The following is a 72089-nucleotide window of genomic DNA, read 5'->3' on the forward strand; positions in this document are numbered from 1 at the left end:
ATTGTAGCCTTCCTAGTAATATGCATGTTCATTCCCTGCAAGAGGTATGAAAGTTTATCCTGCGTGTCCCAGTATTTCTTAGTTTTTAAGTAAGGATCTATGTAAATGGCCTTTCAGGTTGCGTGTGATATCTTCAACAACTGGTACACCTCATATACACAGTCTTTTTGCACCTTTCTAGTCACCAGCAAAGGGACCTGTTGTGTACTACATTTGGAGTCTAGATGATCTAAGAGGAAGACCCTTGGCAGCCTGGGAAAGCTTAGTTTAGAATAGAGGAATTTCTTCCAATCTATTAATTGGGTTTATGTACCACATTAAGCTATAAGGTGGTTTACTAGTTTGTGGCTTTGTCTGCTGTGTTATCCCATACACTGTGTTTTGTAAATGGTAGTTTGATTTACCATGTTACATTAAAGCAATTGTTGTGTGTGGCATAAACAATTAAGCAAAACATGGCTTAGCATACTATGGGAAGATAGTCACTCTGTCCAGCCAGTCACTATTATTTCAAGGTTTATGCATCTGCAAGTTCAGAAGTAATTTTTAATTGATTGCATGACACAGTAAACTAAAAATTGTCTTTAATGATCCCTTCTCAGCTAAATGTGTTAAGTGATTCGCTGTTGTATGAACTCAGAAAAATTGTCTTAACCCTGATTAAAAATTACTCATGCTATATGTATAGATAAAGGCTCCTCGTGTTGTTATACCATAACTCCCAGTATCCCTCACCACTGGTCATATTGGCTGGGATTTATAGTTCAGGAACATCTGAAACTCTGCAACTTCCCTACCCATGTCTTAAAAACTAAGCAACTTAAAAAAAATTGAAATGTTGCATGCTGTACACTTGTTCTTCTCTCCCTCATTCTTATGAACATCCATTCCCGCCTTGTGGAAGGACCTCCCCGCTTAGCCTTCAGGAAGACTTTGAAGACCTGACTGTTCCCTCAGGTTGTTAGGTGAGCTCGTCCTGGGGCGGTTGGTTTCCCCCGACTGTGTGTTTTGTTCTTGTTGATTTTTTTCATTGTTGCGATATCGTGATTTTGTTTTCATTGTTGTAAGCTGCCCGGAGTGGCATTTCTGCGAGTCGGGCGTACAAATCAATCAACCAATCAATGGCTAGGTACCTGCCCATAGGTACACATCCATCCTCTACATCCAGGTGTACACCTACACCCGCTGACGCCAGCCCGCTGTGTGCCTGGCGAAGCAGCTGCCCTCCGTAAAAGCTTCCGGGCCATCTCGAGTTCTTCAAACCTCTCCGGCGCCCACCAGTCTCTTTGCGGGTTCGCCAGAAAGCCGCGAGGCCGGCTTCCCAGGACGCTCGAGGGTGTGACTCTGGAGCGGCCTCACTCGCGGGGTGGCCGGGAGCAGGCGGGCATGTGAAGGCTCCCGAAGCGTCCCCAGGCAAAGGGGAGCAATTCTGCAGCACTGAAAGAACCGAGCGGCCTGGGGGGGAGCTTGCAGTACTGAACCGTATTCAAAATATATATTGTTGCTTTGTTGTGGCTATTGTATTATTCCTCAGAGGCCCTGATTTGACGCTTCGGGGAAGGAGGCGCCTGGCGCAGCTGGACCTCGCGAAGGTGTCAGCGAGGGAGCGAGCCGTTCGGTGACAGCCCCGCCGCCGCCGTTTTAATAACAGCAGCAGCTGCGGCGGCGGCGGCAAGGGGGCGAGGCACATTTCCTTCCCGCTTTCGCTAACGGAGAAGCGGTTCCTTCTTCTTGCGCAGCCTCACGGCGAGGAGCGAAAGGCTCAGACCAGCGCGGAGGGCGGTGCAGCCCTCTGCCAGTGGAACCCGGGCTGCTGGCGCAGCTTGGCGGCGGCCCGTAGGCTCCCCAAGGCGCAGGGCTAGATCCAGATTCCTCTTCTCTGAACCAGCGGACCTTGCGCAGCCAACATGGATCCCGCCGCGAAGAGGACCGCGGCGGAGGAAGGGGACCCGCTGCAGCCGCCGGAAGAAGAGGAAGAAGTGGATCCCAGGATTCAAGTAAGGGGAGCCGCCGATCGCCCCTGCCGAGATCCTTTGGAGGAGTGGGCCGAGGGGCGCGTTTGCAGCCGAAAGTGGGTGGGGTGGCAGGATCGGGACGCGAGGAGGTCTGTAATCGCGAAGTAATTGTGTGTGTGTGTGCGTGGGTTCGCGGTGCGTCCTTGCTTAGGTTCCTTGAATCTTCGCGATTATCTTTCGCTTTCTCTCCCTCCACACATGTGATTCCAGAATGGGTGAAGGGGGCGTTTTCCTCCCCGTTGTACCCCGTTTTTTGTTTTGCTTTGGCTTTATTAGATTGCCGCCGAAGTCCTTCTGCAGCTGGTTGGAGAAACTCGCTGCAAAGGAAAGATGCTTCAGTTTCGAAAGGAGTCTCCCCCTTCCTTCTCGGAGCGGCGTTTTTGTGCGCGAGCTGGATCCCTCCTCTCCCTGTTTGCTCCGGTTTCCTCGTTTCAGCTCCTCTCCGCAATCCGCCTTATCTTTGGAGCTTTTTAGCATGGCGGAGCCACGCGAACCGGGTGGTGGGAGAAAAGGAGGAGGGGGACCGCCAAGGGATGCCGCGCTTGGGCTGCAAGGACACTAGAAGGGTGGGGGGCGAGTTAGAGGCAGAAGGGGCCTTCAGGTAATTTAATCCTGATGCAGGATCTTGTAATTCTCTTAATATGCAGTACTGCATCATTGTTAACAGATGATGCCAGCTCGTGCTTTAAATGTCACCATGTCCCTGTCATCAAAGGCCAGAAGAAAGTTTCAGTATCTGGGGGCTTTGGATGTCCTCAACAAACTCCATTGCATCAGGTGATTAAGCCTTCCCCAAGCTGGCCTGCTCCAGGTATATACTGGGACTGCAGATCTCAGGTGACAGCAGTTAGCAGGCTTCAGCTGACCTTGAAAAGTGGGTTGGTGCCTGGATGGGAGACCACTGGGAGATCTCAAGGCCATAAAGGTGGACAGGAAAGTCAAAAAATCATCCTGGAAGGAGGAGGTGGCAAACCAGTTTCATATCTTTGCCAAGAAAATTGCATGGATGAGAAAACTAGATTGACTTGAGGGAGAGACATTATCTTTACCAGAGCCAGCAGGCTGTTGGCAGGGAATCTTAGTAGATGCAGATTTAACACAACTTGAGGAACCAGGTTGGGAAGGTTAACATAAAGGTTGATGCCACTCTTGACAGAATACATAGGAAGGGATGTTAATACATTCTATCTGTCACAATTTCTCACTTTTCCCATCACTGCCAAAATTGACAAGGTAGCAGGAAGCATCTCCTTCTCCAGTACAAACCTGGCCAATTTGTGAAGGTTGTTAGTGGAGGTGTCGTTTTGGGGACTGCTGTTATCAGAAGAATGACTTATGGTGACTAGGGAAATGGGACCCTTTTTTAATAGCAGGACTGTTGGACATATCCTGTGAAACTCCTCTCACGTGACAGATCTGTTGCCCAATGAAAAGATTTACATTGCCAGATCTCTGGCACTGAGTGAATTCATTCAATGATGTCAATGTCTGACCCTTGGTTTCATTCCACTGCTGGATTGTGCTGGCAGTGTTTGTGGCTGTTCTGTGATTTTTGTGGTATTTTTCTGCAAATATATATTTTGTTCGCTTTCCCCCTTAATTTGTTCCATAAGCTTTCTGGAAGACATTTAAGTGGTCTTTGTTATGAATAAAATCCTGATTGCTTTCACAGTTCAGTAATTTTTTTTTTTACAAAAGATATTGCTATGTGCATTCTTCTGATCTTCATGCCAATGAACTTAACAAGGGTTTTCTTCATTTTATCAGACTGGGGTCTATAACAATAGCCACAATGATGCCATGGATGGAGGAAGCTTACCAGCCAAAGATACTGGCAATTCACTGCAAGCGCTCTTTTCAATAGGGTTTCATAATATCTTTCCATATACAGGGAGGTGAGGTTAAAATAAGAGGAAAAACATTTCACCGCAGATGATCCAAAACATTGTTTGAAACAGAATCCTTACCTCTTCCCCTTCTCTCCCTGCCAACCCCTGACTTGAAGGAGACTTGTTCCTTTATATTCCTAAAACACTTGAAGTGCATTTAAAATGGTTGTATTTTTTTATAGACAGATGCTGGCAATAGGGCAGAAACTCAAAAACTGTGTTAAAGCTGGTTTTGAGTGAGAAGCTTATTTGTTCAAATGTCTCCTTGTCCATGAGTATCGGCACTCCATCTGCAGTTTGGAGCAATAAGCTAGTTTGTTCTAAAAAGCTGTTGTAACAGTTACTGACAAAGTGAAAGTGAAGCATATGAGTGCTATAAAAAGGTATGTCTGAAAATCCTTCTGTTTTCCCTCCTTTTTTTATATCACAGTGGACTGAAAATCTAGAAATGCAAAATATCAGTGGTTAGAGCAGTGTTTCTCAACCTTAGCAACTTTAAGATGTCTGGACTTCAACTCCCAGCATGCTGGTTAGGGAATTCTGGGAGTTGAAGTCCAGACATCTTAAAGTTGCTAAGGTTGAGAAACACTGGGTTAAAATATTGTCATAAGCAATGATAAAATGTGCAACATGACATCACTGTGCAAATAATGCAAATTACATAATTCATGACACATGTGACATCACTTACCCCCTTCTCTGCCATACAGACATCACACAGACACATATGACTTAAGTCAGGAGCGGGAATTCAGTCTTGAACCTTGCTTACTAGGTGAGCTTTGGCCAATCCCTCTCTCTCTCTCTCCTACCAGGAGTAAAGCTACACTTCAGGGAGTCTTTTTACTTTTTTTTGAGAGAATGTGAGACAAATATGTATACTGTCTTGAGCTCCTTGAAAGAACAACAGGGTAAACATACAATAAAATTAATAATTTCAGTATTTTATACTATAACTTTTGCAAGGAATTCCTTTATGTGTGAGTGAAAAGAAAACACTATTGGAACCAAACTCTTAAGGTCTTGAAGGAGTGGGAGAATATGTTACATTTTTCATCCTGGGTTTTTTCATAATGAAAGATGCTGTTATATCATTTGTCATTTTGGTAATGGTGCCACACTAAATAACCATGCAGAGCTTCAATAGTATATAGAAAAAAACTTGGAATTTAGATGAGCATTACTTTAAAAATTAACCTTCAAAAGATGTCTGGTCTCTGTCTCTGCCCTTTCAAACTGAGTCTTAACTGCAGTAAAGCTCAGTTTTACTTTTAAATGCTTTCTATCCTTCTGTTTCCATTTAACATTCCAGTGAGGGCCTCTCTGTGAGTTGCCAGATGACACTTAATAACTTGATTCCTTCCCAGTTCTCTCAGTGTCTTACTACTCAACATGTTATTTTGGCTTTCTTCCAGGGGGAACTAGAAAAGTTGAACCAATCTACAGATGATATTAATCGGAGAGAAACAGAACTTGAGGTACAGTTTCGCCTTGCTGTTTTGACTCAACATCCAACTGTATTTCTCTTTCTTATTTATTGTATTTCTGCTAAAAAGTGGTCTTTATTGAGATTTTTGTGCTAAAATATGCAGAAGAAACTGAGGAGAAAGTTTGCATGGATTAAACCAGTGGATGAAGCAAAAGAAGGTCAAATATATTCTTCTCTGATACTGAAATTGGATGACATTTACTGTGCAAAGTACCATGGATTCCATTAATCCTCTTTATTTATCCTACACCAACCAAAGAATAATGCTTAGGAATCCAAGTGGCACATAATCCTCTTTTAAAATACTGTTTTCTTTATTTTCTTAAGGTACAGAAAAAGTAAAAAAAGTAGAAAAACAAAACTTGTAAATAGAATTCAAACCATTGAAATGAAACTATATATTGAGGTAAAAGCCTGAACAATTTAGACCATTAATGAAGACACTTAAATATATATATATATATATATATATAAAATATGATAAAGCAAGAGAAAAAGAAAAAAATAACATTAAATATAAAAGTGTTAAAACAACATATACAAAACATACAGTAGTAATAAAATTATTGTATCTTGCTATACTACACAATGCCTAAAAATAATGTAATACAAGATAATACAGCTCAACTTTCAAACAAGTTAAATTGAGACCACATGAAAATGTATTGTTTGATCTTTCTTTTCTGTCAGTGTGAAGCCATGTAAGACTCAAAGTTTACCTAGCACCAGAGCAATTGTAAATTATATTTGCATATAACAATAATCTAGAATTCCTGACTTACTATAAACAAGCAGCATGGTGGATCATTCAGCCTGTTCCTTATTTTCTTTAAGTGGGAAATACTAATGTGATGCAGATAGCTTACCATAACGTATAAATCCCAGAATCTCTGGGGTGGTTGCTCCAAACAAGATGGGCCTAAAAGCCAGTAACAACTCAGGGTTGTTTCTAAATCCTTGTTTATTTTTCAGAGCAAGAAACCAGGATCATGGGTTGGGTTGTAATGATAAGCTTTTCCTGACTGTTTCTCCCATGTCAGGGATAAAATTAAACGGCACATGCATCAACCGGCTGCTTTTTAATACTAATTTAGGATAAGTAAGAAATTAATACAACTACTTAATTGGCAGAATGCTGGGGTGGGGAAATCTTCTCCTCACTCTGTTCATAAACATGAGGATGATAAGCATGTATGTGACAGAAATGGAGGAGTATGAGATTTCACTCCCAACGTTTTTTTAAATAGTCCTTGTAGATATATGCTTGGGGATGGGAGTTAGTTTTACAGTTATTTGTCATGTTGATCAAATTACGTCCAGATGATTTTTTTCTATTTTTAAGAGCCACCTATTCATAATTCACTGGTATTAGTAAGAAATAGCTCTTAAAAGTTAGCACATTTCTTCTCCCCTTCCTGCTGTTAGAGATGGTGTTTGGATTTGATAACCTAGCATCCTGCTCCTAAAGTATGAAGGCAAATAATGAAATGTTTTATTGGGGAAAGTATCGTTCTCATACAGACAAATGCTATTTGGATAATAAGCCACAGTTGTCTGGGTTCCTACATTATATTTAGTGAAGACCAAGCAAACCACATGCTGCCTTAATGTGATGGATAATCTAACCAATTAGATAATTTTTTGACCTCTTTCATTCTGTGTGATTTATACCTTGTTTCATGTGTATTTGTTGAAAAAGGCCATATTATGTTTGCTTTAATGCTAATTTCTTGTACCTTCACATTTAAACTTTTGTCCTTCATCTTTAGTTGATTACAATATAACCAACATCAGATCAAAATTCAGAGTCTTGGCAAAGGAGAAGCAGCTATTCTGGGAAACTAGAGCAATGTCAATCAGGCAGTCTCTGCTATGACCTCTGGACGCTGATGTTTGCCAAGGGCAGTTGAGGATATGCCCAACTTTATTGTCAGGTGCTTTGCATATGTGGCTTTTTGAATCAGGCAGTAGTGTTATGGAGCATTCACCTACTTTTCAGTGTATGCCACTAACTTGGTCAGTAGGGTGCTTATGGGAAGTCAATAGCCAAAGGTAATATACCTTGTTCTGCCGTGCTCAGCATTTTATTTAACAACTTTCTTGGTAGCAAAAAATGCCCAGAACTTCCATGGGGATAAGAGAGAGGACTGGGAACAGAAAGACAGATTATTCCATTCTTTCTCCACTAGATTGTTTTGATTTCTGTGCTAGCTGCAGAGGAAGGAAACACTGAGCTTAGTATGTTTCAGCTGTACATGGACTGAGGGAATTTCCTTGGCTGGAACATGGATGAAGGATGATTACAGAGATGGGAAGGGATTTGGAGACAAGTCCTATGAAGAAAAAGTTTGGGAGAGTTTGGTATATTTAATCTGGTGAAGAAATAATGAAGACAAATGAACCTGGAATAACATGATGGCCATCTTCAAGGAGTTTCACACAGAATAAGCTTGTAATGTTTGTTCACATCACAAGACAAGTTTTTAATTAAACATCAGAAAAAACTTCCTGTCTCATGAGTTGTTTGATATGGAATAGATTACCTTGAAAAACATCTCCAGTGCAGGGTTACCTTTATTTTATAGCCATCTGTTGGAATGCTATAGCAGTACATGTTCAGTATAGGTAGGAGTTTAGACTAGATGATCTTGGAGATTATTTCAGTCTGTCTGATTTATAGGGCTGGTATTGCCACTTATTTGTTATTCTAAAAAATAGCTGTCTCTTTTGACTATTTCTATGGTGCAGAAGACATTGAAGAAGTAGATCCACAACTGTGCTTCCTAATGCTACCAAAGAGCTTCCTCTGAGTTTGTTCCAGGCCAGCACAACTCTGATGACCACATAGTCTGAGTACCTGATAAACTTGTGTTCATTACCTGCCTTCTGCTATAAGAGACCAGATTTCCATCTCCACTTAGCTATGAAGCCAGCTGGGTAATTTGAGACAATTGTCTTATTTCATGGTAGCTTACCTAGCAGGACTGTTACGAGGATAAAATGTTGGAGAGAGGTTAAGGAGATATATACGCTAGGAGTGAGCAACATGTGACTTCTCAGGTATTGTCAGAGTGTAATTCCATGGATTGTAGTGTTCAGAATAAGGAAGAGGACTATGATGGAAATATTCAGGAACTGTTACCTAGGCAAAAGGAGCTGAAACATTTTTTTAAAGTCCAAAAAAGTGAGATAACATTTAGAAGCAGACACCTCCCTAATTCATTGGAATATAAGAATGAGGAGGTACAACAGAATCAGACTGGTAAGAGTTTGTAATTATAACTAAAGTCAATAAAAAGTAGCTTAGCTTTCCTGTGGAATTGATTTCCTGGTCTGGTCTACCTAGTGGGGCTGACACCTAAGCCAGCTTGGCCAGTGGTCAGAGGAGATGCAATTTCCAATTGAACAACATCTGAAATACTACACATTCCCCATTTGGATATACTAATATGAGCTCTTTAAAAGAAAGGTGGTTTATAAATGTAATGAAGTAAACACTTGGCAAATGAAAGGCCAGGGCTGGTAGACTCTGTTAGGCTTAATTTATTACAAGCTTTAGCTTATTCTCCTCATTAATGTTCTTTATAGACATATAAGAAAAGACTTATATATACTCTGTGACAACTTCCATTAGCTTCCAGTGTGTGCTAACTGACTGCAGACATTCACTGCCAAGTGTCGAATTTAGCTTCTTATAAATCATTACTGACTTCCATATTCAGAATGATTTGAAGTCCCGTATCAAAACATGAATCCACAGTATATTGGCTGCTGCACCTGAATGGCAATTATGGTGATATTAACTGTCTTTTATATAGACAGATGACCTCAATTTTTTTCTTCAGTGAAAACCACAAACTATTAGAAAAGATGGTTATCAGTCTGTAAAGTCCTTTTCTTTGACCTTCTGTAAGACATCTACATATTGTCCCCTAGAGCAATTAGTCCTTTGCCAGTGCCTGGCAAGGAAGCCTCACTGGAATGCAAGGTGAAATGTCTGCAAAAATGTGATCTCTACTTTGCTACTGATCACTTTAAGCCCAGAGTACACCAACTAAAAGTATGTACTTCATAGACTGTGGAGATGATTTCAGTGAAGCTAGTAAGAGAACAACTGGTGAAAGGCAACCAGTGTTGATAGCTGCATATAGTGTAATGTTTTGCTTCCTAATGAGTTTTTGATTGAGCCTGGTTAAAATCCATAACTCTGTTGGTACAAAAATACAGAGCTAATCATTAAAACTGTAGCAGAGGATTTGAGAAGTGGTTTTAATGCAGGCCTATGTATTACTGTTTTCCTGCACATGACTGAAGCATCTGTGAGTGGAACGTCTTGGTAATGGTGATTAAGGTTAGTGAACACTGTTGTACTTAACAGCAGAAATTTTGTTTTATCTCTGTAGATATGGATATGATGTTTTTAATTGGGTAGCATTAGCCTGTGATAATTTAGTCACATGGTTAACGAAAAGCCACTCCCCAGCATTCTTAGTTTTGGGCAAGGCTAGCTGTGGTTGAGATGTGGGAAAGCTTAGGTATGCATGCTTTCTCAAACCTGCTGCCCTCCAGAGGAGTTGGGGCTACAAATTCCATTTTTTTCCATCAAAAAATCAGAGGCCATGCTAAAATAGAATTTTGAAAGTGGCATATCAACCCCTCTGGAAAATGCTAGATTGGAGAAGTTCACTGTAGGAGTTTTAAGTGCAGCCTTCGGAGCCATACCTCAAATGTAATGTAATTGTCCTAACAGCCAGGAACCACGCTGAGACAAGGAGTAGGTCTCTAGTGTTTTATTACTGCTACATAACAGAGAATCCTAACAAACTGAAGAAGCGTGGGAAAAACCCAGACATATAAACCCCAAAGACTAAGGCGGGCCTGATCTGTATCTCTTTGAATGGCCACCTAATTCCTCAGTACTACGCATGCGCTTTACAGCCTGGATGGGAGCCCCCTGCTCGCCATCCTCACTCATGACAGTAATTGTATGTAAGGCTGCTTCTCCCAACATGATCTCCTCCAGATGTGTTGGACTACAAGACCCATATTTGTCAGCTAGCCTGACCAGTGTAACAGTGGGAAGGCTGGTGTAAAGAAAGAATGTGTACATTTTGTTAAAATTGAAATTGCTGCTGTAGGGGGATGGCTAAATGGAATCAGGGCAATTATACAAGGGAAGAAATTACAATTATTTCCTTTGCATGCATGGATGAAATATCCCCCCCCCAAAAAAGGGTGGTTAATAACCCTAGGAAGGAAACTCTCACTGGCTATGTTCCCTGCTGGGGCTAATAGCAGCTTTCAGGCAGAAGGGCAATTTTCTGATCCTGCTTGTTCCCCCACTTCAGCTACTGTATTTAAACTTTTAAAAATATGCATTGATTTTGCACAATTAATGTCACATGTAACTTAGCTCTCAAGTTCCTTATAAATGCTTGTTGGAAACACATTACTGTAGTACAGTGCTTACAGCATGAAAATATACCTTCTAGTTTTGCATGATAGAAGGGGATATGTACTCTTGCCAGAGGGAGTTTCTAGGCATCCTTTTTTTTTAGTGCAGGAGACACAAACTTCAATACAAGAGGGAAGGAAAGTTGTAGAGGGACCATGACAATAATAAGCAGAACCCTCTCACACAGTCAAGATGAGAGGGACTCTGTGACCCCTGTCATGTTGGCATGGACAATATCCAAGAGATATTTACAAATCCAATAAACTTATAAGCATTCTTATGCTATAGAGTGGACACATGCTTTTCTGTAGGCAACATATTCCTCATTCTAGCATTAACAGTGGGGTTATCTGAAGCCTAGGCTGGCTGGCTTGGGCAGGATATTATGATAAATGCATTGGATAAAATGAGTGATAGATATTGGTGGAAGCAAGAGTTTTATGAATTTGGTTTTGAAAAAAGCTGAAAGAATAGATGTTAGCAATCGAAGCGAATATTTATAGCTCAGGGTTGAACTGTGGAGTCCTTGGTGCTCTCTGAGCCTTGTTGTTTTCTTGCAGATGTTTAATTTTGCACTGAAGTTGCTGCCTAGTCTGGCAATGAAACTTCTGCAAGAAAACAACAAGGCTCAGAGAGCACCAAGGACTCCACAGAATAGATGTTAATCTGTGTGAACACACAGGAGTATGAGAGCTCACAATTTGGGAACAGAGTATTCTTGCCAACATTTGTGTCAAATATTTAATGATGCATTGAGCCTGAACTATGACCCATATTTATGTATTCGTTGCTCTCCTTGGGAACCTGAGACTCATGGGCATTGCTTGTAAATGATGACCTCTGAGAACAAAGGCACATCTAGTAAATTGTGTGGGAGAAAACAGTTGCAGACTGGGCTGGTGTATTGTGTATCAAGTATTTTCTATCCAAACTTTCATGAACCTCGTCAGATTCTTTTTGCATTCCTTTGGTATATGAAGTCATTTGCCTAGTTCATACTATCACGTAGCTTCAAAGGCTGAAATGAGGCACGCTATGGTTTCTGCTTTTGAAGAGTCTGAAAGTCCCTGTCTTCTAGATAAAGGAGAAAGTCATTCACATAGCAAGGTTTGCTACTGTTTTTTCTTGACCTGTATCTGTTAGATGGTGAACCTGTAGAGAGAGACAGTCTCATGCTATCTGTATACTAGATTATGAAATATTAAGTATTAAATATTGTATTCTGAATGTGTATCAGTACACTGCATGTTCCTCTGCTACCTCTATACTTCTCTAGAGTAAAATTCTAGCTTGCATTGAGTAGAATGCTTGGGGTAAAACCAGGCTTTGGGTATTGGCTAAAATGTTACAAAGCTGACCAATACTGTCCTTATTAGTGAGGTATGCTGCATATGGCATGAAAAGAACTAAAGCTGGTAATCTAGTCTACATATTTTCTATCTTACTAAAAGCATTATCTGAATGTGTTGATTGAAGCTATGATAGGCAGCAGAATGCAATATTTATGGGCCCACCTGCTGATGACCATGGCATATAGAAAATTATGATTTTGAATATAAGAGTAAATGGTAAAGGGCAAAAATTGACAGGTGAAATGAAAGAAAGAATAATATGTTTGGTGTTTTAAAAGTAAGAGAAAGAGAAGAATATAATAGATCTGAATGAAAATATTCTGTTCTTGTGGAGTGGAGTTGTTAATTACATTCAGGGAAGTGAAGGTTTAATTCTGAATGAAAGGGCTAAAATGTATGTTAGAAAATATGAACTTTATCTAGTTTGTAGGGTGGATTTGAAGGTAGGAGTCCATAGTTGGTGATAGTTGTATGTTACATTACAGGGAATGGTAGAACAAGGGATGAGCTTCTGGGAAGAAATAAACTAGAGTGAAAATTGTTCAACTGCATGGAAAAGAAAGTAAGAATAATGTATGAAAAAAATATTAAAAAGATACATTCATCTGAGGATGAATTGAAAGATGTAAGAAAAGAAAGTGTGGAAGCTGCTTGGAAGAGTGAAAAGAATTATGATACAAAATGCCACAGAAGCGTGTGGATGGTGAATGGTGATAATGGAAGCACCACAATGAATTTTGGCAAAAATATGAATGAATGTAAAACATGATAAAAAGTTATTTTGCTATGGGAGATGAATGGTGGGAATGAGATGTGGGAATACAGAAAAGGTAATTTCAGAGACCAAAGAATGAATGACAATAATGATTGTTAATGAGTACTTGCTTGGAAAAGGGGTCCCCCCCCAATACATGGCTTAAGCATACATTCTTACGTGGACATAGTAAAAGAATGCATATAAATTTAAAGGCATGATTGATTTGATTGTTTATTATGAAAGACTGAGAGAATTAAAAGATACAAGGTTGATGAGAGGTTCTGAATGTTGAACAATTTGTTGATAGTTCCAGGAATGGATCTTGGGGAAACAATGGAAAAGGAGAATAAGGGAAGAAGTGAAAGAAATGGGTGTCAAAGGATAATTATGTATGAAAAAGTATTACAAGATTAATCTTCCAACAGAATGAATGAAAAATGGAGCAAGGAAAAAGAGGTTGTGGAGGCTGCTTGGAACAGAATAAAAAGAATTGGTGCCACAGAAGTGGGTAGAATTACCTCTTACGGGAATATATATACTCTGTGTGTGTGTGTGTGTGTGTGTGTGTGTACACACACACACACACATACACAGACACAGTATGCCATTGTTTAAATAAACAGAAAATAGAAAAAGGAAAAAAGAAAATACGAATAAACACACACACAAGCTTCAATAAAGGCTTACCATTTTTGGTTGTAATACTACATAATCTACCCCTGTAATCTCTTTGTTCATAAATCACAGATAACATCAGTAGCAAGACAAGATTACTGTGTGTATATATGCATGCACGTGCGTATGTGTATATACATACACACACACACACACACACATACAAGTTCTTATCAGTTCTTGGGATAAAACAAGCACAATAGATGGCTTTGTTATTTAATTGAAAAACAATTGGTGTGAAGCTATGGCCTGGTTAATTTCAGTTTTGAGGAACAAATCTATTTCTTTATTGCAAGAATTAAAAATATACAGTATTTTTGTTGTCCAAACTGCAAGCCAGAAAAAAGGAGATTATTTTGAACACAAATTTTTCATTTAGCAATAAAGCAAACATGTTAATTACACCCAATACCTCCAAAGCCTATCTACTTTTGACTCATTTGAAGAACTGTGTTTATGGATGCCATCCATTTTTGTAACTTAAAATCTGCAAAAAGTAGGTCAGAGCACCATGACAAAAGACAGACACAATATGCACATCCTTGGAGCTGCAAAGATACGGGCACAATTCAATCCTGCTTTTAAAAAAGAAAAAAAAAATAGAGCTTTCTGTGAAATGAAAAACTGGGATGAGAAATATTACTTTTCCAATTATTTAAGTTGTGTATTTAAAGTTTATCAACAGAAAAGAAAAAATTAATCTTATTGGGCAGCAAAAACTGCAGTTTGGTTCTTTCATCCCTCACACATGCAGTCCAATATATCAAGAGGAAAAAGTATTCCTTTTTTTCATGATGAATGGATGTAATTCTGTAACAAAAACCAGAATTCATCCCCAATGCTTTTTTCAATGATGCGATGATTTCAAAACAAACAAAAACACCATACAAAATACATACAAAATACAACCACTGTATACAGTAATCAGCACATCTGCTTCAGAAATATAATGGGTTAGGGGGCAAACATTCTCTGTGACAGAATGGCTAGCACCCAAAGCTGCAATCAGATCCTACATGGTATTTCAAAATGTGGTTTCAACCTTGCTTTTTTGCAAAGGTTTAGGGAACTGAAGAGAGGAATATTCTAATTCCAAGAATGTTTTTCCTGGCTTGTAAGAAAAGGATGCTTTGCTTAAATGCAGGGCAATTGATTACTTTATGGATGCATTGATTAACTGAGTACACTATATTTATTATGTGTGTGGGGGGGGGTATATGGTTTTGTATCAGATAATATAAGTTGCTCAGAGACATATAGCTGAAGCAACATTCAGGTCTCAGTAATAAATAAATAATAAATATGAATTGACTACTAATCTTGAAATGTATGCAAAGCTGATTCTCTTGCTATTATGCTAATGACAAGTTTTCAGACATACAGTTACAGAGAGAGTATTAAATCCCCAGGAAACTTGGCTAGGAAGCAGCTACTCACTGCAGTTGAGTCTGAGACTGAGATTTATTCTATTCTCAAGCTTCGTCATATAAGAAGTTGGTTGTATTATCATCCTGACAACTCAGTATGCAGGAACTATATTTTACTGCTTGCCCATTATCCACTAGAAAGGAATCTACTGCTGATCTAGATAGCTTGCTGTAGAGCACTGTACTGTATAAAACTGCAGCTGGCATTTGTAAATCCAGCATTAAACATTTAAATGTTTAGAGTGAAGTCAAAATTCCTGTTTCAAATTGCCAGATGTTTAAAACCTAAACTCCAGTACATATAGACTGCATTCACATGCACAGGTAAAGCAGATTTCTGGAAAATCCCAAGCGTGCCAAGTATCGGTTCACAAAAACATAGAAAAAATATTCTGTTCTGTTCCAGCCTCTATGATGGAATATGATGCTTGCCAGGTTCTCTGTCCTTTCTGACTTTTTTAAAGACATTCTTTTAATTAAATAATAGATGCAAATCTGGCACACTTCAAAACATGTTTTGGCGTAATCTTTATTTTCAGTGAGGTCTCCGGAACTGCACAGACATTTTTAGGAAAAAAAAAAGTTAAATGGCTGCAATCCAGTGCTTTGCTTGGAAATAAATCCACCTTCACGGATGGGTGGGGACACAAAGTAGATCGTACATGGCACCTCAAAGGACTGGTAGGGAAAAATCTCCTCAGTTTACCACCTGGAAATAGGTTGTGCATGACTGGCTATTATCACCTTGGTAGCCGTTTTGTGAACAGACAACCCTCATGCCAGCCACTTTGTGAGAGCACCTACAGCATTGCAGCGGTACCCATCACATTGAGAATCCAGGATCATATCTGAAAGCAAAAACACTGGATTTTGTATGCTACCACCTTAACTCTTCCATAATACATTTTAGTAATTAGAACCCAGAAAGACTTGTTGCTTGAATGTTTCAAGCCCTGATTAGTCTTAGAGAGTTCTGACAGCCGATCCCTTGTTCTTTACCCCTCTTAGTAGGTTAAGCTGTTTAATAAATCACAAAATGTTTAGCTTTGGAGATCCTGATTTCTTGCTCTTTTTACAGACCTGAATCATATCAAAGCTTGTCTGTCACTTATAAACCAAGGCTTGTAAGGAAACAAATAAGCCAAGCTTCTGTGGTTTGGATGATATGGCAAATGCGACATTCTTATATTAATAGAAAGGGTAAGCAGGAATGAATAGACTGCGTGTATCTTCACACCTTTCATTTATATTATTCTATGTGAACATCCCCACAGCTCTGTTCTTTTTTATTATTCTTTTTTATTATAGTAGGATGCAAATTATTGCATGCACACTTTTAATTTTTGCCTTACAGCATTCTAAGTATGAAAACAGAACCCCTTAGAGACAGGACTGATTTGATAGTTAGAGGTATGCCTGCACACCCCTATACAGTACATAAACACAAATAAAATAGGGAGATATTTTTTACACTGTAAGGCAGATGGTCAAGCAATGCAAGAAATATGCAAGTGAAACTACAGTAAATTAAATTAAGAGGAAGTGTCCAAAATGAGAGAGAACTATTCCTGATCTGTGATGAGGTGAGAAAAGGCAAAACAAGATTAATAGCCTACATCAGTCTTCAGTACCTACATGTTCAGCTTCCAGAATTTCCAACCACCTTGGGTGGTGATTGACGTCGGAAGATGAAAAACACCCTCAAGTCAAGCTTAACCCCTGGAGGCTGTGTGAATGCATCTATTCAGCTTTTCTGAGCATAGTATAGAAGACATTTGCCATTAACTTTTTCCAGGTTTTTTTTTTCAACTTCTAATCTCTGGCAGGGTGATTCATTGAAATATTAGCCACACTCAACCCTGCTTAGCTTCCAAGCCCAGACGAGCTTGGTCAGGTGCCACCTGTTGAGACCTGGTTAATAATGTATGAATCCCTTAATGAGGGACAATGTGTTTCAAAATGATGTAGCTATTCCTAACGTTGATCTTGTCTAATCATATCAAACCAGTATGTTCATTCTAGCCCAACAGTTTCCTACTGGAATCTAATTTTCGAAGTTTGTTGTTTAAGAAGAACAACTTTAATTTCATTCACCCCAAAACTGAAATGCTTCCACTGGTTTAAGAAATTAAAGTATGAGGAGCTTAATGTACTTCCCAAATATCATTACATAAACAGCAGTCAGGCCAGAATATTGTCTGTTTCCCTGTTCCTTAACCAAAGCAGACTAGCAAAGGAAAACTCTGCCTCATGTTCCATTGCCAGTAATAAGGTCACAGCTTTTAAATCACATCCTCGCAACCGGTAGAAAAATGGATATGCTCTGGATGAAGTACCACATTAATCAGTTCAGTGCTCTGGAGTCATTCTGTCATTGCTCACAGCTGTTCTGTGCTGTTCCGCTGTCCTCTCTGCATTTGACCAGCTGTCCTATATCAATGGACAATGGATGCTTCCTTCTATTCTGTATCACAATTATGTAAAACGTTGCTTCTTTTTCACCATCAATGATCTAATTCTGTTCTTGTTTATTTCCAGGCTGGAAATACTTCCTCCCAGTAAATTCCACTTTAAAATACTTAATCTCCATTATCCACAGCCTTGCACATGGATCAACCCAATCTACTAAGTGGGAACATGCCACTTTCAAATCAGTTGAATTTATAGGGACTAACTCGGTGTTAAAGGGCTCTGGTGTTTTTGACGTCTTGAAATTCCCAGCTGGGAAATTTGTTTTGCCTTGGCCTTTCAAGCCAAACAAATATTTGTGAAAAGTTCTCAACAAAAACTGGGTTTGATGTCATAGGAAGGAATCCCATGGCAACATCTTGCTGTGTCTCACAGATCCTGAAGTCTATGCTAGATTCAACAGCCTTCCCCACTTGGAATTCTCCATAGTTCTCAGTGAGTAAATACTACATTGGCTGGAAATTACTGGCCTGAAGTCCAATTCCTCTGGAGGGCATTAAGTGTGGGATGGTTATACTGTCATTTCTTTCAGCATTGTAGACCGACTGGGATAAGAACAGCTAGACATACATTTTTACATGTCACATACTAGAGGCTGAGTTTACACATAGGGCTAAGTCATAATGTGGTTTTCTTACCTTGTGAGTTAGCATGTTATTTGAACCTTACTACCATGGTTGCTAAGTTTTATGGCTTGCCCCCATATGTGACCCAGACTTCCAAAGTACCAGATGAGCTGAAATGGCCTTTCTAACAAGCAAAGGGACCCTGTTTAAGATATTACTTGGCAATAGATGTGCACATGGCAGAGGCTGATTTGATGCTATAGGACATGGAGCACAAAAGAAGTTAACAAAAGTTTCCCCTTATGTCATTGCATTCTGTTGAGGTAAAGTAGGCTGGGATGAAAGGCTACAACAATTAAGTTTATCAAAGAGGGTGCTCTTTGCTAATCTGTTACTTTGTTTTAGCCTTCTCTTTATGAGAATGCATTTTTTAAAATCTAAATATTACCAGTAACACATGCATTGAAAATAAAGGTTGACTCTTTGAGTGCATTTCTAAATGTTAGTAGAGAAGTTAGTGTGTTCAGAAATCTGTTAGCCTCTTTGGGGTGTGAGTGATATCCATTGCCAGTTTTTAGATCTAGGAACAACACTGTATTATGGGGCAAAATGACAATGAATTAGGTCATGTTGGCCAACTTAAAAATAATCTAGTCACTCTTGTCTTAGTTTAGGGTAGTTGAAGGAGAAGAAGTAATATACAAAGCAGAGAGGGGGGAGTTTGAAGAAAAGAGATTGAAAATTTGAAAAGTTCTGTTAGATGAAGCTATTGATTGGCTGGATATTGGTATGAAATTAAAGAGGTTTTTCTTCTCTCCCTTAAAGGCCATTTAGCAATTAGTCATTTGGAAAAAGTAACTTGTTAAGGAATGAGGAAAGGGCAGGAAAATATCTGAAGGGCCAAAGGATTTTCCCTCTGAAAATATAAAAAGTTATGTTATACACTTACGCTTGTCTCAAGGCTGGATTAAGAGCTGAGGCCCAGGGGCAAAGCATATGTTGTGCAATATGGCTTTTTATTTAGATCAAAGCTCAGTGGAGATTACTTGATTAAGTGAACAAAGACACACATGCGTTTAAAAGTCTATCTCTGTTCAGATCAGGTTGTGTTAGAAAAAGTTAGAAATTTAGTAAAGTTGGAAAATATAATACATTAATTTTGGCACTATCTTAGGTTTTCACTGATTTTTATTAACTCTGAAATTGAACTACACAAATATTGTTCTGCAAGGTAACAAACTCTAGGTTTACCTAAAATGACTTAATTAATTACTAATGACCTGTGAGGAACATGTATTAGCACATTTGTTGTCTTTTTCTTTGTAGGATGCACGTCAGAAATTCCGTTCAGTTCTGGTTGAAGCTACAATAAAGCTGGATGAACTTGTGAAGAAGATTGGGAAAGCTGTAGAAGATTCAAAGCCTTACTGGGAAGCCCGAAGGGTTGCGAGGCAGGTAAGAGCATAGCTGAAAAAGACTATGCAATTAGTTGATTGGAATACAACTTTAGTTATAGAGGGAAAATAAAAGCACAATGGTATTGTTTATAGCACATGATCTGTATGTCTTTGAAGCCAGGATGGGTATTTCAACTGCGTGCTTGGTATGGGAGAGCAACCCTTTTTTCTTTCCAAGTGTGGTGAATGCCACCCACCCAGATCTTATCTATTGAAAGGCTTGTTCTGTTCTTTTTCCCAATCTCTACTATTAATGATCTCTGCAAAATTTCTAGCAATCTATTTGTGCTTCATCTCAGCTATTGTAAATGCATCACAACAGAATCTATTCTTGGCCTTGGAATTTCTCTCTCTCTTCAATTTTGACTTACAGAAAGCTGTAATATAGAATTTCCTTCCTCTAAAAAGAAGAGAAAAGAAAATAATGGCAATATTACCTAAATGATGCTTTTTCGTACAGTGGAACTGTGGGTGGATCCATTTAACCTTTGATAGCCAGTCTGAAAATACTGTAGCCTTTGAACTGAGCTGACAAAAAACTGAATTGGCACAGACTGAATGTGAGCCTATTATTGATTTATATATAATTCTTGAAGTTTTTCTAAAGCTAGCTCCCAGGATCAGCTTCTAAAATGTATTAGGAATACTGCCAACCCACATATACTTGCCCATTATCCGTTTAGTATGCTCTGTGTTCGTTACCTATTCTAGAACAATGTTCCTGCAGACTCTGCAGAAGAGACGAGTTGTGACCTTTTCTCTACTTGATTTCTTCAAAGATAAAAAGTCTAATCCATACTGTCTGTCCCCTTGCTAAATCCGCAGCTGTTCTGATCTTGTTGCCCTTTTCAAATGTCAGAAGAATGCATGGTGGTTCATTGGGAATCAATTTGGTCATGCCTGACTTTCATGCATTCATAGTATGGCCTCAAAACTACAGAATTTTCTTTCTGTGCCCTGAGATCTTTTTCAGTTAGGGACTCTAATCATACACAGAAATGTCTTCAGCCCTGATTTTAAAAGCCCTGGACTAATAATTCAGCAATATAATCTGTATATTCATTAAAATACCACCTTTTGTAGAATTTGCAGCAAACCAAGTAATTACATGGTTTGTACTATCTTGCACATTTGTTTGGGGAAAAATCATCCTATATCAGTGAAAATTGTAGAGTTGTACTTATATTAGGTAATTGCCACAGAGCTGGCTCATTTCCAGTAGAACAATGGATTGACTTTTCCGGTGCAGCGATGCCTCTTTAAGTGTTCAGAATCCAGAGTGGCCTCTTGAGTATTTTCTTTGACTCTTGAAAAAGACAGTTTTGGATCCAGGAAATACGTGCATAGTGTTGAATAAAAGGTAGAAGGAGGTACCATTGAAATCCATTAAGAGCTAGTTTAAGAGCTCAGAGTCTAAGCTATGAACTAGAATGTCTCTGATATTACTTTTGTTGTGAATTCATTGGTTTTAAATAAGTCACTCTTCCTCTTTTAGTGGCCCCTGGCAACAAGGGAGTAAATAATAATGACGTACTTTTCAGTATGTTATCTTTATATCTAAGTATTGTATGTAAGTATAACTTATAATAGGTTTCCCCAGTTGTATAGCAACAGGAACGTATTCATTCATTCATTCTACACATGGTGTACATATTTTTCCAGCTCAGCTCCTAGAAAGTCTGTTATTTAGGCAAACACACCAAAGCTGTAACTGAATATAATCTTCCCTAAACCAGTCCCCTCCAGATGTGTTAAGCTGTTTATTTAAGGCACATTTACCCTCCTTTTGAGCAGGAAGTTCTCCCAGCCTGGTTTAGAGAAACAATAAAAAGAGCAGTTCCTCCATTTAGAATTATAATATAAAAAGATGTGACACAGGAAAAACAAATAGGGAAGGAAAGAAAGAGGAAGAGTACTAAGGTATCAGTTCTTAATATTATACAAACCTTTTAATGACCAGCTATAAAGCAGATGAAATACTAGAATGGCTGTAACGCCACCACAAATTATTGTTTTATCAGGACTCCAGTAGTCTTTCGCTTAAGTCAGTGGAATGACTCTGTAATTCCTGTCTCTGTATGTTACTGGCCATGATTGGAATTCTGTGCATCTATAGAGTCATTCCGCCGGGGAAAACGGCTTTGTTCCAACTGCAATGTAGCAAACGTGGCAGGCTAGGAATCAGAAAGAGGTGTCCCCAAGGAATGCAGGCAAGATAAGAAAGCACAGGCTTCTTAACAAATATATATTTGATTCTACATGTGTGTGCAGTGAAACCTCAATTTAACAGATCCATTTAGCACATTTTGGATGCAGTGGACCAAATTTCTGTCTGGACAACTCCCAGACATAATAGATAAATCAATTGCATCTGAAGTACTCTAGATGAGGCTGTTAAATTTATACTGATTTCACCTTAATTTTACTACGTCCATGATTTATGTCGGTTTACATAATTTGCATAATGTGATTATGCAAATAGCACAGTGGTGTCATCATGCAAGTGAAAAAAACTGTTAATACTTAAAAGACAATTGGGAATAACAGAGCCCGATCCTCACAGTCTTTTAAATCAAGGTTTTACTGTGTGTTGTTTCCTAATACTATCTTGGCAGATTTTTAGATGTAGCTAGATGGATTATATACTATAAGTTGCTCATGAGTGGCCTTGGAGCGTTGACTGAGCTAGCCTTATTAAAGCAGAGAAAGTGAGAAAGTTCTAAGAAAAAAGAGTGAAGGGTTTCCAAAAAGGAGAGGATGGGGGAGGGGGGTGATATTTCCATTTAAATCCATATCTTACCAATTCATGATATAGCCAGTAATTTTTAATGCTAGATTGAAAATGGTATTATGGAGAATCCTTCTTTAAACTTTTATGTGCAACGTAGTAAGCAAACTGTGTTGTGTTTGGAGGCCCACCTGTTCATTCTGCTGAATGAGTCTTCTGCCCCCAAGCCTTGTCCTAATGACACTAGTGGACACAACCCTTCAAACTTACACTATAGTATTATGTGAATCAGTTAGAAACTTCCATAGAGCAGTATTATCACAGCTTAGGGAGAGAGCACTACACATAAATGCACTGCCATAAATATCCTTCCTTTCTTGCAGCACTCAAGTTTAGCTTCCCACAGCAGTGGAGCTCCAAAGCAGTACAGCTGAAGTGTGCTACAACTAATCAGTTACGTGCTTACTGGATAGGTACAGGAAAGGTTCATATCTAACACATCGGTATCAGAGAGTGCGGCAATTTGTAGAGTTCTCCATTTCATTACGCTAACAAATGTGGCAAATATAGTTGATCTCGCTCAGTCTTTTTCACGTTATATTTTTCTCTCTATGATCCCATCTTCTCAGATCACTGTTTAATAATCTTCATAAGCTAAGGCAGCCTCTGTCAATCTGGTACACTCCATGTCCTATCTGAAAAATCTGAGATTTACACTATAGTTCATCTGGTGAGTGCCCCCTTAGGAGCATATTTCTTCTGTGCTTACTAACATAAATGATAGCTGTTTTTAAATCTGACACTGCTTCTAGTATAGAATAACTGTAAAATTTAAATGCTTCTGTCTTGGCCTCTTTATTTATATGACCATTCAATTACTTGTTACTCCCTTAGGGCCTGCACTTCACAGTGATCCTCAAAGGTTACAGTACTTAAACCCTGTATAGTACTATCGCCTGGGTACCCTCCTTGGTTAAAGTGTATGGAAGCAGGACATGACATGTTTTGGAGTTGCTTGATGCATGCATGGCAGTAGCTTATTAAAGTGAACCTCTGTCAATGTTTTGAAAGAACATTCGCCTGAGGAACCTCTTTGGGTGACTTGATGTAAATCCAATTCAAGCTCAGTGTGGAATTCTAAGAAAACGGAAACCAGGCCTGATTAAAAATTGCTGAGGGGAGGGAATGGTTTCCTGTCTCTAAACTGTGGAAGTTAGTAATCTGAGAAGAGGTGTTGATTTTCTGAGGAGGGATCATCACTTGCTTTGGAAAAGAAAAATTTTCACACCAGCCATTTCACATATCCATACAGTCAACACAGGGTGATGACATCCTTCATAATTTATTGAAAAACTCCGTGATACTTCCTGTCTTGTTTCAACCTTAACAGACTGAATTTCATTGGCTTCCAACCCTACTCTATAAACTGCTTTCTCCTGTTAATCAAATCCGTTGCTTCCTGTACATTAAAGCAAAATTATTAACATAGCCTCAAGACTGCTTCAGAGATGCTGAAAGCCTTCTATAGTACCTAGAGACTGTGCCAGACCAATGTTAGATTTAAGCCTGATAAGGTTCACGGGACTTACTGCTTGGCAAGTCTGCTTAGAATTGTAGTGTAAACATATTTTTTTCTCCAGGTTTGTTTGGGAGCTGTGTGGCATCACAAATCACCTCTGATAAGGGCCTGTGTTATTAGGAATAAAATGACACACAAGTGGCTGCTGGAGGCTTCTGATGTTGCCCTTTCAGCTATTATGGAACAGGAGGCACAAGGTCTTTTCAATTTGCATCAAGGTTTTCCCTTGTTGAAATATTTTCTTAAAATGGCATTTTAGGCAAATTATTAACTTTCTATTCAGCTTTCTCAAAGGTCTGTTTATGTCAATAAGATATGCTTCTGGTAACTTAAAAGAACAAGGCAATGTAAATACAACATATAACATGAGTAACATGGATCCTTGTTGGTTGTTAGGTAGCTGATGAAACTATTGATTGATTCATTTTACGGATTATATATTTGGATTAACTATTCCTGTGTTCATATTTTTGTATCCTAATCTTTGGCTCTATTTTATTTATTTATTTATTTATTATTCAAATTTTGCTACCGCCCATCTCCCCCAAAAGGGGGATTTTTATTTAAATGCATCATCTTTGTACATTTACATGCACCTGATTGATTTCCATGAAACCTGCTTTTAAGAAAATGACTTTTAGAATTACAGTACTGTACAGAATGCAGTGGAATAGCAAAGATTGAACTGTGAAGTGAGAAGCCATTAGTTCAAATTTCTCTGCTACACTGAAGTCATTAGATTGGCAAGTCCTGCTAACTTTCAGCCTTTGTGATCTCCTGTGGAGCAAATGGCATTTGTGTAGAAGTTGATTGAGATTACATATGCTAATGAAAAGTTCTGAAGTGTTATCATCATCATCATCATCACCCACCTGACTATCTTTGACTCTGAGCAGCTCCCAACAATCAAAGAAATTACAATCAAATCAATAAAACATTAAAGATAAAAGTTAGCAAACGTGATGGATAATAATAGATACTAAAAATAATTACGTTAAACCAGTTGATGGAATCCCAATATGCTACATATATATTACTATTCGTATCTGCTCAGCATGTGTTATGCTTTAATGTTGGGATCAAAGGAACACATATTTCAGAACTGGAGTAGTCGAAAAAGAAACTTTCCAGTAAAATGAGGGGGAAAATCTGACAAATCAGCTTTCAGTTATGAGTTTTAACTGCAGTTGAGCATTTGGACTGTTTGATTAACGTTCTGATTTTTTTTTAAGAAGCAGTTTGTTCTTTTTAAGGTTTTAAAAACAAAATGCCCACTTTTAGGCATTTATACAAAAGCAGTGTTTATGGTGAAAGTGAATCTGAAGTTATGGCCATGTGGTAGAGAAGAAAATTTTTACTCAGTTTGTCTCAGTATGAATTTACCCCTTGTTGTACTATTGAGCCAAAGTACAAACTGAAATAAGTTCCCCTTTCAAATTAGCAAAATTTAGCAAACAAATTTGCAGTGCAGTTCTACATTAAAATCAGAGAAAACTGCACACAAGTGAGTTAAAATAATTTATTATACTGGGGAAAATAGGTTGCAAAAATGCCTATTTATCAGAATTCAGTTTAAAATGTGTATATTTAAAATGTGTGTATATCAGCCCAACTCACCTCACAGGGTTGCTGTTGTGAGGAAAATAGGAGGAGGAAGGAGTAACAGGGATGTTCCCCGCTTTGAGTTCTTTATAAAAATAATAAAGGTGGGATAGAAAAATTAATTAATTAAATATTAGGAGAAACCAAAAGAAAATTGGGTATGATTTTTTTCTTTAGCAAATTAAAAAAACAGAATTCACAAAAATATATTAAGCTGGGATGAATCAAATTGAAGTAACTGCTCATCATCCATTTCTATGAAAAGGTGAGCTGCTGGACATTTAGCATTATTTCTCATACTGACCAGACCAGTTAGCAATTTTGTGTGTGTGTGTGTTTGATTCACAGGGAAATTTTCACCTTGGCCATTTGTGTGTGTAGGTGCGTGTATAATATTTTAAAAAAGAAAATAAAAAACGAATAGAAACAAATAGAAAACAAGAAAAAGGAAAGAAAGAAAGAAATCAGAGAGAAAGGTAACTGTGCAAGAAATGAAAAAAGAAAAAGAAAAATAGAAAAGAAATAAAAAAGATACAAAGAAGTTGCTTCTGATTTTCTTTAGAGCAGTTGTAAGTACAATTATAAGTTTACCTCTTACTCTATAGTTACAACATATCTCTCTTCTTTCTATAGTCCATTCTATAAATCGTAAGTTCATTTTTTTTCTGTTTCATGCAAAGTCTGTAAGGGGTTTCCAGTCAGCAATAAATGTAGATATTGTCTTTTCTCTGACCAAAGAGTTCATTTTGGCTATCTCAGCAAGTTCCATCATTTTCATTTTCACCAACCATTCCTCCATTGTGGGTAATGCTGAATCTTTCCATCTTTGTGCATACCATAATCTTGCTGCAGCTATCATGTACAAAAACAAAATTCCATGACTTTTTCCCAACTGTTTGTCCATCAGTCCCAAAAGAAAAACCCCTGGTTTCAATTGTATATTATCTTTAAAAGCCTCTGAATCAGTGTATATATTTGGATCCAGAATTTTCTATCATTTTTACATGTCCACCAAACATGATAAAATGCCCTTTCTTGCTGTTCACATTTCCAACCCTGGACATTTATTTAGGAATAATCCTGTTATATTCTGTTTTAAGAGCTCGGTGTCCTGATTTCATATTTTACATTTTATATTTATCCATATTTATATTTTATAATGAATTCTTATTCTTTTATTCATTGTAAACCGCCCAGAGTTGACATTGCACGAGATGTGCGGTGGAGAAATTTAATAAATAAATAGAACAAAACAAAACAGATTTCTAGTTTTCAGCTTTTTCACTGGAAATCATTTTCCCATGAGACTCCTTTCATGTTCAGTCAGGTCTTGGTTGTGGGTAAAATATGTAGGTATAAGTAGGCTATCAAATGTTTTATCAGTCAGTAGTTGCAGTCAGAAGATACCAGCTAATGCTGGTTAGAACCACATATAACAGGATACTCTTTCCTGCTTTGTGCAGTGTGTGTGTGTGTGTGTGTGTGTATTGCCAACCTTTCTGTTATTTGTGTGTGGAGAAGTCCATCAATGTATTATTGGTAATTATGTGAATAAAAATGAAACCTTGGGAATAATGACTGTACCTTATATAGGCTGCTAACACTTAAGCAAACATTTGGTTCCTTGCTTGTAACTTTAAATGCATGGCCTCTGCCTCCTGTCAGTTGTGATAACTCTTACATCAGTAACCTATGAACTTTTTGTTTGTGGGAAAAGTTGTCTTTAGGCACTTTCTATACAACTTTGGATTTTTTAAAAACACAATATGACTATATGAACAGTATGAACAGCTGTTGTGGCATGAAAGTATTCTGGAATGCTTCCTGATACTGTTCCAAATAATATTATGGGATGTTTTTCAATTTATCCTGTTAGGAAATTTGTTCGGACACCGAGCAGACTTTGTGAATTAGATGAGCTATGACTCTCTCTATATGCAAATGTTTATATCTTGGAGACATTTTTATTTTGTCCATACCATAATGTGAACATGATGTGCTGACATTATTTAGACCATTTCGTGAAAAAGGTATCACTTTTTTTACTTAATGCAGACGTTAGGGCTGTAATAAACTTGATTTGATTTGATCTGAGCCTTAGACATCCACCCAGAAGGTTTTATGTCGGTCCTACATCTATCCCTCAACCAGGCCACTGATTTTTGCTGGCAACATCAATTTGTACCTGCTGCTACTAAAGATCTGTGAAAATGTAGTTGGTGCACCCTGACCCTCTTATGTTTTAGAGTGAGGAAGTTCTTAGTTACTGAATAATTTTAGCAAAGTGGGCAAAGCTAAGCCACTGATGTAGCTGTCTGTACAGCAAGTACTTTGCCTTTGCTAAGCCCTTTTAAAAAACTCAATCAGTAACTTATTATTACTACATTTATATGCCACCTGTTCCTTGGGAGCACAAGGCAGTGAACATGGTAGCTTCTCCTAATTTTATCCCCTGCCATAACAACTCTGTGTGATGGGTTGAACTGAGAGAGTGGCTGAGCCCAAGTCTCCTGGTGAGCTTCATGGTGAAGGGATTTGAATTTGGATCTCCTTGCTCCAAGTTTAACAGCTTAACTATTACACTATATTGGCAATTCAGTAATGCTATTGGATGCAGATAACAACCTTGTTCTCTGAGTTGTGGGTATAAAATAAACTTCTTTGCTTACTAGATTTTTTGAAATATGGTTTGATTAGTATCTTTAAGTGTATAAACCCCCCCACATGCACACTCACACATGTACACATATATATGCATATGCCTGTTCATGCACACACATGGGATATTCAAGCCTGACATGTTTCTGGGCAACCCCCTTATTTGGAGGGCCACAATTATAGATAATTCTATTATAGGTAGGTAGGAAGGAAGGGGCAATAGAAATAAGTGATTAGAAGATACATAAGGTGGCTTACTGCGTCATCTAATATTATTTTATATTGCAGAGTGAGAATAATGGGTTACTAAATTAAATTTTACTAAATTGGATGGTTGCTTCTGTGGCTTTTTAAAAATTTGATGTGAAAACATTACCAGGCATTGGGACCTTCTACATGGTCGGTGTTTAATATTTTATACTGCAGAGAGGGAATAGCTAATACCACGAATGCTGGAAGTCCAACCAAACAATCTCAAATTATTTAGTCTAAAGTAGTATTTAGGAAAGACAATTTTAAATGGTTTGTCATGTAATCTGCGCTCCTGAATGAAAATGGGATATAAATCTAACAAGTAAATACCTGGACAACCAGATACTGACTGGCTCCTATGCTTTGCTAGTAACTAAAGAATTAAATAAAGGCAGGATTCTAATCCATCATTGTGTTAATCCACAATGTAGATTGTTTAGTCTGGGCTCAGTTTGTTACATGACTGTAGCCATTGTGGTTTGGTAAATTACTATCTGATTTAGCCTGCTGTATAAAGCCAGCAGATTATAGTTTATTTAATAAATCATGGTCAAACCATTATTTAGAATATTGTGCAAACATAGCTGATGTGTTTGATTGGAGCCTTGTTCTCCGTGGTATAAAGATAGAACAGAGATGGAATCAGAAACTGCTTTTGTTAGCTCTCTTCCTCATTTACAAGAAGACTAATTAACTCCCCAGGAAGTGTCTATCATCCCAGTAGGAACTTGTGAGACCCAAAGGCAATGTTGGAATACAGTGTTGCAAGCTTCCTAGCTGTTTTTATTTAAATATCTTTTTCAAAAGTCAAGTGGCCTATGAAGCCCAAGGAATACTGTAGAAAACCAAAGCGCCAATCCTGGCACTAGTATTTGGCAATGGTTACCATAGCAGCAAGTAATATTGAGGCAATTTTTTAGAAGAAAGCCAACTTTCTTGTGAGAGCCTTCAGTTATTCAAATTGTAGGTATTGGTATGTTAAATACAGGTAGTCCTCGCTTATTCATTGCCTGGTTCAGCAACCATTCAGAGTTATAATGGTGCTGTCCCTCAGTCATGTGATCGCCATTACAGTCAGTACATGTTGTCCTAACACCTGTTGAGATAGCATGTAGCCACCTTGTGTGTGCCTTGGTGCTGCCTGTGTGATAAGGGGCCTAGATTTTAAATCACATGTACTGATCCTACGTGCATACAAGTTAGCCCTGTGCAGATCTGTTAATTCCACTCTGCATAGAAGACCCCAAGACAGCTACAAAGTTATGCCAAACCTTCAAATATCTGCAGTTACTTCACGCCTTTGTGTTATGATCCAAAGCAGTGGTTCACATGTGAACATACTGCCTCCTCCAAGAATCTGCATAGTCCTAATACAAGTTGCTATGTGTGTTGGCTCTTGACATAGAAAGACATCCAACATGTGGAATGTAGGGGTGAGAACAACAGCTGCAGATCCTCTTCTTCTTATGTGTTGGTCTTTATCTCGTTTATAAAAGCTTGTTTTGCATTGTACTTCCCAATATTAAGTCTCTAGATAAATGTAGATTGGCAGAATCTATGATACATAGATAACTCTCTGGAAAAGGCAGTTATGCTTGGAATGGTCAGCAGTAAAAGGAAATGAGGCCATCAAAAAACACGGTAGCTAGACACCATCAAAGCTGACACCAGCCAGAGCATGAAACAACTAAAAGAAGCTGTACAAGATCGGAAAATGTGGAGAGAGCTGGTCCATAGAATCGCCAACAATTGGACATGATTGAACATCATCATCATCATCATCATCATCATCATCATCAGATTGGCAGAAAATGTCAGTTATCATGATTGCCAGTTTGGTCTAGTGGTTAAGGTGCGTGGCTAGAAACCAAGAGTCTGTGAGTTCTAGTCCCGCCTTAGGCGTGAAAGCCGGCTGGATGTCCTTGGGCCAGTCACTCTCTCTCAGCCCAACTCACCTCACAGGGTTGCTGTTGTGGGGAAAATAGGAGGAGAAAGGAGTATTAGGTATGTTCACCACCTTGAGTTATTTATAAAAATAATAAAGGTGGGATAATAAATAAATGATTGTGTTGAAACATTACATCAAGAGATGATGCTATCAGTAGATCCAAAGAAGAGAGGAGTCAGAGAAAAGTGAGAAGGGTCATTAGATGGGGACTTAAACAATGGCAAACACCTGGATGCTTATTTATCAATAATGTGACTTAAGACTGATTTTCTTGGCAAAGTTCTAACAATGGGTATTTTGTCATAAAGACTGACATTACTTAGACATCATAGTTTAGCAACATCTGGAGGACCAAAGCTTCCCCATTCCTACATTAGTGAAAATCCTCCTTAATTACTAAGTAATTAAGTTGGTGGATTTATATTATTTATTTGTTTATTTTCTATCCTGCCTTTATTATTTTTATAAATAATTCAAGGTGGCAAGCATACCTAGTACTTGTTAATATGTTTTCTACTACAGATTAAGGTTACTATGGTAACTAATCATTTTGGCTGGATGAAGAGGTTGAATTTAATTGTCCCCTGTTTCACGTGTTAATGGTTGCATTGCCTAAGGGAGGAACTTGCTTGGACTTGTTTTAGTTTCAGTTTCCCTTCTGAGTAGGCTTGCAGAGAATATGCAGCTGAGAGAAATCTCTCCTCTCAGCAAACAGCCTAATTTAAATATGTTTTGCTTTCTGTAAATAAAATTATTTTTATAGAAATGCCTGGTGTGTGACTTTTCTGATGTCTCCTGGGCCAAAGGCTTTCTAGCACTCTGCCAACAGGTTATGTAAGCAGCCCAGTAAACCCAGTAAAACCCCAGAGAGAATAGAGAGATCAGCTCCACACCTCATGCACAATTTAAAGGAAGGTAGCAAAGACCTGTGAAGATTTTCTTTGGAGCCACCTGGAGAGTTTCCAGCAACTGCTGGTCTACAGGACAAAGAAGCCAGCTGAGGTGACTTGCAAAAGAAGGAAGAAGCCATGGCTACCTCCCAGCCCTCAGCGATGCCTCGGGAGCACCTATCAGAGACCAACTATTTGAATTGGGCCCTGAAGATGGAGATGTATCTTCGCAGAGAGAATCTTTGGCTGCCAATTGGTGAGCAAACCCCACAAAATCCCAGTGCTGAATGGCTTAGACAGGATGAGCGGGCTAGAGCCACCATTATCCTGGGAGTTGAGGACAATCAGCTAGTCCACGTGCAAGGTATGCAGTCTGCAAAGCAACTTTGGGGTGCTTTGAGAGACCTGTATGTAAAGGCAACAGCAGGGAGTAAAGTTACCCTGACAAAAAAGCTGTACAAAGCCTACCTTGCAGAAGGAGATAGCCTTCCTGAGCACCTGCATTATATTCAGCAGCTGTTTGTTGAGTTGCAGGAGAGAGGGATGGAATTCACACCTCTCACAAAATCCTATATCCTCCTGTCCTCACTGAATGAAACATGGGACACACTGATTTGTACCCTGGAGGCTATGCCTGAAGCAGACCTCACCCCATTGTATGTTACACAGCGCTTACTCACTGAATGGGAGAAGATGGGGGGATCCAGAAGATCCCCCCATCTCTTCTGGAAAGCTGCAGTACCAGAAAATAAGGGAAAAGAAGGGAAAGGAAGCTGAGGCCACAGCGCTAGCCAGCCAGCGATGCTTCACTTGTGGTTCAGCTGGACATTTGCAGAAAGACTGTGCCTTGAGACCCAAGAGTAGAAAGACAGAGAAGAAGAACACAAGGGCAACATAGAAGAAGGCTCTTCAGACAAGCCAAATTGCACAGGTTGCTGAGAAGGGTAATTCTGATGTATGGGTGTTAGATTCTGGGGCCAATTGTCATTTATGTAATTGTAAAAGCTCTTTTGTGTCACTGTCTAAAACTGAAAGACAAAGTGTATCTTTGGCTGATGGGTCTGTGACCAAAATTATGGGACAAGGTGACTTGTATTTATCCTGCTTGGGAGAAACTGTAAAAGGTGTGCTGTATGCGCCAATTCTACAGTCAAACCTTTTATCTGTGGTACAATTGGCTGCAACAGTGTATGTCATAACATTTAAGAAAAATGGTTGTGAGATATGTAAAAATGGGGAATTGTGTGCTACTAGTATGTTAAAAGACTCCTTGTACATTGTGCAAAATGCAAGGAAGCCAAGTTGCAAGGCTGCAGTTGGCAACACTCCATATCATGACCAGTGTGTACACCTGATGCACAGGAGATTTGGTCATGCTAATTTCAAGTATATAGCACAAATGCCACAGCTGTGTGCTGACCTAAAGATAAAACCCTGTGACAAATACTTAGATTGTGTAGTTTGCAAAGAATGCAAAACACTAAAAGCTCCTGTGAGTAAGCACAGTGAGAGAGTTACAACTAGACCTTTGGAAATTGTACACTCTGACATTATTGGTCCTTTTGCTCCAAGTCTTGGACAAGCAAGGTATGCAATGACCATCATTGATGATTTCTCAAGATACACATTTATCTACATCTTAAAACATAAAGATGAGGCATTTGAGAAATTTAAAAGTTTTGTGACATGGGCAAATGGAAAATTCCCTAGGCCTGTATCTGCACTCCAATGTGATAGAGGAGGAGAGTACCTTTCTCACAAATCCAAAAGTTTCCTAGCGGAAAAGGGGATAGAACAAATTCTTTCTAAACTTTACACCCTTCAGCAAAATGGTGTTGCTGAAAGAAAGGGCAGAACCTTGCAAAATGCGATGGAATGCATGCTGCAAGATTCACATTTATCTTTTAAGTATTGGGGAGAGGCAATATCTACTGCCTGTTATGTACAAAACAGATTGTATAACTCTGTGATTCAGGACACTCCATTCCATTTGTTTTATGGTGTGAAACCAAAGGTAAACCATCTTAGAGTGTTTGGTAGCACTGCATGGGTTCATATACCAAAACAACAGAGAAGGAAAGGAGGCCCCACAACAAAGAAAGCCATCTTTGTTGGCTATGAACAAAGCCAAAGGAGCTACAGGTTCATAATGGGAGAGAAATTGATAATTAGCAAAAGTGCTTCTTTGCTGAACAAAACTGGGGGAGATTAAACTCTAGCTCTCCAGTTGATCTGACCACCACAAGAGAACAGCAAGGACTTGCTGATGGTGATCTTTTGCCTGATGAGGACGTTAAACCAGAAAAGCAGACTGAAGATCTGTCTGATGAGAGAGATGCTTCTCAGGAAAGTGATAGGAGTCAAAATTTAAGCCCTGTATTACCTCGCAGATCTCAGAGAAGTAATAAATCCATCACGTTTTCAGGCTGAAACAGTAAAGGCTTTTCACATATTCACAGAACCTGAGTCTTTAGAACAAGTGAATGCTTTACCAGCTGAGATTGCACAAAATTGGCATTCTGCCATGCAACAGGAGTTAGCATCCTTGAAAGAAAATAAAACATGGAAACTGGTAAATCTACCTCCCAATGAACACTGTCTAGGTTGTAGGTGGGTTTTCAAACTGAAAAGGGATGCTGATGGCAAAATCCAAAAATATAAAGCAAGGTTAGTTGCAAAAGGGTTCACTCAAAGGAAAGATCTAGACTTTGACAAGACTTTTGCACTAGTTACTAAAGGTGAATCAATTAGATTACTGTTAAAAATTGCTGCACTCAAAGGAATGTCAGTTCACCGCTATGACATTCAAACTGCATTTCTCTATGGTGATTTAGACCACAAATTATATATGCAGCAACCCCCTGGCTATGAAAAAGGGGAAAATCTAGTCTGTGAACTGCAGAAGTCAATTTATGGGTTAAAACAAGCTGCTAGATCCTGGAACCAAAAATTAGATGAAAAACTGCAGAATTTTTGTTTTGAAAAAGGAAAAGCAAATCCATGTGTATATATGAAGAAAGACAAACAAGGCTGTATGTATCTGTGCATTTATGTCGATGATTTGCTGCTGTTCACATCAACAGAAAAACGGCTTGATTTTGAAGCCTGCATGAAAAGCCATTTCACATTAAAAAGCCTTGGAACTGTAACAAATTACCTAGGTTTAGAAATACACAGGGAGAAGGATGGTAGCTTTCTGTTCAACCAGCGTAGTAAAATTCAAAAGCTCCTAGAGGATTTTAATATGCAAGACTGTGAACCAGTCTCTACTCTGATAATAACAGATTTTCAGAAAGATATAGGAGAAACTCAATTAACTGAGGCAGAGAAATATAGATCTGCAATTGGAAGTTTACTGTACATTGCAAATCACTCTCACCCAGATATCTCTCATTCTGTGGCCATTTTAAGTACACAGGTAGAGAAGCCTACATCTACTGGAAAAGCAGCATTGAAGAGGTTAATGAGATATTTGCAAGGAACAAAGAATTATTGCCTGAAGCTAAATGCCTCTGGAACAGAGAAATTGCAGGCTTTTGCCGGTTCTGACTGGGGAGCAGATGTCAGTGACAGGAAATCCACTTCTGGGATTTTAATTCAATTTTCTGGGTCAAGCTTAGGCTGGCATTCTAGAAAGCAAACACTTGTTGCTCTTTCCACTGCAGAAGCAGAGTTTTATTCTCTAACACAATCCTGTAATGAGGTTATATGGTTTAAACATTTGTTAAAAGACATAGGCATGGAAGTGAACCAGTGTATAACTGTTTATGAGGATAATCAAGCTTGCATTGCTATGGCAAAATCTGAAGCCTGCAAGAATAGGACAAAACATATTGATATTACATATCAATATATCAAAGATATGATAGGCAAAGGAGAAATAATGTTGAAATATTGTGAATCAAAAGACATTATTGCTCATATTTTAACCAAACCTCTTGCTGTACCAAGACTCAAAGAGTTAACAAAGCAAATTGGTTTGCATCTCATTCTGTAGTATAAAGAGGGGAGTGTTAATATGTTTTCTACTACAGATTAAGGTTACTATGGTAACTAATCATTTTGGCTGGATGAAGAGGTTGAATTTAATTGTCCCCTTTTTCACCTGTTAATGGTTGCATTGCCTAAGGGAGGAACATGCCTGGGCTTGTTTTAGTTTCAGTTTCCCTTCTGTGTAGGCTTGCAGAGAATATGCAGCTGAGAGAAATCTCTCCTCTCAGCAAACAGCCTTTAAATATGTTTTGCTTTCTGTAAATAAAATTATTTTTATAGAAATGCCTGGTGTGTGACTTTTCTGATGTCTCCTGGGCCAAAGGCTTTCTAGCACTCTGCCAACAGTACTCCTTCCTCCTCCTATTTTCCCTACAACGGCAACCCTGTGAGGTGAGTTGGACTGAGAGAGTGTGACTGGCCCAAAGTCACCCAGCCAGCTTTCATGCCAAAGGTGGGACTAGAATTCACAGTCTCCTGGCTTCTAGCCTGTTGCCTTAACCAAGATCAGTTTAGTTTTGGATTGTGTTTGTTTGTATCTGTACAAATTCTGATGTTAGAAGATAGAGGAATGGATCAAGTTTTACCACTATTTAGAGAATTCAATAGGACTTTATTAACTGCTCTAAATATTAAACATTATTACTTAAATAGGATTTAAATAATAATGTCTGTCTTAAATCTTGTTGATTTTAATGGACCTGCTTTATATACAGCTACATCTGGATCCCAAGAGTGGAAAAGAAAAGATTGCTCCTACTTTATTAGGAAAGTGATGTTCTAAAAGAAGGTCTTCACTCTGTTTGGTGTCTTAGCAACAAGACTTGACTACGTAAATGAGCACGTGACCTTGAAAAAATCCTACATGTCCTCTGCTTATGAAACCAGAGGCTGTTAATTAGCTAGCATCCATAGCTGGAAAATGGTAGTTAAAATCGTGTAAGACAGGATATTTTTAAAAACATTAACAACATCGTTTGACCAAGCAACTTGCACCCATGACTTGGTGTCATGTTTTCTGACAGGGAAGAAAGATCATCATCAAAATGTGAAGAGAGGCTGATTCAGCCCTAACATATAATATCCTACATGAAATGTCTTTTGGATATGTTGAAGCGAAACTATAGAATAACGTATGTAAGTTTTTAGAGACAACAGTTACAACACTGAAACAAAGCAGTGATCAACAGGAATCAGTTTAATGATATGAGATGGGGAATGTTACATGTGAGCAGGATGAAATCCTTCCATCAATACAATTGGTCATTGCAACTAATTATGGTCAGGTTCCTAGGAGTATGCAAAAAGTTTCAAATTCAAAATGCTTGAGTTTGAAACACATTTGTAACTGGAGATATGTTAAAATATGGATGTGGTTTGCTTATGGAGTGACTGCATGACTTATTTAACTTGTGTATGAAGACTGCATCTGTGCCTGATGGCTGGAAGAATACCAGTAATGCTCTTTTATGCAAAGGGAAGGGTGACAAGTGTATGAATCTGTGTACCTTGGTAGAATGTTTATCGAAGAAGGGAGACTGGATGTGGACATTTTAAGATTTGGAAATGCTGGTAGAAGGATAGTTGATAGCATATAGTCTCTTGTGAGAAATGAATGTCAAAAGAAGTGAAAATGGCTGTGTGCTTCTGTCCACTTTGTTATATGCAGAGGAGAGGCATTTCAAGAGATACATAAAGTGAAAGTGAGTTACATAAAAGGTCTGTGTGGTAAAAGAAGAAGGGTGGCCAAGATATATGGCAGATGAATGAATGTGGACCGAGTACCAGTAGGTCCAGTATCAAACACTGAGGAGGTTTGGTCATATAGAGAGAATGAATGAGGATGGAATCATAAGAGAAATGTAATAGGAAGAGTGAATGGACTGAGAGAAAGAGGAACACTGAGAATATTTTGACTGAATGGAATTTATGAAATCCTGAAAAAATTCACTGGTGAATTAAAAAACTGTTATGAATCAGACATGGAAGCAATGATATTTTAAAAAGGTAGCAAAAGTATGGCAAGGTGTATTGCATAGGATTGATGTAAACTAGAGTAGATTTAGTTAGATTTCCTTTCCTTTCCTTTTTCTCTTGCTTCCAATTTCTTTTACTTACTACAGTATTGCTATTGAACTGCTTACACCTAGAGGGAACAGCATGTATGTATACAGTATACAAATACAGTACAAATAATACAGTCCTTAACTTATATAAACTGATATTTGGTTTAAAGTCAGACAAGCAGACATTTCCCACTACTGATATTTAAGATTAGCAAATGGAAATCAGAAGAAATCACTGGGGATTATTTATCTCTTTCCTTTCAGTGTACTAGACCAATTTTGTTAAATCTGTAATCGTAGGCTCAGCTAGAAGCTCAGAAAGCAACACAGGATTTCCAGAGAGCGACAGAGGTGCTACGGGCGGCTAAGGAAACCATTTCTCTTGCGGAGCAGAGGCTGCTGGAAGAAGATAAACGTCAGTTTGATTCTGCCTGGCAAGAGATGCTCAACCATGCCACACAGCGGGTAAGCTCTATTGCTAACTCTTCCTGTCCATTTTTAAGTATTTTAGGCAGGGAGGTGGAGTTGATAATGGACAGAATATTGCACAGGTATCAACCACTTACTTCAGGGACAGCTGATTCACAGATGTCAGGAGAAAAGCAGCAGAGACTGTTTGCATGTAGCTTTTCTAACTTCACTGTTAGCCTTCTTTACTGTTACAAGAAGGCTGCATCTATCCATGAATGATATACATTGGGCCTGCTACTATACAAATAAACAAGTGCCACATAGCTTCTGTAGCTTATTATTATTATTATTGCCTTTGAGTAAGTTTTTGACACCTGGCAACTGCCTGGAAAAGTCCCTGCAGTTTTCTTGGCAAGATTTCAGAAGTAGTGTGCCATTGCCTCCTTCCTAGGGCTGAGAGGAGTGACTGGCCCAAGGTTGCCCAGCTGGCTTTGTGCCCAAGGCAGGACTAGAACTCACAGTCTCTTGGTTTCTAGCCAGATTACTTAACCATTACATCAAACTGGCTCTCTTTTTACTAATTATTACTACTACTTTTTAAAGGAGTTGTTGAATTTTACATTAAACTTTATTGGATTGTGATGCTGTATCATCAAGTCAGGGTCTACTCTTAGCAACCACATAAATAGATGTTCTCCATGTTGATCCATCCCTGACCTGGTCCTTCAGGTTTTCCAATGGTGCACCCATAGCCACCGTAACTGAGTCCATCCACCTTGCTGCTGGTCATCCTCTTCTCTTTCCTTCTACCTTTCCCAGCATCAGAGCTTTCTCCAGAGAGTGAGGTGGATTGATTTGTAATCATTGTTTAATAGTTAATCAGATTTTGGGCACTACTTATGATTAAGTGAGAGTAGCTTCTTCCCTGGTAGGCTCTACAGGTAATGTTAAAAAGAAAAGTAATTGCCTTTTTATAAGAACTTGGACTTAGTGACCTAAATGGACTCTTCCAACTCAATGATTTTATGGTTCTGTGATTGGAATTTATTTACATGGAAGTTACTCATTTTCTGCATTTTTGTAACACTGATGGAATTTCAGTCAAGTGGCCAATGGGGTGTTTCTAGCATTAATAAATTATAGCAAGGTATTCGCAACTAAGATCTACTGAGCCCTCTTTTTTTCTATGTAGTTTTGCTATTTTGCCAGTTATTTGGACTGAGACATTTGAGGAATATTGTTACTAAAAATAAACCAAGCTTTGCATATAGTAGCTTAAACTGAAAAACATTTTCATTACCCTTTTTAAAGGTCATGGAGGCAGAGCAGACAAAAACTAGAAGTGAACTGGTACATAAAGAAACGGCAGCCAAATACAATGCTGCCATGGGCAGAATGAAACAGTTGGAGAAGAAGCTGAAAAGGGCTATCAACAAATCCAAGTAAGTTTAAACCTTCAAGGCATCACTTGATGTTCTGATTGTTGAGTGATTAGCCTGCATATGTAAATAGAACCATGGGAAACTGTTGAAAGTTAGTAAAAAGGCCATCAAAGGCAGTCCAAAAAGGCCATCAAAGGCAGCCCTGAATCACAGACCTCTTCCAAATGCCCAATACAAGACAAATGCAGAAGGCACCACAAACAGAAATAAATATTATGGGGTCATTGGTCAGCACTATACTGTATGATTCAATGCAAATCATCCATCATTATCTGTGACATTGCCAAGTAGGGCTTGAAAAAGTCTTGCTTAAAAAGTCCTGCATAAAAGCGACTGCCACTCTGAATTAACAATTATAAGCTCTCTGGACCAATGGTCTGAATCACTGGTTTGCTTCACCCATCATGCTTAAGCTGTGGTTTAACCATAGTCTTAAAAAGTAACAGTTGGCTGAAAAGCCACAGGAAAACTACATTATGGCTTAGCCATTGTGAAAAAGATCTGCTAGATGAATCCTGCCTGGCCCTGACTTTTGGTGCTTCATTGAACAATTTGAACTGCTATCAATTTCAGGACAGTTTGAAAACTTCCCTTGGTACAATTATACAGCAGCAAGTTTATTGCTCAAGGCTGTTAAATGAAACGCATCACACTATTTTAGTGGTTTTCCTGTTAGGGTAAAGCACTGGACTATATAACCATGTTCAAGCCTCTGCTAGATTGTAACAGTGGAATGACCGTTTAATACAGGGGCTTTCAGACTCTGGGTCAGACCCTGCTGGGAGGTCACAAACAACTGTGCAAAGTGGATCGGGTTTCATTTGAATTTGATCTGCCTTGTATGGGCAGAGAATTTCTAACGTTCTCCAGGCTTCACTCCTTGCTGTCAGCCCCACTAGGTAGGCCAGACCAAGAAATCAACTCCACAGGAAGGCTAAAACAACTTTTATTGGGGCTGGCTATAATAACAGAATCTTGCAAGTCTGATTGTGTTTTACTTCCTCCTCCTCCTTATAGTTCAGTGAATTAGAGAGGTGTCTGGTTGGGCCACTTCTGAATGTTATATGGACATTCTGGACTTAGACAATGTTTTACCCCTTGTCACCTTGGCAGTGGAGCTTGCATATCTCCATCAAGGTCGTCTTCCTTACCCTCTATACTTACTTTGCCCACATAAGCTCCATTAGACAGTTTGAGAAACTGCACTGTGATAAATAGTTCAAATTTAATTTAAAGTGCATGGTATACTCTAAGCCCAGTGAAATCATTAGTTTTCTGGGTGGGTGGGTGGGTGGGTGGGGGTGTCACACAAATTCATTACCACAGTATTTAGGAATCTGACTTACGTTTTGGATAAGCAAGTTCCACATACTGAAGCAAAAGGTTGACTAGTTTTCTGTGTCAACAAGATGGTAGATGGCTCAGTGAATGGGGACTGAAGGGGAGGGCACTGTTCTTCTACCAGTAATAATGCAGTTGTCTTTTTATATTCTCCCATCCCCATAGGCCTTATTTTGAACTCAAAGCAAAATATTATGTACAATTAGAGGTATGTATCACATACAATTTGTTTGTTTGAATAGAAGCGAATATTTGTAGCTCAGGGTTGAACTGTGGAGTCCTTGGTGCTCTCTGAACTTGGTTGTTTGTTTGCAGACATTTCATGACCCAGCCAGGTAACATCATCAGTGTGAGTTATTTGTTTGAGTTCAAGGCCAGCTGACTCCAAAAAAAAACTTCAGTGGGGAAAAAAAATCTTACTCTTAACCTGTTCCTGCTATTGCAGTAGTTGTCTCGTTTTAAGAATGATGAAACTTTGATAGATACTGGATATGAAATATTCTGTATAGATGGCGGGGCGGGGGGGTATTGTTTTTGGAATAATTTGAGGAGGAATTCCCAATATTAAGTTTGTTTAGTTATATTTATTTTTATACTACCTTTTCAGGAGCCAGATCTTTCCAAATGCAATTAAATATATTAAAACCCACTAAATCTGAAACTCCAGTAAGACCTTCTCGTAGGACAGTTCGCTCTGTAGAGAAGGGGACAATCTAGCTTCTGCTTTCTCTTGTTTTTTCCCCACTGGGCAGTTGCTATTATTTGTCTTGTATGGGGAATGTAGGCAGTATATTTCAATGAGGTGGAAACTTTGCTGTGGGAAATGGGTAGTAGCCTCTTAGAATGGAAATGTCCTTCTTCCTAAAAAATAGTTAATCTGCACATATATGGACTTGTGTACAGGTGACTTTTATATGCTATCATTAGGGAGATATCTAGGTTGAAAAGCATATCCAATTGCTATGATAATCCACAAAATTGTATGTATGTTTGTGCTATGAGCTTTCAATCAAATCGCGGGGGGAGAAGGGTCGCTGAGAGCCCCATGGGCCTTGTTACCAGCCCCTTCCCTCGTGTGGGGCTTGGGGAGGACAGACAGACCCTGTTGAAATTTTGGGTTCTCTGGCCTTGACGCCTGAGGCCGGCATTGGAGGCAGCGGGAGCCCCCCCCCCGGTGGAGCAGCAGAGCACGGCAGAGCGGAGCAGAGGAATGCGGCGGACCTTTGGGGCGGCCGCTGACTCTGTGGAGCCTTCGTGGATGAGGGAGCCTCCCGTGGATTCGGGGAGACCTCTGCAGACCCGAGTGGACCCTGGATGCCTGGATGGACTCGGAGGCCCTGGTGGATGCCTGATAGAACGCGGCAGTGTGTGCAAGATTCTGGAGAGAACGCGGCAGGCCCTGGGGTGGTTTCCCGTCATGGGAAACGGTGGACACGGCTTCCTTGGGACAGTGGTGGACCCAGGTTGACCGCAGGAGATCTTCGGTGGGCCTGGGTGGACCCTGCCAGACCCGAGAGAACCTGGCAGATCTGGACGGCCTCCACAAGGTGGCAGAAGACTGGAGGCCTTGGAGGTGGAGTCCCATGGTGTGGACCAGAGGACCGCGGGCCCCTGGGTGGACCTTGTGATCTCTGGCAGGACTCTGGTGGAACACTCATAGACATCGGTGGACTGGGGATTGTTGGGGTTCTCGGGCTCTGTGTCTGGGGGTCTGGGGAATGCCCGTTTGTTAGAAGCGGCAGAGTAGCTTGGTGGGCCCCTCAGAGTGAGTGTGGGCTTACCTCCGGGGGTGAGAGTACACGGAGGGAGCCCAAGATTGAATGGGGTGTGTAAGAGTACCCACCCCTGAGTGAGAGACAGGAGGTGGGTAGGAATGGGTGGGGTGCCCCCCTGTGACCAGTGAGAGTGGTGGCGGGGTGGACACAGTGAGTGAGTGGATGGGGGGGTAGGCTCCAACAGCACCAAGAGCAGGAGCTGGTGCGCTGGAGGGCCTGCCTCCACCTGAGGTTGACTGAGGGTGGGAGGATGTGTGCATGGGGGAGGGGACCCTTGTGTTATCCCAGGATGGCCGGTGGTTCGGGAGTGGAGGCAACTGGGCCTGGCAACTCTGGGGGTTGTAGGGCGGGTTTCACTATTGAGGTGGTGACGGGCCGGGGATGTTACGACAGGAACTGGAGGGCAGGCCATTTCCGGGGAAGACGCTCCTGGTGTCTGTTACCGGTAGCGTGTTCCGGCCCTCCAGGTTCATACCCAGGTCCTGGTCAGCAGATCCCTGAGGGCCCTGGTCTCTGGCTACTGCTTCTGAACACCAGGTCAGTCAACAACAAAGCCCCCCTTATAAGTGACTTGATTGCAGAGGAGGGGGCAGACCTGCGTGTATCACCGAGACCTGGCTGGGTCAGGAAGGGGGGGTAGCCCTTTCAGAAATGTGCCCGGCTGGGTTTCAGGTGTGGCACTAGCCGCGACACTGGGGCAGGGGAGGTGGGGTGGCAGTTGTCATCCGAGAATCTCTAGTAGCCTTCAGGGGCGCTGCTCCACAGGTAGCCAGTTGTGAGACCCTGTTTCTCAAGTTGGGCACCCGAGAACAGTTGGGAGTGTTGCTGCTGTACCAGCCTCCCTGCTGCGTGGCAACCTCCCTGCCTGAGCTGCTTGAGGCCGTCTCAGGGTTGGTGGTGGAGTTCCCCAGGCTTACGGTCTTGGACTTCAACCTACCTTCCCTGGGGCGTGCCTCGGATGCCTTTAAAGATGCACTGGTACACCCCCTCCTCAAAAAGCCATTGCTGGACCCTAGTGTCCTGGACAACTTTCATCCAGTCTCCCACCTCCCTTTTTTGGGGAAGGTGGTTGAGAAAGTGGTGGTGTTACAACTTCAGAGGATTCTGGATGAAACGGATTATCTAGACCCCTTTCAGTCAGGTTTCAGGCCGGGATATGGGACAGAGACTGCATTGGTCGGTCTTATGGATGATCTCTGGCAGGAGTGGGATGGAGGCAGTGCATCCATCCTTGCTCTCCTTGATTTCTCAGTGGCTTTTGATACCATCAACCATGGTATTCTTCTGGGACGACTCAGGGAGTTGGGGGTGGGCGGCATGGTTCTGCGCTGGTTCACCTCCTTGCTCCAGGGCTGGTCCCAGTCGGTGGTGATAGGAGATGAGAGATCCGACCCTCGACCCCTGCTTTGCGGGGCGCCACAGGGTTCAGTTCTCTCCCCTCTCCTATTTAACATCTACATGAAACTGCTCGGTGAGGTCATCCGTCACCACGGGATGAGGTACCATCAGTATGCTGATGATACTCAGATATATATCTCCATCCCGGGTGAAGTAAGTGATGTGGTCAATGCCCTTTCTCAGTGCCTGGGGGCTCTGGGGGCCTGGATGGGGAGCAACAGGCTTCAGCTGAACCCTGGTAAGACGGAGTGGCTGTGGATCGATGGCTCCTCAGTATCTGGGAAGTTGTCATCTTTAGTTCTGGATGGGGATGCACTGCCCCATTCAGAACCTGTGCGTAACTTGGGGGTCCTCCTGGACTCACGACTCCTGCTCAAAGAGCAGGTGGCAGTCGTGGCTAGGAGGGCCTTTGCACAGCTTCAGGTTGTGCGCCGGTTATGCCCTTTCCTGGATTGAGGTGCCCTCTGGACAGTCACTCATGCCCTGGTCATCTCCCATATAGACTACTGCAATGTGCTCTACATGGGGCTACCCTTGAAGAGTATCCAGAAGCTTCAGTTGGTCCAAAATGCAGCTGTGCGAAGTGATGAGTGCCCCAAGATCAGCACATGTAACACCTCTACTGCGTGAGCTGCATTGGGTTCCAGTTTGCTTCTGGGTCCAATTCAAGGTGTTGGTTATCACCTTTAAAGCCCTACATGGCATGGGGCCAGGCTACCTGAGGGACCGTCTCATCCCTATAACATCAACCCGTCCCACCCGATCATGCAGAGAGGGCATGTTGCGGACCCCGTCTGTAAGAGAATTTCATCTGGCGGGGTCCAGGAGGCGGGCCTTCTCTGCAGTGGCGCCCACCCTGTGGAACATTCTACCCCCCGAGGTGAGGCAGGCCCCTTCGCTCCTGACCTTCCGGAGGGGCTTGAAGACCTGGTTTTGCCACCTCGCCTGGGATGGGAAGGGCAATAGCTCTTCCTGGGGGTGGCTGGTGATGTAGAGTTCTCCCGACGGAATGGAAATCTCCCACTTGGATTTTATATTTATATTTTTATTATTTTAATATTGGTGATTTTATGTTAGGTTTTAAGGTGAATTTTATTGTAAACTGCCCAGAGTCCCCCTTTTAGGGGGAGATGGGCGGTGATAGAAATGTGAAAAATAAATAAATAAATAAATAAATAAATAAATAAAGTGTGTTCCTCTGATCCAGCAGCACCAGAAGGTGAAGGCACATTTTCATGGTGATTTCTTTAACTGATGTCCTCCATAGATGTTGGACTTGGAATCCCCTAACTGATCATCCCGCGAGGCCTTGGATTGTGAAGCTTGATAGGTCAAAGGAATCAAAGTCTAATACACTGGGAGGACCTTAAATTTGCGGGAAGCTGTACTAAATTTAGAATATTTCATTCTACATGCTGGGCTTCAATGATCGGCCAATTTATTTTTTTAAAGATACTCTGTAGATCAGTGAATAATGACAGCATGATTTTTTTGGTGAACAGCTTTATGGGGAAGCTGAAGGGTCCCTAGTGCCAGATGTAAGTCTCTCTCACTTGAAATCTATGGGACTTTGTTGATTTTTTTTTCTCAAAAAAAAAAAGCATTATGTTATAGGATATGGATGACTAAAGGTTTTTCTTTGAGTAAGAAAGTCTTTCTGACTGCTTCATTAGCAATTAAAGAAGATAGTGGATGATCTGCAAGCAAAATTGGCTTTGGCAAAGGGTGAATACAAAACAGCCTTGAAGAATTTGGAGATGATCTCTGATGAGATCCATGAGAGGCGGCGAGCTTCCTCAATGGGGCCCAGAGGATGCGGTGTTGGTGCTGAAGGCAACAGTACTTCAGCAGAAGACCTTTTGGGATGCAAGCTGGAGTCAGATAATATTTCCAGTAAGTAGTAGAAAAAGGCATATACAGCTTTGACCATGTCAATTTTGTTCATAGGTTGTATCAACAACCAAGAGCTGGTCAGAAAGGTATCAGCTGTGAAGGACCTAAGTGGTGCTGGTTGTCTCCTTTAAAGCCCTTCAAGGCTTGGGACCGGGTTACCTAAGGGACCATCTTCTCCCAGTTGTTTCTGCCCATCCAATTTGATCTAGAAGGTTGGGTATGCTGCGGGTCCCATCAGCCAAGGAATGTTGGTTGGCAGGAACTAGAAGGCGTGCCTTTTCAGCCGTAGCACCTGCCCTCTGGAATATTCTCCCTAGAGAGATTAGGATGTCCCCAACCCTGTTGACCTTTCATAAGGCCGTGAAGACCTGGTTATGTGCCCAGGTCTGGGGCCCCGAACGTGTGAATGGTTCCGTTTCTTGGTTATATTAGCATCTATGCACTGCTTACTTGGTGGCTATGTATTTATTTTGTAATTTAATTGTTTTTAATTGAAATTGTTTTAATTGTTCTATAGTTTTTATTGTTGTAAGCCGCTCTTGAGTCACTTGCTGAGAAAGGCAGCTATAGAAATCAAATAAATAAATAAATAAGTAAGTAAGTAAGTAAGTAAGTAAGTATATGAATCTGGCTAAAATTATAATTAACATAGTGTCAAAATGTTTTCCAATTTTCCAAACATTTTTCCCCATTACCATGGAACTTTAGAATTTTTTTTTAGATTTGTTTTATCCTGCCTTTATTATTTTTATAAATAATTCAAGGCAGGGAATATACCTAATACTCCTTCTTCCTCCCATTTTTCCCACAACCACCACCCTGTGAGGTGAGTTGGGCTGAGGGTGTGTGAGGGGGTGCTGCTTTCACTTTTTCTGCTGTACAGCTCTGTTGCTTCCCATGCTTTGACTCTGAGGAAAGTCCCTTGGGAGGAGTTTCCTCACGTGACTTTTCACAGGTTCAGTAGAAATGGGGCAAATCAGAAAAGCTGGAAATCCCTGGAGAGATTATTGTACCATGAAAGATACGACAAACAGCATCCTCAGCTATTTTGTAATGACAGTAAAATGTACTATTTTCTCCTTCGATTTTTTTTAAAGCTGTTTCTTAAAAAAACTCAGAATGATTTAAAACATGCATTAAAAATATTTAGTACATCTATCTTATCAATCAATCAATCATAAGAGAGCCAGTTTGGTGTACGGGTTAAAGGATCAGGCTAGAAACCGGGAGACTGTGAGTTCTCTCTCAGTAAAACAGGTGTCTTGATCTGGCTGTGGACAGTGGGCATGGCTAACATTTGGAAAATGGATGAAGTGCAGGCTTTTTGCATTCATCATTCCCTAGCTGAGGCTTCCCTTTGGAAAATGACATGACATAAACATGAGAGACATAAACTGTTATTTTTATGATAGCTCAGTTTTCCCAATGGCTGGTCCTAGTGATTGGCTGAGGAGGGGAATGACAAACCACTTTTATATTATTACCAAGAAAACTACATGGACATGTGCATGAAGTTTCCAAGAACAGAGCTTGTATCAAAGTAGACTTTGCCTTTTTCTTTTTGTCAAGAGGGGACATTACTATTATTATCTTGTTGAGAATTGGAATTAAATGTACTAGTTAGTTGCAGTGATTTGGGATGGGGGGAAAAAAAAGTCCCAAACGGGAAAATAGCGTTGATTTTGTTTTGTTTTGATCCAAGTTAGAGAGGAGGAATTGTATCCTGCTCAGTTGGAAGTGACCTATAAGCTTGTTAGTTAGTTAGTTAGTTAGTTAATTAATACTAAAAAAATTTTCTGAACATTTTCACAGTGGCATCGGAAGTATTTGAGGATGACAACTGCAGCAGCTTTGTGTCTGAAGAAGACTCTGAAACTCAGTCTCTATCTAGTTTCAGTTCTGGTCCAACAAGCCCTTTTGATATACCAGCTCAGTTTCTTCCAGTGTCTCGACCTAGAAGCTTGGATTTGTCTAGCCCTATATTGCTATCTGAATTTGGCGTATTTCCTCTATTAGGACCTCGCAGTGAATGCAGTGGGGCATCCTCTCCTGAATGTGAAATTGAAAGGGGTAAGTTAGATTGCTGAAGGCAAAGATCAATACCACATAGAGATAAGGGAATGGGTAAGGAACAAACAATGCAGATGTGAGATACGTTACTTTGGGAATAGTATATGCTGTTTTGTTGCCACATTTCAAAAAGATACTCTAGAGGTAGAGAAAGCACAGAAAAGGGAACAAAATGACCAGGGACATTATGAAGAAATATGATAACTTTCCCTGCATTTTGTATGCAACTTCTCAGCCAGATCTACACTAAAATGCATAAAGCCTTGTGGTAAAATCATATGGTTTTGATGGACATTAGAACTGAATGAGCCAGTTTGGTGTAGTGGTTAAAGGCAGCAACCTAGAAACCGGGAGACCGTGAGTTCTAGTCCCGCCTTAGGCACAAAGCCAGCTGGGTGACCTTGGGCCAGTCATTCTCTCTCAGCCCTAGGAAGGAGGCAATGGCAAACCACTTCTGAAAAAACTTGCCAAGGAAACTGCTGGGACTTGTCCAGGCAGTCTCAGAGAATCAGACACAATTGAAAAGTTAAAAAAAAAACCCTGAATGCAGTGGAATCAAGATTGATAGGACATATAGTTTATTCCAAATTTCCCAGGTTTAGTGATTGGTGAAAGACCTTTTTGGATTGGATTCAGAGTTAGTCATACTTTGTAAGCTAAGTCTGAATCCAACCCAAGTTATGATTTTCTTGTGGAATTTTACCTTTGTTTCATAGCCCAAAGCCGCAAAACTTTTCCATCCCATCTTCACAGGAGACAGGGCAGAAGGAGCTGAGAACAAGATACTTGACAAAGTGAATAAGAACCGGAGTGTTGGCAGCAGTTCTTCTTCCAGTGGCCCAGTGCTGGACAATAGGTTGAAGCAATTGTCCCTACAATGCCTGAAAGTCAAAGATGGGATTTGTGCAGACAAACAAATAGTACAAATTGGGTGAAGTAATGTCCAGGGGCTACTGTGGAATCTAATTTATTTATACACAAACGTTTTCTGACTGTCAGAACCTTGTGCCAATAACTAATATATGCCAAATCTTTAAGCATTTACTGCACCAAGAGTCACATCATTGCTGAGGGCTGAAGTATGTGCGCGCGTTTAAAAATAAAACTGAAATCTTGGTCAGGACAAAAATTTGTCACAAACATCAGCTGTACTTGCAATCCTTGTTAAGATGTTTTGTACCAGTTTGGCAGAAGCAATAACTAGTACCAGTCCTCTGTGAAGTTTAGTGCCACTTGGGCACTCAGGGCAAAGCTAAGTTTGGGAGAATTAGCTGGTGTCTGTCTGTGAACTGAGCTGCTGTTTAATGCCATAAAATTCCAAGACGCTGGTGGCATATCCTTTGAAATACCTTGTATTATATTTTTGGTTACAAAAGGAAGCTGCTGCATGTAACAGAACTTAAGATACCTTCAGTCTTCCTATAGAATTCATGGGTGTTGATATATTATACCTCAAAGGTAATTTAAATGTTAATACTGATGCACAGGATCCTTTTAGCTTTTTACATGGGTGGGAGGGTGGCAGTGGGACGTAGTTTTGGTTTATATGTACTATGATCAAAATGAAATGGACAGTGGAATAATTAATGTAGGATGCCACTTTGTTGTGAAGTACCAATCATGATAATCACTAAGCATGGACAGGAAGGTTTCCCCCCCTACCAAATAAAAAAGAAATGTGCATGAATGGAATAGTTGCCATAGGACTGAAGTGGGGAATACTTTCTAGTATCTCTACATAATTAAGTATAGCATTTTTAAAGTAGTTAGAGAGTTAGAAGTTAGTATCCATTAAGTAAAAAGCTAAATAAGATGGAAAGGAAGCTGAAGCATGTTAGCAACAGCTAGACAGTAGAGAATTGGTATTTATGCTAAGAAATAGTTAAAAGCATAGAGTTCCTTTACTAGTTAGCATTTCTAAAATTGGCATAGGCCATATTTAATGAACGTATTTTTGAGCATTACTGTTTAGCAATAACCCTCTTCCCTCCATTTTCTGTTACTTGGCTTAAGTTTGTTGTATTTTGTCCGTTAAGTTGTGTGTATATCTATTCCGAAAACAAATGTAAAATTTACTTCACACTACAGTGTCTCCTCTGTCCTTTTTGTTTTCACGTGTAGTATGTTATCTTTAAACATTTTAAAATCTTTACGAATTCATTCTCCAAATATACATAAGCCTTCCATATGTGTTTTGTTTATGCTTCAACCGAGGATCTTTGCAAGGGTCAACTGGAACAGTAATTAATAAAGTGAGAACTAGAAGTGTTAGTGGTGAGTTTTTGTCTGCATGCAGGTACTATATGTAATAAAATTCAAAGTTGGGGGAATGCCTTTATAGAAACTTAGATGCAAAATTAGACTTCTTTGTCTCATGGATGTTATGACACTTAATCATTCCCCTGGGGTATATTCTGACCCTTACACATTGCCAGCAATCACCAACATCCTAGTCAAGGAAGAAGTGGCCATTTTCAATGTCTACTGACCTGCTGTAAAGAAGACTGCCACTCTAATTATGTATCGTCATAGAAAACTTTTAAAAATTCAGAGTAGTCCTATCAGCCAATGCACTGCAAACAAAATGGGAAGGGCACAAAAAGTACAATGAAGTGTGTAGTGTAAGGCTTTCCATGGAGCCACCTGAGGACTTCGTTTCTGTTGCAGCCAGAGGAAACTATTGATCCTGTTTGGACAACGTAGCTCATAAGGGGCAGGGGAAGAGTTGATTTAACCTCAAACAGCCCTAGGGATAAAGTATGCCTTCTCAATGACTGCTATGCCCCACAAGTAGATCATGTTGACAGGCCACTGAGCTCAAATGGAAGGGCAAATAACTTCCTATTTTTGTCCTACCCACAGATTTGCCCTGAACATCCATCTTGTTTGAGTGGTGGTGCTAGCAATAATGTAGAGCTATACCCTTAACTCATAAACCTGGTTACGAATAACAGTTTTGCTCTAGTTAATGGAACACTCTATACCAAAATTTACATGGTGTTGATGCTGGCATTTTCTCAATGTATTTCTGTCATTTGGCTTTATTGGAAAGGCTGTGAACAGGTACCTGCAGTGTTTCTGGTTTCATATTCTACACAGAAGGAAAAATTCAGGCATAGCCAATGAAATGTATGCATGCACACCATACAGAGTTCCCACTTATATGTATAACAGACAGAAGAGACATTTTTATGTAGGCACAAAGTTCATAGGCAATTCATGAGACACGTAGGAAATTGATGTTCTGTGGAATGGCGCCTAATTCATTGAAACCACTTGTCATGTGCGCCGTTTCAATGTATTTGATGCATCGTAACGTTTCGCATGTCATTAATTGGATGCGTGTTTCATTGGTCTAGGGAGGATGGGAACGATTATGTTTTGGCTTTGCGTTGGAATGTGTTTGTGTTATCTACTGCGCTCAAGGTTACTTTCCCAGGCTGGCAACTCTGACGATTGCTAGCACCTGTGCCGGGCGGGGCTGTTACGAGGGAGGCGGGATACGTTTGAAGCAAGGGTTTAAGTTTGTATTTGGCGCGCTTTTGCTCATTCTCAGCTTTCTCTGTATTTGCTTTTAGTACTCTAATAAATCAGATTTCATTTAGCATCCTCTTGTGAGTCTGAGTATTTGGGGCTAGGGCAATCCTTTACATAAAGCTGAGAATCTCAGTTCCTAACTCCGCTGGCCCCTGTCCAAGGAAGACAAGCGTCTAACTTGTGAGGGAGAGAGCCCGCGATGACCGAACCCGAAATCGTGATGATGGAGGAAGGAGAACCGGACTCGACCGTGAGGCCGTCCGGCCGACCGTCCCAAGGAGGGGAGCTGTCCGCCATCAGAGAGGAGGCGAGCTCCGGGTCGGAGAGCGAAGCCGGGGGGCTGAAAACGGCCCCGGAGACCACCGTGAATTCTCCGGGCGAGCTGCTCACCTGGGATGAGACCCGAGGAGATGCCACAGCAGCGGGGGGCCCATCCTGGAGGCAGAGATACCCCTTATCCCCCAACGTGGTGCAGGCGCAGCCAACGGAGGGCTCACCCACTCCGGATCGAATCAGAGTGCTGGAGTCGAAAATGGATTCGTTGGAGGCTATTCTGAAACAGCTGAGCTTGGATGTAACCTCGATGCGAGAGCTCCGGGAAGAATCCAGCCAGAGGCATTCAACCCCTTCCTCCCAGGGGCTGACCCCGGAACGGCGACGGGTGGTGCGGAGGCGCGAAGGGGACCAGTCGGTCCAGATGGAAATCGCAGCATCGCCCGGGCGATCGCCCCGGGGCCCCGTGCCGCCCCGAGTCAGGGAAGCACCAGCCGCAGCAGCACCGGTGGTGGGGCGCAGCCCGGCGGGAGGCGGCATGCGAGACTTCCCTGTCAAGTTTGATGGGGACCCGACCAAACTCTCGTTCTTCCTGACGAATGCGAAAGCCTATATGGAGGAATGGGGGGCGGTTTTCCAATCGGAGAAGGCAAGAATCATCACCATTGCCACCAAACTGAAGGGGAGGGCGGCAGACTGGTATGTCCAGATGTGCCAGTCGGAAGCGCCTGAACTGGAAAATCTCGAGTTCCTCTGGGCGTTGAAGCAACACTTCGAGGACCCCTTAGCAAAGGAGAGAGCAAAGCGAGCCCTGAAGGAACTCAAGCAGGGGTCCCGATCAGTGGCCGATTATGCTTTGGAGTTTAAAGCGCTAGCTGGGAAGGTGGATGACTGGTCCCAAGCAACCATTATCGAGCTCTTCAAAGATGGCTTGAATACCGAGGTGCTGCGCTGGTCCCTGGGGAGGGACGACCCATACACGCTGTATGAGTGGATCCTGCTAGCAGGAAGGGCTGAACATGCCCAAGAGGTCTTTGCCCAGCGGAAGACCGCCAAGTCGGGGCGGGAGATGAAGCCCAGCCGCACATCGACCACCGGGGGGAAACCGGGACAACGACCCTGGGACGAGGAGCGTGAGAAGCGGTACGCCAAAGGATTGTGCCTGAGATGTGGTAAGGAGGGGCATCGAGTGGCAGCATGCCCGAAGGCAAAGGTGGAGGAACGGCCCGGAAAACCGCCGGCGAAGTCCCCTGCGTTGCCGAGGAAACAGAAAGCTGCGGTGGCTGAGACCGAGGGAGACGATGTGATGTTCTACGAAATTGAAGGGGAGACCGAAATCCCGCAACCGGCGGGAAACGCCAGCCACCTGCTCTAAAGGGCGCCGCTGGGCAGGTGGTAGAGGACGGGCGCGAGCCTCCAGCGGTGAGTGGCACTTACCGCATACTCATGGTGAAATTGAAATTGGGTTCCCAAGTCAAGACGGTGGAAGTATGGGCCATGATTGATTCGGGGTGTTCTCGGTGTCTGATGCACCCCGACGTGGTGGCAGCTTTGGAGCTCCCCACTTTTCCCCTACAAAGACCCATCGCATTTACTCAATTGGATGGGTCCATGGCAGGGGGCAAACCGGTCACCCATTTTACAGGGCGGGTAGCCTTGCAACTGGGCAGTCACCAGGAAGGGTTGTCTTTTGTCGTGGCTCCCGTAGGGGGCCCATTGGTGGTGTTGGGGGTACCATGGTTGGTGCAGCAAAACCCCCAAATAAACTGGGTCTACCGGACCATCACATTTAGAGATGGGTTTTATCAAGCGGCAGAGGGGAAGGGTGCCCCAGAGGAGATGGTGGGGGTTGCGGCAGCTGCGACTCCGCCTTACCCGGCCTCTCCTCTGGAGGGCTTGCCGGCCGAGTACAGGATGTTTGCTGATGTATTCGGTGAAAAGGAAGCTGACCAGTTGCCCCCCCATCGAAAGACGGACTGTGCCATAGAACTACTGCCCAACACTCAATTGCCTAAACCAAAAATTTATTCCATGACGCAAAAGGAACTGACTCTGTTGAGGGAATTTGTGGACAAAAATTTGGCGCGCGGATTCATTGAGCCGGCGAATTCACCCGTGGGGGCGCCGGTTCTTTTCCGCCCAAAAAAGGATGGGACATTGAGACTTTGTACGGATTTCCGCGGATTAAATGCCGTCTCAATTTCCAACAAATATCCCTTGCCATTGATAAAGGACATGTTGTCACATCTGGCCAAAGGCAAGATCTTCTCTAAACTGGATTTAAGAGAAGCCTACTATCGTGTACGAATCAGGGAGGGTGATGAGTGGAAAACTGCATTCAATTGCCCGTTGGGAGCCTTCCAGTATAAGGTGTTGCCGTTTGGGTTGGCTGGGGCCCCTGGGGTATTTATGCAATTAATCAATGAAGTTTTGCATGAACATCTGTTTAAAGGTGTACTGGTGTATTTGGATGATGTGTTGATTTATACGGAAACCATGAAAGAGCATGTAGCTCTGGTAAAGAAAGTCTTGTGTAAACTCAGATCTGCTGAATTGTATGCAAAGCTATCCAAATGTGCCTTTCATCAGACCCAAATTGACTACTTGGGGTATAGGATTTCTGATAAAGGTATAGAAATGGACCCTGCTAAGGTGCAGGCTATCATGGACTGGGAGAGTCCCCGTACCCGCAGGCAACTTCAAAGTTTCTTGGGGTTCAGCAACTACTACAGATTATTCATAAGGGGGTTCGCTGAGATTGCCTTGCCCCTAACGGACCTGCTTCGAACAAAAGGGGTGGGAGATACTAGGAGAGTCAAGAATCCCGGAGCGTTGTTGAGGTGGACGCCTGCTTGTCAAACGGCGTTTGAGCGGCTGAAAGCAGCTTTCGTCAAAGAGCCCATTTTACAACACCCTGATCCCTCAAAGCCTTTTGTTGTACAGGCAGATGCCTCCGATTATTCTATTGGCGCATTGTTGATGCAAAAAGACGAGGCAGGATGCCTCAAGCCCTGTGCTTATCTATCCCGTAAGTTCTCGGAAACTGAGAGGCGTTGGCATGTTTGGGAAAAGGAGGCATTTGCAGTGAAAGCTGCATTAGAAGCTTGGCGGCATCTGTTGGAAGGGGCAAATCACCCCTTTGAGGTCTGGACTGATCATAAAAACTTGGAGGCACTTAGTACCCCTCGAAAACTGAGCCCTAAACAGGTTCGTTGGGCTCAATTTTTCAATCGATTCAATTTTCAGTTCAAATTTATTCCAGGGAAAAAGAACTTCTTGGCTGATGCCTTGTCAAGGCAACCTCAAGACTCTGGGGCGGCGCCAGATGTGGTAAGCACCCTATGGTCGGCGCCCCAATTGGGCATGCAAGCTGTGACGCGAAGCCAAACGCGCGCGCAACAACCGCCCACCACAAGCGCTGCTCAGCCAAGCACTTTGTCAATTCCCTCCCAATTGCAACAAAAGTTTTTAAAAGAATTGAAAACGGATACTTGGTTGCTTGCGAATAAAGACAATGTTACTTTTGACAAAGGCTTCGCTTGGAAGTCCGGCCGCCTCTACGTTCCTGAAAGCCTCCGAAAAGATGTGTTAACACGTTCACACGATGACAAACTCGCAGGTCACTTCGGGTTTGTAAAAACCTTGCACCTCGTTCGGAGGCAATTCTGGTGGCCCACATTACGTAAAGATGTCAAAGACTACATTGCTTCCTGCACTGTCTGTGCAATGTCCAAGCGCAAGGTGGGCAAGCCCCACGGGCTGCTGCAGCCGGTAGCAGCCCCCTCTTCCCCTTGGGAAGAAATCTCCATGGATTTTATTGTAGAGCTACCACCCAGCCAACGCAAAACGGTCATTTGGGTGGTCAAAGATTATTTCTCCAAACAAGCCCACTTTATCCCCTGCGTGTCCATTCCGTCAGCGCGTCAATTAGCCCGCCTATTCCTTGTACACGTGTACAGGCTACACGGATGTCCCTCCCGCTTGATTTCGGACAGAGGTACACAATTTACCTCGCAGTTTTGGCGGGCGTTTCTCAAGCTGTTGGGCACGAAGCAAGCCCTCTCCACGGCTTGGCATCCTCAGACGGACGGGGCCACTGAGGCGGTTAACTCTACTCTAGAGCAGTACCTGCGCGCTTTTGTAAATTATCAGCAGGACAATTGGGTAGACCTTCTACCATTTGCTGAAGTGGCTTACAACAATGCCGTGCATCAAAGCACTGGGCAGACCCCGTTTCGGGTAGCTCTGGGTAAAGACTTTGTACCTATCACTGATCTCCCACAACCTCCTGCAGGTGCAGTCACTACAGATGATTGGTCAACACAACTGGCTGACTCTTGGCCAATGATTCAAAATGCATTGGCTGATGCTCAAGCGGATTATAAATTGTATGCTGATCGGAAGCGGGCCCCCCAACCGGCATTCCAAGTTGGGGACTCAGTGTACCTTTCTACCAAGTTTATCAAGTCATCACAACCTTCAAAGAAACTTGCGCCTAAGTTTGTGGGTCCTTTCCCAATTATCGCTCAGATTAACCCTGTGACTTTTAAACTTGATTTGCCTCATAACCTTAAACGCTTACACCCTGTTTTTCATTGCAGCTTACTCAAACCGACTATTCCTTCTGATCGCTGGCATCGGCAACCTCCACCTCCCACCCCCATCATGATTGATGGTCAGCAACACTTTGAAGTTAAAGAAATTTTGGACTCTAGACGCCTTCGCAATACTTTGCAATATTTAGTTCGTTGGAAGCATTTCCCTCATCCTGAGTGGGTCGCTGCACCAGATGTAGCTTCCCCGGTTCTAGTGGCCCGTTTCCACTCCGCTTTTCCCTCGAAACCAGGTCCCTAAGGGTATTTTAGGAGGGCGGTATGTCATGTGCGCCGTTTCAATGTATTTGATGCATCGTAACGTTTCGCATGTCATTAATTGGATGCGTGTTTCATTGGTCTAGGGAGGATGGGAACGATTATGTTTTGGCTTTGCGTTGGAATGTGTTTGTGTTATCTACTGCGCTCAAGGTTACTTTCCCAGGCTGGCAACTCTGACGATTGCTAGCACCTGTGCCGGGCGGGGCTGTTACGAGGGAGGCGGGATACGTTTGAAGCAAGGGTTTAAGTTTGTATTTGGCGCGCTTTTGCTCATTCTCAGCTTTCTCTGTATTTGCTTTTAGTACTCTAATAAATCAGATTTCATTTAGCATCCTCTTGTGAGTCTGAGTATTTGGGGCTAGGGCAATCATTACACCACTTAAGATTTGGTCTAGGACTGTGGGCAGTGGCAAGTCAGTCAGAGCCAACTAATTGAACTGAGGAAGAATTAGTAACACTTAGTGACTGGCTTTTTTATATGTATGTGGGTGGGTGTGTGTATTCCTAGATTCTGCTTTCTAAATTAAAAAAAACCGAGCAGTTTATAAGTCCCAATTCCGGGATTATACCCTTTAAATAGGAGCTAGCCATTTATGGCCTTTTCACGGTTTAGGGTGATGTATTAAGTATTCACTACTGCTAGCACAACATAGACTGGAAATTGTAACGATGAAAGGAGGGCGATATCAGGAAATATATGTCAACATGTTCAGTGAAAAATTCAACCTTCCCTTCCTCTTTGCTAATCCAGTTCTCTATACAAAAGGCAGGAACAGACAGAGCCAGATTAAAATCTACCCAAACAGATCTTCCAGCTCAATTTCTCTTATGGATCAACCCTATGGTAAATCAGTTCTATCAGAACTACCCAGAACACCGCATCAGGTCATCCACAGTATTGATCGATCCATTTGAAGTTCACTTCTAGGAAGCTGCACCGACTGCTAAGAAATCTCTTGCTTGCTGGAACATGGGTGGTCTTTGGGCAGCTGCTGAAAAGGAAAAGGCCTGACCGTGCTATGAGGTTCTAGTACTATCCTGCAAATATCTTCAAAGACCTAAGGTTCTTAATAAATTGAGCTAGCAAAGCCCATGTTTCATTTTAATGTTTAAAATCAAAAGACAGACACACAGACACTTTTACTTGGGTTCTAAGGAACTCAAGGGAAAGCTCTGGAAAATGATCCTATCCTTCTCCATAGATAAAACCAAGCTGAGAATAATTATTAACCAGACATACCTGCATATTTACCTTTGAAATATACAACAAAAAGGCCTTGGCGGCCTGCCTCACTTCACAGAATTTCAGATGTTTCACCTATTTTATAAATTTAACAAGCCAAACAGGCTCTGGGTTAGTGTTCTTTAATCCCATCCATCTCACGTCACCAAAGCATGGAACAATATCTTTCTCTGTGGACTGTACACATTTAATTAGTACAGTTGGCTGGGTAGAAAGCTGATCTTTTCCCAAGGAGCTGTCATGAGTACTGATGGTGAGCAGGAGGGGGCCCCTATCCAGGGGGGAAAACACATGCGTAGTACTGAGGAATTAAGCAGCCATTCCAAGAGACACAGATCAGACCCGCCTTAGCTTTTGGGGTTTATCTGTCTGGGTTTTTCCCACGCTTCTTCAGTTTGTTAGGATTCTGTTTACTGTAGCAGTAATAAACACTAGAGACCTACTCCTCGTCTCAGCGTGATTTCTGACTGTTAGGACATCAATCCTAACAAACTGAAGCAGCGTGGGAAAAACCCAGACAGATAAACCCCAAAGTCAAGGCGGGTCTGATCTGTGTCTCTTTGAATGGCTGCTTAACTCCTCAGTACTACGCATGCGTTTTCCCCCCCGGATAGGGGCCCCCTCCTGCTCACCATCAGTACTCATGACAGGAGCTGGGGAAACTTGCCACAATAGCAAGAGAGTGCTAGTGCTTGTGTATAGTTTTAACACCTATTGAAATTCTGGTGTGAAACTCTGTTCGAGGGTACAGATTTTTCAACAGAGCTCATGTAATAAAAGTTGGAGATCGGTTTCAGCCCAAGGATGCAGCTTTTAGCCCAAATAAAATATATTCGTCACGCCCTGCACTGTACTTTGACAAACGTGTATCGTAAATCAAGGCCCAAGATGTATAAAGTATGCCACTCTATTTACAGATTTATAGATTCTGTATATCCAGCTCTTTCACCCCTTGCATGAAGGTCTACTAGCCAGCAAGCAGTGATATATAGGCATCAGTTTTACTACATCTTATAATTGATGGAAGTAAATCAGCTGACTCAACAAGGCAGTAGTGTAGGCTAAGTAACAATTTTTCTCCAGGACAACTATCCCAGATAGTTCTGTCTGCCTTAGAACTGAAGCTCTTTGACATATTACTTAGAAAAACCAAAGCTGATGAGGGAAATGCAATTGAAAATTTAGTCTTAAAATATATAAAGTGCCAAATTTTACAAGTAAAGCCATGCAAAATAAAATATCAGGGTACATGAGCAAACTTTTTTGCTTGCCCTTAACTTTGCCACAGCACAAATAAGAGAAATCCAAGTTTTCTGTTTTGTTTTGAACGGACCATAAAGACAGTATCAGGACGTTCTAATTTCAGAATGCAATTCTTCTTATGATAGTCCACATTCCTTTTGTGTATCCTGCGTAAACATTTTCTCAGGTAGATTCTTAGGCAGCTCTTCAGTGTGACAGTTGTATTTTGCCATATTTTATAAAAAAATGTTTTTGTAAGTGACCTCATTGCAGCTGTGATATTTTAAGAGGGGTAGCGGTATTGAAGTCCAAGAAAAATGGTCCTTCTTGTTGTGGGAGGAAAGTGCTTGGAATAATATTGTAAGTACCGGCAGGAACATTCTCAATTTCCAGATAGCAAAAGCCACACCTTGGGAAGTTAAACAGGGAGAGAAGTACAATGTAATATAAGATCTAGTATGACAGCAATAAAATATGTAGAAATCAGATGAGCTATTACCTGTAATCACCGCTATTTTTCTTCTGAAAGGCCAGAGATCCAGGGTCTCCCACTGAAGAGACTGTCACAACTTCAAGTCCAACACTGTACTGCCTATATAGCAATCAGAAGTTGGATGGTTTTTGAGTTTATAGCAAAATTAGAAGTCCTTTTCAAAAGTGGTATATATTCTCGGATTCCATCTGGATGTGTATTGGACCCGTGTTTTGTGCTAAGAGTGTTCAACTTTTACCAAGGGTATCACGTGAACCTAGCCACTGAGGTCTGTAATCACTGCTCATGGCTTACTGTGATGTATGAAAGCAGCCTCAGAGTTTGGGGTTGAGCTCGGAATTTGAGAATGATTAACAACAACTCTTTTAAAAACCACTTTCTAGCTCTTATTGCTGTCAATAAGGGCTGAAAATTATGGATAACAATTTAATTCTTACTGGTGAATCTAAACCAAGTATTTTAAATCAGATTGAAACAATGGGTCAGGTTGGTCTGCAAGCCTTAATTGAAAGTAGTAACTATACTGTTCCAATCATTAAACACTGCACAAACCTTGGCCCTCGTAGCTCAACCAGGAGTGGCCCAGTCTTGTCTAGCTGAAACTGGTATAGAGGATTATTCTTGCAAGTGTCTCTAAAATTTCCACATCCACCGGCGCTGCGACCTTTCCACTGCCCATGCACCTGAAGGAAAATCAACCCAAGAGCTTCTCAGCCAGCACATCTATTTTCTTCTTCTTCCTAAAAAAATTACTTCCAATTTAATTTAACCTCTTTTTACTTAACCGGTCCTCATTCATTTCAAAGACAAAGTTTACTCCTCAGCAAATCCCATTTTAACTTAATTTGACCCCATGCTTTGTACATACTTTTAGGGACATGAGAATAAGCGATCCAGAAAAGGAAACTGGATTTGATACAGGAACATGAACTACATTTTTCTGATCATGGCAGGCTCCTTTCTAGCTCACACCTCTATATGATCTGACGGGTAATGATACATCAGAGATAGATTGTTAGGGATCATTTAATTCTGGCGAAAGGATATGGAAACCTATCTACTGTGGATTAATGAGAAAGGCTATGCCTTACAGTAGTCTTCTCCCAACCTGATGACCACTAAATATGTTGGGACCAGAATTTTCAGCCAGTAAGCTATTCTAAGAGCTTTAGAGGCCCTCCTGTTGGGGGAGGCAGCCCAAGAGAGATCTGAGCCATTCTGACCAACATAGGACTTCAAAGATTACTTGCAATTACATTACCTTCCTGCTGTTAAAACTGGCTAGACCTAAACTACGCTGGTCATGCAATCAAATTTTTCCAACTATCAAGCGTCCCAAGTCACCTGAACATTAAGAACAGCTTCTCTATTCAATCCCATACAAGGAGTAGTTAATGCAATATTATGTGATAAAAACCCACAAAAGAAGACAGCAAGAAATCTCTATCTTACTTTGTATGTCTGTGCCTAACATTTATACAGTTAGGCATGTGCAACACGTAGTAGGTGACTCTAGCAAATCTAATTATTCTTACCCTTTTTGATATAGTATATGGTGTTGGTATCTTAGAAAAGGTAAACTTGCATGCTGAATACACCTAAGATCAAGAAGAAATTGATCTTTAACACAGAATGATTGGACAGGGTGACACTGGGGAAACATATAAGGTTGGAACTGATTGGGAACTATGCAAGTTTGATTTCTTTCTCACTGAAAAGCCACATGATTATACAGTTTTTTGCACGGTCTATTAACTTTTGCAATATATCTATATAATGATCTTTTGGACGAAGACCTGAAAATAATGGGAAAAACTTGCTTTTAAAGCAAACATGATTATCCAAAAGCAGCATTTCAGAGAACACAGGGTATTTTTGATCCGTAACAGTTAGGAGAGTTTTATCTGTGGTAAGCTTCTTCTGATACCCCAGATTCCCTTGTGCCTAACCAATAATTATGGCCTACTTTTTAGGCAGAGGAAGTGATTATTTCAAGTAAAACTACTTGATGAAATGGGATTAAAGATGGAAATTCTCCTCCCTCTTAAAGATGGTAGTAGGATTTTAAGCACCCTTGATATATAGAAGCTCCTGTATCTCCAATCCACAGAGATATGCCAGAGAATACTTAGAGCAATACATAATATGGCCTCCATTTTATTTGGCAGTATTTTCACGCAACTTAAACTTGTGGCGTTTCTCAGGCGTTCAAATTATGGAGCCAGAGGAAACGCAGGCAAACTCACTTTGCATGTTGGATTAGATAACATTCTGGTGGTAACTCTACCCTAATCAGAGGCCATTGTACATGTGAAGCTTATCACGTATACGTAATTCTTTTCAGAATTAGGTCATGGAAGTTGATGGACTAGATGTGGTACTGCTAAGGATTTCCATTTAATGTTTTTTAAAAGCCTTCATACGCACTCACCCTGAGGGTATAATGAATTGTGTTCTGTTTCTCATACTGGGAGACCACAAGGGTAAATGTGTGAGTGCCTGGAGAAGTGAGTGTTATCTTGGTTAGATAGTGGGGACTGTTGATTCGAATCCCATCAATGTACGGTGGAGGATCAGCTGAGAATAGAAAGAGATTGGTACATCTGTGTTTAAAAATTTGTTTAGAATAGACCAACCTGAAATTATTATAATTATTATAATTAATAATAAATAAATAAATATTATACAAGGGCACTAATAGCGAAGCAACATAAATACAATAACCTCTAACTTTCCAAAATAAATTCCTCACACAAATACATGGATAGATGGCGGATCTTACATTTTCAGTCCATATTTCCAATCCAAGAAATCAATGAAAATATATATTAAGGGGAATGAATGTGTCATGAGTACTGATGGCGAGCAGGAGGGGGCCTCTATCCAGGGGGGAAAATGCATGCGTAGTACTGAGGAATTAAGCAGCCATTCAAAGAGACACAGATCAGACCTGCCTTAACTTTTGGGGTTTATCTGTCTGGGTTTTCCCACGCTTCTTCAGTTTGTTAGGATTTTCGGTCTTATGTAGCAGTAATAAACACTAGAGACCTACTCCTTGTCTCAGCGTGATTCCTGACTTCTAGGACAGAATGAAGCTTTACGATCCCCATGCAGTAGGATTGAAGCTTTGCCCATTTTCTATTGATTGTACTGCTGTGGCCACCATCTTGCCTTTTTTGACACCCCCACCACCCCCAGTGGATGCTGTTGTTACCAAACATATTTATCACCCAAAGCTATATCCAAACTTTCTATCTTTCTTCAACAATGAGTCAAGAAAAAAGGAAAATTGGAGGAATGATTTAAGTGCAGGAAAGAGATTTTTGATATACATACCAGGGTAGTATACCTTTTTCCCATCAGTTTTATAGACAACCATTGTGATGAATTCCCGGTTGTGTGCAAAGTCATCCTGTAGAAAAGTGATTACAAAAATTAGTTGATGTTCATTTACTCCCCAAAAGCAAACATTTATTTATGGCCATGATTTCATTCAACATTATTCTTTGTCTTAACGATGATCAGTTGTTTTAGACCTCCGAAGCCAAGCAACTCCCCTTATCTAACAATCTCTGATGATACTGGACTTCAGCTCCCATAATTGCCAGACATGTTGGAAACTTGTTGTAGACCAACTGATCTGGAATATACCTGATTGGTTGCAAATTTTGGACAGAGAAAAATTCATCTTCAATACTTAAATAAGCTTTCCTTTTACAGGGTAAGAATTAGTACCCAATCTTTATCAGGAGTCACTGAACTCTGATTGGAGACTGAAATGAGACAAAACGTGGTTATCCTTGCGTGGATGGAAGCTCTAGGCTAAAGGAGCTCATTCAATTTCTTCCATTCTGCTCATGTCTAATTTACAATGTAGTTAGTGAAGTACCACTGTGACTGGACATAGCAAGAATTTAAGTTCTTGCTAGGCTGGCTGATCAGGCATCAAATGCTGCCAACTCATGCAAGATAGAGAGATGTATCAAATGTGTTTTTTACTATCCCTCTGGTAGCAAAAACGTCATAAAGAACACCCACATCTTAGAGCTGCATTATGTTTCCCTTAGAAGTGATTTGGAAAAGCGATGAATACCTTGTCGGTAATATGTCTACTGAGTAGAACCCAGACCGCAGCACCACCTTGTGGGCACTGAACCTCCAGCCTGTACTGTGGATTATTAGCCAAGCTGTAAGCATCTTTCGCAGGACCCTGTTTGGCATCCCAGGTGCTGTTTAGAAAAGAGGAAGGCTGAAATAGAGTGGTGCTTATTTAAAACATCACAATTCAACAATTACAGTTAAATACTATGTTTTCACAAAGGCTACCACTTGCTCTGAACATGTGGTTTTGACAGTTAGCATGAAATACTATTTAAGGAGAAATAATAAAGCAAAAACAGCTGTACGTGTACAAGCCTGAAGCTTACAAATGCTCAAAAAGTGATGGCATTGTGGTAAGTAATCCAATTCCACCAGTTTATACATGAGTCATTTATTCTCGGACTCAAAAAGTAAAGAAAGGCATCGCAGATTAATACTTGAATGTTAGGCTAAGGGAGGCTAATGACTTAATATGCCCATTATTTCCAGCCCTATCATCTGCAATAGGCATACAGGAAGTGTAAGCATTTTATATCCTTTTCTACTGGACAAACCTATGAATGCAGGTGGATTCCTTAAACAGTCCTGGATTCCAGCTCAAATAAATAACATCGTAATACTTGCACAAATCTTCCCAGGCAATCCAGAAAATCCCTATATAAGGAGAAACATGCAGGAAAAAACTGTTTAAAAATGTTCATCAATGACTCATCATCCAACATCAGCGAGTGAGTATTAAATTAACAAATGGGAGGAAAAAATGACTAAGCAAAGATACTGCAATCCCATGCATGCCTACTCAAAGATAAGTCCCACAGATGTTAATGAAACTTACTCCCAGAAAGCATGCACACTACTGCAAGACTGTGTCATAAATTAATACTTCTCAGACTTCATAGGAAATTAGCCTATGATGTTCCGCTTGCTGAAAATTGGCAAAAGGTTTCAGTTGTCAGTGTTGCATTTCAGTGTTTGTTTTTACAGGCACAGACACTCTCTGTAAAGTAATTTCATCGAGACCTTTTAAAACTATGATGACCACTGATTCCTGTTTCTAACAATGCAATAAGTAAGTGATGAATTGTGCTTTGTCTTCTTGCTTTGTCTTACTTCTTACTTATTTCTATCCCACCTTGTGTCTGTGAGATGAGCAAGTGTGAAATACACTGAACTAAAGCAGGACTGGCCCCCAATCACTCTGTGACCTCCCCAGTTACAGCTAGGCTCCTTAGCCACCATGATAAATTAAGCTACACTGGCTCTCACTCACTACCACTCCTCTGCCAAATCTTAAAATGCTCAGTGGGGGTGCCTGAACTCACCCATCCAATCCACAACTTTACCCAGATAAAGCTTCCCTCTTGAAGATGCAATTTCCTATGCACATTTACTCCAAGGTTAATCTCACTACTTCAGTGGTGTTTACTCTCTGGTACATACGCACTAGTCTGTATCATATATCATTACTAGCTTTTGTAAATTTTAGTCCTGCAAGGGGATTCTAAACAGCTATTAAGCAGAAGATTCTGTCAGTGATCCGGACGCCGCTGCTTTGCTGCCTTGGGAAACACCATCCTTGACTGTACCCCTATTACGGATTGTTGGGAGACATGATTTCTCTGCTATGTCTCCAGCTTTCCTCTTGAGCCGCAAAGGCGATGCCAAGAGAAACAAATCGTCTGTAGCAATGCTTGTTCAAACTCATCCTGCTCTTTTACCATTGTCTATTTTTTGGGCTGTTCTGGGGTCAAAATTTAAGTATTTCTGAAGTTCAGGGGTCCAGCTCTTGATATCATTTTCACTGTATCTCCCTTTCCAACGTAGGTGGCTCCAGGGATTTTTCAACTGGAGGAAGCGAAGACCCTGAAGAAAAAGGAGACATAGGATATGACTTTATTATACATTTCTTTTTAAGAATAAAGAAAATAAATTAAATGCCATTAATTTTACTAATCATGGATTACAATAAAGATTTCTCTCTGCCATGTCATTCCTAGAATGACCGGATAAATCAGATTTTATTAGCATGATAGTGCTATATCTGGAACCCTTTGTTTTTAAAGGAATTTGACCACCATGGACTGGAAGGGCTGTTGAGGGGACACATGACATCACCACAGAAGGCAGGGCTGATGTTTTTAGGTTGTTTTCTTTTTTATGTTTAGGCTTTTTTTTAAGGACATTTGGTATATCAAAACCCCCAGAGGCTTATTTTGTTTCTAAGAGGTTCTGAAACTTCATAAAACTGAGCTGTGGTATTTCCTCACCAAATATCAGGGGTGGGTGGGCGGGCAGAGGGGGCTCCAACAGCTCCAAAAAAGGAGCTAAGGGACCATAAGTAACCTCTGGTTTGGACTCATTTGCCTCTCTGTTTTAACATTATTCCAGTATTTAAAGCATTTTAATCCCACTTTTGGGCTGAAATGGCTGCTTTGACAGATTTTTCAAAGTTTTTCTTTCCCCTAGTTTTTGAGCAGCAGCACCAGAGATCAGTTTAACACAAAAAACAAAAAAAGGCACGCATACCAACTGCAAGACCATGTCCAAAGGGTCTTATTTCACAGTTACCTTGTATTCCCTAATATCCAAAACGGCATAGGCGTGGGTTGGCACTAAACCCCACCGTTCCCCTTCCTCTTCAGTCATCATTCCTGTGGCTGTTGTAATAAGCACATCACCCTTGTGAAATCTGGCCAAGAACAAAAAAGTTTACTTTAGACGCAGCTGCTAATGTTTCCCATACAGTGCTGGCCGATTTAGTTTTCTAAAGGGGAAAAAAACCCCAACAGATAGTATTTTGGAAAGTTTAACTGCATGATGGCATAATTGATGCTCAAGAAAATTCTAGGAAAGATACAGTATCTGTATCTTATATCTATCTATCTGTCTGTCTGCCTGCCTGCCTGCCTGCCTGCCTATAAAAAAAACATTCAGGAGCTTTAGTTAGAAATGTTAAGAAATGAAGTCTGGTGCAGTTTCCAAGTAAGCCAGCCCATTTATATCAACCCGTGGCAACTGAATCCTGGAACATCAAACATATCATAGTTTTATCTTTACACTTGAAGGAGTCTTTGGACTCTATTTAAATTTCTGCGACTGTCCCATAGGTGTCACCTTTGGTACTACATCGCTGTGCCTTGGCCCCCATACTTCCCCAAAGTGGGGAACCACTGGCTGCTTTTCCCAGCAAGATAGAATAAGTAAGGCCAATTCCAGTGGGCAAATATAGTCCTAAAGGTAGCTTGCAGCCAAGCCATAAAGGTCTTTATAGGTTAACACCAATAATACCAATTGCACCTGGAAGCCAAGAGGAAACCAATTCAGGGCCTGTACTACAGGTGTAATATACTCCACCCAATAACTGCCAGGTAATATATGGGGTGCTGCAATTTGGACCAACTGAGTGGTGACGAGGGCAGGAGTCACTATAGCCAGGTCCTCTCACCCTATTTGTGGTAGGGCCACAAAGAGCACACCACTTGCAGCTAGACAGAGCCCCCCTTGGCCATGGTTTCCACCTCCAGATCCAGCAGGAGCCACAAAGTTCAGGCAGATCCCCAAGTCACAGACCTACCCCTTCAGGTGTAATGCTTCTCACCCAGTCACCACCGGAGCCACCTAAGCATCCCAATGGACAAACAGCTTTGTCGTGCTAGGATCCAGTGTACTGCCTCCAGACATCAAAACAGGACCTCACCAGCTCGCCCCAGAGTAGAGATGTAGAGCTGAATATCATCAGCATACCATAACCCAAAACGTTGGATGATCTCACCCAGTGGTTTAATTAAGTACCAGTGGGGAGAGGACTGGCCTCTATGGCATCCCATAAAGGAGCAGCCACTGAGTTATCTCTCTTCTACTTCCACTGACTGGAACCAGCTACTGAGGAAGGAGTAGAACTACTGTAAAACAGTGCCCCAAGTCCTGAACCCCAAAAGGACACCATGATCAAGACACCGAGAGATAATATGACCAAGATGGGCACATTACCCTCACATAGATCCCAACAAAGGTCACCCACTAGTGTGATCCAAGCTGCCTCTGTCTCTGTCCCACACCCCTGCTTCAACTCTGACTGATACGGTTTGGATAATCTGTTTCATCCAGGGCACTCCGTAGTAGGTCCCTCACTACTGTCTCAACAACACTTGCTGAAAAAGACAGGTTGGGGACTGGGCAATAGATAAACCCCCCTTTAGATCCATGGAGAGCCTCTTGAGGAGGGGAGGGTAACACCCCCTCCCACAAAATGGCATTGACAATCTCCCAGATTCAGGACATGATCACCACCTATTTTCTGGCTTTATGAGGAAGCCACAAGGAACAAGGGTCCAGGCAATGGATGGCAGAGGACTTCTTAGACAGACTCTATCCATTTCTTCAGAGGTTATAGGATCAAAAGGATCCCAGATAATATGACAAGATTACCACTCTAGACCACTCAAGCAAATCTGAGAGACTTTATCAGCAAGCTAAGAGAGCCAGTTTGGTCTAGTGGTTAAGGCGCTGGGCTAGAAACCAGGAGACTGAGAGTTCTAGTCCCGCCTTAGGCATGAAAGCCGGCTGGATGACCTTGGCCAGTCAACTGATCATAATACCCAAGCAAAGGTCTTACAACTGGTTCCTTCCCAAAAGGGAATTATCCATCCTGAAAAGGGCTGTTTAATCTTCTATTTCCTTTTTGCATTTTCATGTACCTGTGCTCAGTCAGTTTCATTTTTCATCCTCATACGTCTACACTCTAGGCGTTGCTTCTCCCGGAGGCCCTCCAAAAACAAGGGTCAACCATGGGTTCAATAAAATCCTGAGCTTTTACAACATTGTGACCAGAACATTTTTGGAACTGTTTCAAAAATTAAAGCGAAAATTACCTTTGGTAAAGCATTCTGAAGGAATTATCCTTATTAAATGTTTGGTTGTCAGAGTGCATGGCAATCCTCTCAGGTATCCAACCAGTCAATGCATGGAGATCAATATTCTGTCATCACCCAAAAAATGTACAATCCAGATTATTGTAATCACATCCCCAGAAAAATACGGTTTTTGATAATCATACATTTCAATAATAATTCTTTTTCCCCAGTGCAGGCATATAAGGAACACAGAACAGTAATCATAGGTTTTGTAATAGCTTTCAAATAAGATAGAACTGCATTACATGATTCAATGCCTTTTTTCTTCTTTGTTGGATGGCAAATATAATGGTTCTCTCCTTTCATAACTGCAGAGATTAAATTGAAAATGTGATTGTAACAAGGCCCAAAGGATTCAATTATGTCTATGTGCGCGCGCACAGACAGAGTCAGAACCAAATGAACCTTGTTTCTAGAATTTCATCTTAAAGTCAGTGTTAGGTATCGGGAAAATATCTCACATTTGCTCGGTGCACCCAAAGACTGACACCAATTCAAAATACGATTAATTCCAAGAAACGTTATTTGCCGTGCTGGAAAAAGCAGGTACACCACGGGGTGCAAATTGATGAAACTGCTCTTACTGCTATCTGTACAGTGAAGCTTACATTTTGATGTTAAACCTTTCTTACTTTCTAAACCACCTTTTTTGGATTACAACTGTTGTACTTACTTCCTACTTTTACCATTTTTAATTACTTTTTGTTTTCACTTTTTAAATTTTTAATTACAATTTTTTGTACTCACTTTCTAAAAAAAGCTTTTTGGGACTACAACCTCATCACCCTTACCCCTGCTGACGGTTGCCCCTCAAAGTGCTTGGAGGCCACTGCAGTGAGAAAAACTGATCTAGAGTAAAAGGAAAAGTATCTATCATGCAACTTTTGCCAGCCTAATTTTTTTTAACACCTTGCCAAGAATCACCTGAAACTCACCGAATTTGAACCTGGGAAATCATAGCCTCCCATGACTTTCATGTAAGCTTTTTCTATCAACGACACCCAGAGTTCATTTCTGTTGTTTGAATAGGAGCAGAGAAGTTCTCCACTGTGATCTACTGGTAAGAGATCATCAATGATCACCTGGACAAAGCAGATGGAGCAAGATCAAACAGTATCCAAAGCAAAGCTGCAGCCATCACACCTTTCAGTAAGGCTTTCAAGCAAATTACTACAAAAGGAAACAGGTTTGCAGAATCAAGCTAAAACAAGAGCGTTAGAACCTCGGTGGACAATGGGATAGAGTGCTTGTTAAAACTTGTTAAAAGTTTAAATCTCTGCTTTACCTTTCTAGGGACGCCGTTGATGTGCAGCTTGACCATGTATTTTCCACATGGATTATATTCTGGTTCTCCTTTTTTATTCTGTGGGTAAATGATGCTAAGTTGAGAAAAACATATAGACAAGATTAGACTATATTCTGGATGCATGAAATATGTAAAATATGTCATATGAGCTCCACATCATTACCCAACAATTCAGACAGAAATCATGCTAGCAGACATTAGAAATGAAAATATGGCATGAAAAAGTAAAATACTCTGAGAATGAAATGCACACACAGTATTTTCCAGCACCTAACAGCAAACATAGATTATTATTGCTTTTCAATTTTGTGGGAAAGCTTCCTTTGGGGCTTTAAAAAAAAAAAAAAATGATATCACCCAATTAAACAACTTAACAATTAGAGAAGGAAGTTATAGTGGATTTACCCTGAAATTTTAAGGTCTAGAATTCAGATATTGCCACTGATATGCAGGAATTTAACATTAAACCTTGTGTCTAGGGTCCCACTGCAGAATGGGGAACAAGAGAACACCGAGATTGTGCAAAGCAACTGCCATATATACTGCAGTGAAATTTAGAATGTAACTATGAAAAATCTGTTGAAGACAAACATTTATGATATTTGTGAAACAACTCACAATGAGTACTGCAGAATCTCTTACACAAACAAGGTCACCTTTTTTTTCTACAGTTAAGTTTACAGAATAATGTCACAACAAATTTTTCTGCTGCTAGGGCATTTCTGCTTTTGAACAATTCATCTCTTTCCTTTATCACTCGGCCAGCAATCCAGAGAAATACCGACCACACCATATGAAAAAGTAATTTGACAGACAGAGTTGACCCTGTCATCTAAAACCAGGGCTATTTATTTCTAGAGTAAGTTTAAATCAGAATACCGTGCATTCCCACTTAATGGTTACTGGCAACAAACTTCCAAACCATAAAATTATTTTTAAAAAAACAACAACACTGCACGCCACTGAACAGAAAAGAATACTTTACCTTGTAATCAATTTCTTCTTGTATCGTCTCTCATATGCTGCACTGATAGCAAGTGAAGCAACAAAGGAACAATCTGATACAATTGTCTGAGAACAAAAACAGTAAACGTAGACCAGGGCAAAGAGAATTCAGGAAGCGTATGATGTAGTTCCCACACTTCAGACATAATACATGAAAACACTTGTGATCCAACCCAAGGCCAGTTTTATTTCTTCAGCTGACTTAGAAATCTGTCAGTTCTCTGACAGATTCAAACATATTAGCAAAGGTATTCTCTGTGTGCTTTAATAGATGAGCATGTCTCACTGGTTCTCTTCTCTCTTCTCCCTCCTTCCCATTCACTCTCATGACACAGCTGGCTTTACTGGGTCAGAGACTGTGCAAATGGAGCAGCAGTTCTGATTCTTGGACAACGGCCCCAGAACACATTAACACATGATGGTGGTAAAACTAGAGAAGAGATGCTGAGGCTGCAGGGCTTGCAAATAGAGAGAGGAAGAAGGGGCCAAGTAAGGCAAAATCCAGCCTTCTTTTCACAGTAATAACGAAATATAGATGGAGTTACAGGTAGACCTTGCTTAACAACTGCCCTGTTTAGCGACCATTTGACATTACAATGGTGCTGAAAGAGTAACTTTACGACCAGTCCTTGCACTTACAACCATCACAGTGTCCCTGCAGTCACGTGATCGAGATCCGGGTACTTTGCAACCAGCACACATTTTGACCGCCGCAGTGATTATGACCCCACAGTCACGTGATCATCATTTGCGCACTTCACAGCCGGCTTCCAACAAGCAGAATCAATGGAGAAGCCAGCAGTAAAATCGCAAGTTGCGGTCACCTGATTTCTCACTTAATGACCACGTTGCTTAGTGACAGAGTTGCTAGTCCTGATTGCGGTTGTTAAGCTTTCACAAAACTGTAAGCATATATACTAGAAAGCAACTTTATAGACAAAGGAGAGAGATAAAAAGAGAAAGAAAAAGAAAAAGAAAGATCATGTTTACCTGTTTAATGCTGAAGCTTGACACAGTATAGATCATAGTGGGATTATTTGTTATATCATTTGGCCGCACCCACTGGGAAAACATGGCCTTTTGCTTGGGAGACAAGGGCAATGGGCCACGTTTATCTCTGAAATCAAAATTACTTGTTAAGTATACAATCCACTGGCTGACAAACATCATTTCATCAAATATTATTGTTCAGGGTAAGGAAAAAAAAACAACAACGAAAATCTAAACATTTGCAGTGCAGAAAACCAGCAACTACGTTTTTATGGTTTTGCTCCTAGCTTCCCACTCCCAGTTCTTAATCAACCTCGTGTAGGTTCCTAATCTGAATCAGAGCCTGTTACACTTCAGCCAAACTAATCTCTGTATCATAGGATGGTCCTCATTTTAGTTCTGAAATTTTTTCCTTCTGAGGTCCTTGCACATAGGTCCTCTAACTCACCCAGGCTCTATGAATCTACAAGCTATTCCTTCATTAGCTAAGATCATACATCATGCTAAACCAAAACTAA

The 72089-nt window shown here is 41.0% G+C and overlaps 2 protein-coding genes across 4 annotated transcripts in view; one reads left to right on the forward strand and one right to left on the reverse strand.

The window, feature by feature from the left end:
• The first annotated feature begins 1558 nt into the window (after positions 1-1558).
• Positions 1559-49865, forward strand: SH3BP5 (SH3 domain binding protein 5). Its single transcript, XM_063303967.1, has 9 exons — positions 1559-1997; positions 5320-5382; positions 19421-19549; positions 37565-37729; positions 38987-39117; positions 40624-40666; positions 45305-45524; positions 47337-47594; positions 48348-49865. Exons 1-9 carry the CDS (start codon positions 1908-1910, stop codon positions 48527-48529), a joined length of 1281 nt encoding a protein of 426 aa, XP_063160037.1. The 5' UTR covers positions 1559-1907; the 3' UTR covers positions 48530-49865.
• Positions 49866-58351: 8486 nt separating this feature from the next.
• CAPN7 (calpain 7) overlaps positions 58352-72089 on the reverse strand; it is a 24170-nt gene continuing 10432 nt past the window's right edge. For 2 of the 3 annotated variants that reach the window (XM_063303968.1, XM_063303970.1), the window contains 15 exons: positions 71572-71698; positions 70562-70647; positions 69556-69649; positions 69206-69352; positions 68229-68335; positions 65926-66046; positions 65076-65220; positions 63912-64011; positions 63350-63485; positions 62593-62668; positions 61688-61833; positions 60792-60854; positions 59809-59939; positions 59263-59355; positions 58352-59172 (listed from right to left, as the gene is read on the reverse strand). In XM_063303968.1, the coding sequence (XP_063160038.1) occupies positions 59028-59172; positions 59263-59355; positions 59809-59939; positions 60792-60854; positions 61688-61833; positions 62593-62668; positions 63350-63485; positions 63912-64011; positions 65076-65220; positions 65926-66046; positions 68229-68335; positions 69206-69352; positions 69556-69649; positions 70562-70647; positions 71572-71698 (1717 nt within the window). In that variant the 3' untranslated portion in view covers positions 58352-59027. The remainder of the gene's footprint in view (positions 59173-59262; positions 59356-59808; positions 59940-60791; positions 60855-61687; positions 61834-62592; positions 62669-63349; positions 63486-63911; positions 64012-65075; positions 65221-65925; positions 66047-68228; positions 68336-69205; positions 69353-69555; positions 69650-70561; positions 70648-71571; positions 71699-72089) is intronic. The other variant, XM_063303971.1, reaches the window with a different exon arrangement.

Source organism: Candoia aspera, chromosome 4 (assembly GCF_035149785.1).
Source record: "Candoia aspera isolate rCanAsp1 chromosome 4, rCanAsp1.hap2, whole genome shotgun sequence".
Taxonomy (NCBI): Eukaryota; Metazoa; Chordata; class Lepidosauria; order Squamata; family Boidae; genus Candoia; species Candoia aspera.

Bases quoted from the DNA above. Each gene is read 5' to 3' on its own strand.
- SH3BP5 (XM_063303967.1), top strand. From the start codon at position 1,908: ATGGATCCCGCCGCGAAGAGGACCGCGGCGGAGGAAGGGGACCCGCTG. The intron at 5,383-19,420 runs GTACAGTTTCGC...TTTTCTTTGTAG, and splicing joins GGAGAGAAACAGAACTTGAG to GATGCACGTCAGAAATTCCG. The intron at 39,118-40,623 runs GTAAGTTTAAAC...CCATCCCCATAG, and splicing joins AGGGCTATCAACAAATCCAA to GCCTTATTTTGAACTCAAAG.